Below are 72,089 nucleotides of genomic sequence, written 5' to 3' on the forward strand. Positions count from 1 at the left end.
GGGGGAGTTGGATGGTGGGTGCTGCTGCCTATTTTCTGTTCCCAGCAAACCTCTCCTGTAGGAAAGCAGATTTGGTTAACATTCAGGCAACGCAGTCAGATCCACACACAACACTCAGCACAGCTCACTGGCTCAGCGAGAGAGGCAGAAGGCTCTTTGCAGGATTTTATTCCAGCAGGGTTTATTACATGTGGTGGCTGAAGGAAACCCAGGCAAAAGAGAGCAACCAGGCATTGCAGACAGTTTAAGAAGGGGAATGGATGGGGGCGGAACTAAGGGCAGGGCAAAAGGGATTGGTGTCCAGGGGAAAGGGGTCGCCACCAGGAGCACCCAGCTAGTGAGGAAACAGGGACAGGAGAAACCAGAAGTTGTGAAATATAGGGATCAGTGGGACAGAGGTCCATGGGGGAGTCTTGTCTTTTCTTTTTTCTATGGTAAGTCTTTCCAAGGCAATGCCCTTGGAAATTAGCTGTGGGGAGAGAGTTCATGGGATGCTACACTAATATAAATAAGGCAAGCACATGAATCTCACAGGACCCTGGCCTACTAAATGGCAGAAAAATTTCTTTCCTAGAAGAATATTTAACCCACTCACATAAATACAAAAGTTAAAGATTTCTGTGAGATATTGAGATGAAGTCCAAAATTCTACAGCACTCTTGTCTTCCTAACTTTCCCCTTCTTAAGCATGTTCTGTTTTGTACTGAAACCTTTTCTCTGGGAAGCATTTGCTGTTCCAATGATAAGCTACAACTCTTAGAAATCTCTGGAATTTCTTTGAAAAATATAGTGCATTGGTGTTCTATTTTAAAAAGTAACTTTCTGCTTTGGATCACAGTAAGCCATCCTACAGATTGTGCTGCAGGCCAGCCACTTACTTATTTTTAAATGCTTTCTGCAAAGACACAAGGAATCAGAGAACATTCATATTTAGAGGAATATTTTTTTTCTTATTCTTTTGGTCTGTTCATATTTTCAAGCAGCACTTACATCCTGCTGAAAGTTAATAGAAAATTTTTGTCCCCATACCTACAAATCTTCTCCAATGATTCTTATTAATAGTCTATTACATAATTTGAATATTTGTATGAGGGCTGAATTTATGCTACATTATTAAACAAGATCAAGTATTTTTTTCCTGTCCTCAACTTTTTACTTTCTTTTCATGCCTCGTCATAGTTTTATTTACTTTGAAAAAGTAACACTCAAAATTTTAATGAAATGTACTTATGTCCTACATATAGCAACATGTTTTAGTGTATTTTCATACTGCCAACAGAAGTATAAATCTGGATGAAATGCCCTTGTTTAACAAAAATAGTCAGTAATTGTTTTCTTAGCATATTTTAAATGCAAGAAAAGACTTTTCCTTGTCACTTGCATTTTTTATTTTGTGTAGGATCATTGTGCCGTAAATATTCCACAAAGAAATTGCAGTGAAAATATTACTCTGCTTTCACCAATCCTAATACTGTTTAAAGTGCTTTTGGTGCCTTGGTGCTTTGATTGGCATTGAGCAACATTATTTTATACTTTGTCTTTTATCTAAGTGTCTTGATCTTGTATATAGAACATATTCTCAATTAGATTTTTTCAGGCTTTCAGTCTTAATAAGATGATCAAAATTGCATATATTTATATCTGCTTTCTTAATGTCCATAAAATCCTGCTGCATTAAAATTTCGGCTACTTGCTGAATTTTGATTATTGACCAGTTTACCATATGTCAGTTATCATATGTCAGGCTGATAACTTGCCATAAATTTTCTTACTAGTCTTAAATATGGCAAAATATTTATCCATCTTCCTAATGGGTAAGTTGGTGCTACCTAGATAATGGCTGTCTGCTTTAGTTTGATTGATTTCCAAAGTTTAGAGAGTGCAGTGTAAGCTATAAACACATTACATTTTCCTGTCTTTTCAATAGCTTCAGCTTGTATCACCAGACATTTTCACAACTGAGCTATTTCAATTCAATATTGACTGTAGATGCATATCCACACTGGCTTTCTTTTATGACAAAATGAGTTCATCTTAAGCCTATGACTAAAATAAATTTGGGTTGTTTTTCTGACCCAATGGTAATTCCGCCATACATTTCCAGAATGTTTAATGTTGCTAGTGAAGTTTTATTCCATCTATTCAGATGCTTCAGAATTATTTAATTTCTGAACTTCATAATAAAAGGAAAACAGGATACAACAACATAGAAAGACATGGAATTCATTATGTGGATAATACACTAATAATAATATCCAGCATTGTGGTAGCAGCTCTCTGGCCACAGAGAGCAACACAACTTTCCCAGGCATCATCCTGGGAAAGGCTGTGAGAAGGTCAGAGAAAAGAATGGTAAACAATTATCTTCACTTGCTGCACCTGTTGTGAACATGTGTATGTGTTATGGAGATTTGTTTACCAAAGAAATCACTAAAGGGTGATTTCTTAGTTGGCCAATGGTGATGGTGTTTGGATTGAAGGACCATTTGGGTCCACCTGTATTGTGACTGTCTGTAAGGGAGATGGGTTTCTTAATTAGTATAACAAAGTGATTGATCAGTGTTCTGTGAATCATGGAGTCAATGCTAATTATTACTGTCTGGGGGCCTTTGATGACAGAACATGTTTAAAAAATAAAACTGAATTACTTATTAAAGTTAGAATTGAAGAGTCGTAATCAAATGCTATGTTTGCATGAGGACACAAAAATAATAAAATCAACATTGTTGCTTGAACAAAAATTCTAGTGTAGTATTCATTTTTATATGGCAGCTTTCAAGCTTAAATAATGCATCTTGGTTTCAGAAGTTTGTGCAGTGATAGAAGTGTCAATTAATTTGCCTAAATAAAGTCACCTAATACCATTATGTTCCAGAGCATCATGCCTGTCCTCCAGCTGCTGTGCTGTACTAAGTAGCAAAGGTAATTTGTAGATTGTAGGTTGTTTTTGCTGATCCTGTGCAGAGTCTCTGGTACAACTTGTGTTTCAAGTAGCAACAGGTGCTGATGCTTTGGCAACTGAAGTAAGTCTGTACTATAGAAATCATATTGAGGATCATACCTGATGTGAAAAGTTGTTAGTTCTTGCATAAATGATATAGTGAAGATGATATATTCTCTTGGTTTACATGAGTTTCACTTAAACTAATTTCATTCATGACTTCATGTGGGTTAAATCCACTTTGTAGTTATGTTTGTTTAAAAAAATCTTTGTGCTTTGTAGAAGAAACCAATGTGAGGAATTCTTTACCAGAAACTGCATGATGTAAAAGTTATTACGTATTTTGGGAAGCTATGTATTAGCAGGTTCATTATCTTGTAGCATGGTACCCATTCCTATTACCAAGGTCCTAATTTATAGGAAATTGTCTTTATGTACCTATGAAGAAATTTCAACATTGTAACTCAATTAGTTAGAAAACTAAGAAAAACTGTCAAAGAAATGTGCTTCTAATTTCAACTACTAAATTCAGAAAAAATATTGGAAGTAAGAATAACCAATGTAGGTAGGATGTCTTTCTGGCCATTAGAGAAAGAGACACATAAGAGGATTTGATGTTTGAAAAGAATAAGAATTAGAGTATGTGACAACTACTGGGCTTTGAGAAGGGATTCTACACCCTTTAATCTGCAAATCAACATTTCACATTTAATTAATAGTTGAAAACATGACCTTTATTAAATATATAGCAATCTCTTAATTATTAATGATACAATTTGAATGCCATTATAATACATGTATAATATTAGTGCATAATTATCCATTTGCATAATCGAATTATAGCATGGATGTATGCTAAGAATGATAGTAAAGAATGAGTTTAGCCAGCTCTCGACACTAGGCTTTTTCCATTAACGTAGGACAACTGAGGTCAACATCAGGTTTAAAAAGAGAATGTAGAAGAAGAATCTAGTCTTAGATAACTGGCTAATCACCTTATTTTCTGTGGTGGTTATTGTACCTCATCTTCTACGTGCCACACCTGTAACAAGTGACACTTGCTGACAGAATGGTGTGAACTAGAGTTGTATCTTCATGTGATTCCTGTCTCTCTGTTGACTGCAGCAGTTTGTTTCCCTTTTGCTCTGTCTCCATCCTTTAAACTCTGTAGTCACTAAAACTAGAGCAGAAAAAGAATTAATTAAAATTTGGTAGGTTTTTCCCCCCTTTCACTTCAAAATGTGTTATTAACTAGTGTGTTGATAATACTATTACAATATGGGAAAAGATAATAAATAAGCCCTAATAAAAAACCTTTATGAAATCAAGATGTTTTATTTATACATAATCTTATTTCAATAGATGGTAAGGATTAACTCTAAAATCATGTGTGTGTCTGGTTATTTTTGTTACTACTTTATTACTTGTGAGATAATCTGATCTTTGTTGTGCAAAAGACCAAAAGAATAATCTCATCTTGAACCACAAAGAGAAGAATTTTGTTCTCAGCAGGAAGACTAGATGTGGGTAAAAAAATTAAAATTTTCCTAAAGGCCATCCCATTAAAAAAAAATTATTATCAAGAGAATATCTTATAGCAGGTTGGATTTGATCTTTGCTTGTTTGTTTCTATCTCCTTTGCCATTTAAAACAACATACTAAACCCACTTCAGTGTGAGCTAACATGCTACTGTGACACTGTAATCAATTAATGCCCTTAGCCTACCTCCTCACCTTCCTGTTGGTTGATTTGTAAGCATAATTCAGGTCAAAAAGCACTAATTGCAAGCTCATTCAGTAATCCACCTCTATTTTAGACAATTTATAAAAAGTAACCCCCCTGTAAAACACCAGTCTCCATACATAATAGTTTTATTAAGAGCAAATATTTGAATATGTAGATATGCTGCTTCCTCTAGCAGAATACCTACAGAGTATTAAGGTATATGCAAACAGTGTGCCAGACAATAAATAGTTGCACAGCATCCCTTTCATAAATATTTGATCAGAGAAGTGGAACCAACATTTTTCACAGTTCTATACTGTTTTCAGTCCTTGGTGTATTTGTACAGATATGCACATATCAAGTATTGATATTCACATAGAGCCATATTTAAAAGGTATGGGGTTTGTAGACCCTCCCTGACCTCTAAAGGTTTGACTTAAAGCTGAATTGACAACAAGCTGACACATTGTTACAGCAATATGAGTCAGGGGGATCCAAACACCCCTCTATGCATGACAGGGCTTTATAAAATATGATTTCCTGTTTCAGACCTGCTCTTCATCTCTGCAAAATTATTTTAAAAGCATTCTTCCATAGAATTAGAGGAGAATCTAAAAGTATATGTACTTATACTAAAGTACCAAAAATACATTGCTTTGGGCTATGCTTGGTGTCAAACTTGTCTTTTCATCCTCCATCACAAAGAATTTCTTTGTGGTCCAGCTGAAGTTGACCTATTCTATTCAGAGATGTAAAGATCAAAGGGAGAATTATGACCACCCAACTCCTCATTTGAAGCACAAAGCAGAAAGATAAATAAGAACAAGAAGAGTGAGGTTTAATTTTGATTTTTGTGGATTTTTGTTGATAGTGGGTAAACTGAAATGACCAGAGCATGTACTCAGGGGAGTCAAACTTGCTTTTTGCTGTTGCTTGCTTTGGAATTTTTGTGCTTTAATACTCCCTCTAATAATTGGCAAAATTGTTGGAAATAGAATCCTATGTCAAAAAAATTGAGACATATTTTGACAAAAAGTTATTTACCTCGGTCTCAATATATCTTTTAGCATGTAATTCAGCATGTTGCTCCATTTCAATGGTTATTTTTCACAAAAAAGAAAATGTGCTTATTTCAGGACTGAAAATTTAATATGTTTCTTTTCCTTTTGACAATTTACTCTACAGTCTTACAACATTTTTTGCCATTACCAGACACTCCCTTTTCCAAAATCCTCTGATCTCAAGGATAGCTAAAGTCAATAATCCTGAAAAGCCTTCCTGCTTGGAGCTTCTACTATAATTTCTGTTGGGAAGCATAAATAAGGTAATCATAATTATATAGAGTATAAATAATTTAATTATATTGATTATACTCTTATAATAATGACACCTTCATCTGTCAAAAATTCTCACAAATGTATTGATCTTAAGCTACAAAATAATATCCAGAGCTAACCAGCATGATATTTTCCATTCATGGTCTCTGAACTATCTATTTTGCAATAACATGATCCTTGGAATGATAAGTTGCAGATACTGTAACTAAAACTTTGCAGAATAGTGATTGTAATGCATGCCAAAATTAGAGAAACAACTTAGACTTACCTTTGTAAAAGCCACTTTCTGACCAATATTAGTTCACCTGGGCCAATATGTGTTAAATCAATGTTATCCTGAAGTGTCAGCTCACTTAATTCTAAAGTTCTGAGGCTACTTCAAACAGTTACAGCAGCATGGTTTAAGGAGACTTGACTAATGTTTTAAAGCTCTGAATTGTTTAGGTTTTCATTTAAATATGCCCGTCGGTTTGACTGCTTAAAATAGTCTTTGTAAGTTGTAGATGCATTCCAGTGTGTATATTATTTATGAAAAATACTTCTATGTTTCATCAGCTAACCTTGACCTCCCCTTAACCTATCTATTTAAGTTTAAATTTATATTATTGAAAAAGTGCTCCTGGACTATCACTTAAAATACAGCGTCATGTTTCTGATGAATAGAAGCAGACAGGCATAAAATGTGGACCATGACTAAGTCACCTGGTATTGTTGAGGCACTTCACATCAGTTTGCATTAAAGCACATATGTCAGCTGGTGTCAAAGGGAGATTCTTCTGAATTTTTCACTTATAAATGGATAAGCAACAGGAAATAACACAAGCATTGACCTCAACCAAACTGGCTGTGCTCATAAACAAAGAGAATAACTGCTATCATCCATTATCCATTAAATACTCTTCACAATTTTCAATTGCTTTTTCATAATTTCCTATTTTATTCTCTTTTGATGGCACCTGACCAACACTAGAAAACACAGAGATTGATTCTGGCTTATGTGACAGTCTGTGGGTATTCACACTAAAACTGGTAAAGATCTGTGAAAAGCAGGTTCACATTAAGGACCTGGGAGAAGAGGTTCTTAGTCATGTTAAGAGACCTTTGCCCAGTCACTCTTCTGGTGAGCAGAGGGTCTCTGAGAGAAATCATATAATAATAATTTTAGTCTCAAGGCTAATCCTAGCTGTGTTTCCTGGCCCTGCTGCTGTGGCAGTTAGCATGAGTTACTTGAAGTTAGGATAGCTTTCAGCATGATCTGATGAACCTTGACTTTTTGCTGTAACAGAGCAGATGAAATATGGTACAAACCTGTTACAAAGAACAGAGTAGTTTTGGTGTGCTTAAGGAAATATATAGACAAAGAACACACCCAGTCTGCTGGACATGTCCAGAAGTTACATGAACAGGAAAATTGGGAGCACTGGCAATGGCTGCAACAAATCATAACAAACCAGTGCAATTTGGGAAAGCAAGAATCCTTGGCAAGATATTCTGTATTCAAATGTATACCTATAACCATTTAAGAATAGTGGAAGTAGACCTAAAAAACACATTGTTGAGGAACCCAGTGACACTCAGGATCCAGGACTGTGTCTCTAACCTCCAGGAAACACAGGTCCTCACAGCTCTGGATCATACACTGCAGCACAGACATCACTGCACTGACCTACATGACCTTCCTCCTGGCTCGTTGTCTCACAGGCTGGAAAAGTCACACAGTAACACCACACATCTGTGATGTGTTTTGGTATATATACACATTTATCTACATTATCATCTGCTCTTAAAATTTCTTCACAGAAAGAAAGGTCTTTCTTTTTGTTTGTAAGATCAGAAGTTTAGTTAGGTAGACAGTTTCTTGGAGCAGCCTAACCATGTTTATAGCCAGCAAACATATCTTTGTTCTTGTGTTATCATTGTCCTCTAAGTGAAATGTTTCTTCTCCCTGAAAAGAGATAATTTCTTTCTCTTTGAAACTTGATGAGAAAACTATATTCTCTGCAAGCACTTAGAAGGTTCCCATTGTTTTGCTCTCATTTTATGATGGACACTTCATCTCCTTCATGGAAATATTCCTGGTAATGATAATCTTCCAGCTAGAATTAATCTCTCTGAATATTAGCAACAAAAATATAGTCCTGTATTCCTGTATACTGTATAATGGTACTAATATTTTTTTGTATTTGAAATAGATGCCCTGATACAGCCCTGGGGGTTTTTTTCATTATCACATCACATAGGCAGATTTTATATTCAGTGATGAGCTTAAGGTTTATAACACCTCCTCATTGACCTTTACAGAGATATAGTTTTTATTTTGCACTATTAAATGTCATTTTATTCCTATTTTTTAATGTCACCTAGTTCTTGCTGATAACCTGAGCCTTATGTTTAGACAGTACTTTCAAACTCAGAGCCATTGACACATTTTGTTAGTTGCCAATTTTTATCTCAGAGTTACTAATGAAAAGAATCTTAACAACAAACATCAAGATATTAAAATAATCTTACTACTCCAATAATCTTTTTACTCCAATTATCTTCCCTTAATAAATGTTTCATGATCTTGGTTTTAGCTTGGATTATGAAAGTAAAAGAAATGTGGTCATGTTAAAATATGAAAATGGAACGCCAAAGTTTTGATAGAGTTCTTAATATATCTTTCTTAGTAGTTTTATATCTCAGTTGTAACTAACTGTGCATTTTAAATTTATTTTTCTTTTTTTTAAAATTAGATAAATTTCAATATATGAAGCCTTTTCAGATAAGCAGAGATGAAATTTTACTTGTGTTTTATGGCTTTTTTTTTAGTTTTACTGTAGCAAGTGAAAAAGGGGGAAAAAAGAGAAAAAAGAAAGACATTAAATTGAAAGCAATTATTAAAATGGATCATTGTATTGAGAAAAAAAATGTTTTTTGAGTGCAGCATTTTTTTTCTATGCAAAATAGCAACAGTAATTCTCCATTTAAGTGTCAGTACAGGTCCAGGGAGACAGTCATGTCAAACTGATGGAAATTTATTTCAATGCAACTATGCTATGAGATATTGTAAAAAGACAATGTTAAAAGGATGTCAGTAAGAAACCCAACAATATGGAGATCCAATAAGGTGCTAATCTAAAGGTTTCTGATATAGGGATTTGGAGATCATGTTACATTGACAAGATAACAGGATGGTATCAATGCAAATTACATTTCTATTTAAAATCAGAATATTAAATCAACATCATATTAAGAAATATAATGAAAAAGCAATAAAATTAAAGCTATATTGATCATCCCTTAAGCAACCTGCTGCCTATGATCTAAGTAGACAATTGAGGACAATTGGTTGTATACTAAGCAAAGTATTTGGAACCTGCTGAAAGTTAAGCTAGCCAAACCCAGATTCTGTAGTAATAGCTCTCAGGAGCTGTCCTGACAAGATACTTGTATTTCCTAAATGGAACATGGAAAGAAGCCTGTTCTGTGAAATCCCACCCTGAAGGAAGTTATTATGACAATATCAAAACTAGCCCCATAAAATAATATGCCAGTCTGGGCTGCTTCTGATCTGTTTCCTCCTAGTCACACCCAAAATTTTATGTCAGCTTTCTAGAAGTAGAAAAATACCAAATATCGAACATTTTTTATCTTTTGGGAAAGTCTACTTCCTCTCCATGCTCTTCAGGGAGGCTCTTGCACTACAAGCTCTCCCAAAGTCGATACCAGCTCTGTTTACTTTTGCTGTCAAACAACGTGTGCTATGACATGGTTTCTGCTGCACTGCTCTCAACAGTCCTTCTGACAGACCGTGCCAATTTGTTTGCTTGGACACAGACAGACAGGAGAATTTATTTCATCTTCATTGCTGATTGTGTTTCTGTTTACTCTTCCCCCTTTCTCCTTTCTTTTCAGTGCCTTTTTACAGGACCCTTTTCATCAGATTGTCTTGGAATCTGATGCTGCAACTTCCACTTCAAACTTGCTCCTCTCAATATCTGGATAAATATGCAATTATTGTCTCAATTTTCAAGTAAATTCAAGCCAATTATTATCTTCATTACTCTTTATAATTATTAAAGGAATAGGAGAAGACTCTGCTTCACGGCTAAACATAATGAAATCCACACTATTACTAAATCTTTATATTAGTAATTTCACAGTTTAATATCTTTGAATCCACTGAAGAACTGAATTTTCTGAGCTTTGTTTCAGGTTTTCTGGTACTAATTTTTTGCATGAAGAAAGAGCACAGGCCAAAAAAGTTTCTGAGCATGCAGAATTTCTTTGAAAATCAGTGTTCTACTAGTTAATTCTTTTGTAAGAGTGAACGGAAAACAAGAGCAAAATAAAGTGTCTACATTGTATTCATTGCACTACATTGCATTTGCTAAAAATAAAATACTGTTGCAAAATTAATTACACCTCTTCCTTGAAAGTCATACATTTATTATAGCATATTAAAACCAAAATGAAAATCTTTTCTGAGCCTTCTTGGAACAGAATCATCTATTTTAAAGACTAACAATAAATTGTTTGCATGACAACAAACTCTAAAATATTTGAAAATTTCAAAATCATTATGACTATTGGAAAACAGCTGAAACATTTAAAAGACAAAAAACTGAGGATATCACTCAGAACAAATTACTCCTACATGGTTAAACTTTACAATATAAGGAAAATATAGTTATGTAAGTTAGAGGTTCTTGTGAGAAATTTCTGCTTAATATTTACCTCTCTGTTTTTAGAATTATTTCTTTTTGTTTGATAATTTAAAAAAAAGTAGAGAGAAAAAAAAAAGGTGGCATCACTGAAACATAATAATTTTAATAGCAACTGTTGAAAGGTTACCTATAACTTATTTATAATCAAATATTTTCGTTTGGATCTTCTGTTATGAAGGAAAGAACCAAAAGTTTTCTCAGCAATATAGTACTTCAAAAGACGCAGCAGAAATTTGAGAAAAACAATTAGTATGAATAACTTAATCTTCATTTTGAAGAACAACTTATTACTTGAAATCTGTTTCTTCTAACTTAATGTGAATACCAAGGAGGAATCTGTGAAAAGGTTTCTGATGTCTTTTGTGTCAGATATTAGTCTCAAGAGTCAGAGAAGAATGGGACATTCATAGCAAGTTAGGTATTTTCTCTACAGGCATATTATCCCAAATTAGTTTTGTGAGATGCTAGAGCTGGGCAAAGATGTCTGAAAGTGATGTTGCATTAGCACTTATTAAAGGAATGTATCACAGTTCCTTCTTCTAGTTTCTGGCACCATTCCCCTTAGATTTGAGTTTTCTTGTATTTATTACATCAGTGTATTGCTTTTGCATTCAATAATTAACTTTGCTGTTAAAAAGTTTTCAGCATATGTTTGAAATAATTAATGTTAATTGCTGCATGAACTTTGAGTGATCCACCAGGAATGAGTTAGTTCCAAAAAGAACATTTTCCATCTGAGTACACAGTCATTAAAATACATTAATCTACTAATCCTTATACCTGTGTGCTGTTTCCCTTTTCTTTTGCCAATAAAACAAAAACAACAACAACAACAACCACAAATTGTGCCAGAATAGCTGTTGATCTTGATTTTATACATAAGAATTCAGGAGAATATATTTTAAAACTTGGGCTTAGAACTTCCCCAAGGCTGATGGTAAATAATGTCAATATTTGAAAAACTAAGAAGCCTCAGTGCTTTTATATTTTTAAATATGGAATATTTTGTTAATAATTAGCTGAAAAATATGGAGGATCATAGTTAATTTGCCCCAATGTGATACTGTGCATTTCAGTATTCGTCCAAAACTTAACTTCCTAATGCAAACAACAGGAAAGGACTGGGAAGGACTGCAATCATGAGTCAAGTGCCTTCAGGCTGAAAACAAACTTTCATGTCTTACCAAGCAATATGTGTAAGGTTTAAATATCCATAAGTCTAAAGCTCAAGAAAAAAAATTGCCTGAGAATTTGTAAGTTTTTGGATTTTTGCAGATCTTTTCTGAAATTTTATAATAAACTCAGCAGTTAAATGCCCTGTGCAGCCACAATGAAATTGGCTGCAGCAAATAACAGCAATGTTTACTCAGAGCTATTTTCAGACTTTAACTTTTCCCCAAATCATTAAAAGAAACAATGTAACTGGAAATTTGCATTCCCCTTAGGTCATGTCCTGGTGTGAATTTTGTAAGCCTAGGCATTTCAGGAACCTAGAGACACGGTGAAGTGGTGGATATGACAGTGGTAGGTTAATGTTTGGACTCAGTGATCTTAAAGGTCTTTTCCAGTCTGAACAATTCTGCAATTCTATGATTCAATTTGATGATTACTGAGCAATTTCCAAATTTGCCTTCTGAATTTGACCGCAGCAACTTATGGAAATGATTGGAACCACAGTCTGGAGGCTGTCATTAAGTCTGAGCATTACTACCAGATGCCTTTTTTGATGACAATTTAAACAAAAATGTTAATTTCTGAATGTACTTCCTCTTAAAACTACATTAGATTTTTCATGAAACCAAGAGGGCAGTGAATAAATATTTTGATAGTCTTAGGCTCACAGAATAATTATAGCCAGAGAATAAGGTCTATACACTAAGTCGGAAATTTAGAAGGACACAATGTTAATAAAATTTTAAAAATCTTAAAAATATACTTTAATCATGAAGAATTTTAAAGGTTTTTCAGCATCAATTTTAATCCTTAAGGCTGATTTTATTTAAAGTATGACATCTCAGAGTGAAAGTTATCTCAGCCGCAGGTAATTTGGGAATAACTTCATAAATCTGGCCCTATGCCATATATTGGGAAAAAAAAAAAAAAAAGAAGTAAATTGCAATTACTTAGCAAAAAACCAAAAAAGTGTTTAAGCTTAATATATAATGAAGCCAACAAATTCCATGAGCCCTGAAAGAAAATCTGATCCATAAAACATACCCTAAGAGCAAGCCTAAAGAAAGTGTGGGTTTTTAAATATTCTGGCATGTCAATGTCTTGTTTAAGTTCATTAAGAATACCTAGGGAAAAGAATCATCTGAAACCTGAGAACATGATACTTCAACTTCACAAGAAGACTGTGTTTTCAATAAGATACAGGAAAAACACTTTTTATTTCTTTTTCTCAACTAGGATATTCTTTTAGCTTTGTAAGTCAATCTTAAAAGAAAAAAAAAATATCCTGCACATATGTAGTTTTTTTTCTTAAATGCAATTAACTTAGTTACTTGGCTGATTGCTTGCTATTCTCTCTGTTGTACCCACAGGAATGATGCACACAAAACTGATGCAAACAGTTGTGAAACAAAATAGGCAAACAAAAAAATTACTTGCTCAAGCAGTATGTTTTGTTGAAAACAAATGAAATAGGAGTGAATTTAACCCCCTACTCCAGTCACTATAGCTGAAATGCAAACATTGGCTCACCTGCCTCTGTGATTTGACGGATGATGTAAAAACTGCATTGGCTAAGAATCAAATGAATATTTGCTCTGTGGTTACACGGGATTGATGCAGATTGTCATGGCCTTTTGTGTCCCTATCCAATCCCACACCCATTCTTTTTAATCCATTTTGTCCTTCTTGCCGACCTACCACATGCACATCTAATTGATGCCCAAGAAATCAAATATTTCAGGAGTTTAATGGTGTATCTTACTATAGTAAATTAAAACAAAAAAACCCTCAAGCCAACAAAACACAACAACAAAAACCCAAACCAAGTGAAAATTAAAAAAAAACCAACAAACAACAAACCACAAAACCCCAGAAAACACCCCCTTCCCCCAGCTAAAAGCCAAGAGTTGGATAATGGTCTGTCTCTTTTCTATTATAATCCCAGTGAATTGTCAAGGACAATTTTGTCAAATTTTTAGTTTTTGACCTTTTTTAAGCTTTGGGCATTTCCATAATGTACTATTTTGCCTTCATTTACTTCTGATACCATTAAGTATTGGTAAAAGCTTTTTAGAACTTCTATTCCAAATTTCATGAAAATCAAATTTGGAAGTTGAATAGGTATCTCCAAAGATCTATTCCAGCCCTGGTATTTCTGTGAGATTATTTTCATCATGTAATCATTAACAGAAAATATAAAAGCATTTCTCTGCGGTTTGTTGTTTTTTTTTTTTTTTTTTTTTTTAACTTATATAAAAATTACATTTACTTGAAATAGTGTTTGAAATAATTTGATATGGGAAAAAATCTAAAAACATTAAGGTAAATATACCTTGATATTTCATTTAATATTTTTTTACTTGTGTTTAGTTTTATTGTCTGTATTTTCTTGATAAATCAGTTTTTCACTAGTCAAAGAATGGATGTTCCCATCCAAATATATATTCTTCCAAACTGAATTCCAAATGAAATAAGATATAATTGATTCCACTTTTGTGTTCTGGGCATTTTTTTCTCCTTTCAAACTTATCCTGTGTTATTAAACAGTCAAAAGAAAACTTAGGGGAATAATTTATTTTACTCTCAATAGTGCACATTGAACCTGGAGGCATTTTGGTGTCACATAAATTGTACACAGTACAGTAGAATGGCAGTAGGTCACTATCCTCACTAAAGAAACTCTAAAAGAAACGAGGTGATTGTAACATCAAGTGGGCAATCAGTAAAACCGAGAGTGATGCTATCAATATTAAAGTTAAAATGTTACAACGAGGTCTTGTCTGCCCTTGAGGTGACAAAGAGCTTGTAACCACTAGGTGAAGCACTTTCAAATCCTAGTAAATTACTTCATGATCACATCCAAATGTGCTTGTTCTCTTTGGCTTGCTTTTTCTACAACCTTGTGTTTTAGCCCTCTCAAAAAACCTATTGTTTATGGCTTGGTTTCTTCTTCAGAAAACAGACTGATAAAAGCAGCTGAAAATGCTGGGTTTGACAACTTGCCCCCTAAAAAGACCTACTAAAAGAAGGATAACTTTTCAATAGTATTTTTTAAGTGGCATATTTTACTTAATTACAATTAAAAAAAAAATCTAGGCTCTCCTTAAATGCTTTAAAAATGTCAAAGATAAATTTTGATTACAAATCAAGAGTTTTATTTAAACCAAAAATATTTATTGGATTTTTAATGTTGAGGAGAAATAGATTTGAACTTTTTTAATTCTGAAGAAGTTCATAAAGTTGCTATGCTGAGACTTTGGAATCAGCAAGGAGGTTTATTTTCTGGAAGGACTGAACAGGAGCACATACAAGGAAGAATCAGAGAAATTTTCAGAACATCTAATATAGCCAAACAAGGCCAATAAAACCATGACTCATACATGCTGGGATATGATTTCTTACAAAAGCAAAGACCAAAAGCAGGTAGATATTTTCATTGCTCTGATAATTACAGAGCAATTACATGAACCATCTCAACCAATGTTCTCCTTCATTGCTGTGGAATAAAGAAATCCAAACAATCAACTATTTGTGAAGTACTGAGTAAGTTATTGTGTGGGAATAGCTAATGCTATATACAAAGAGAAACGTTATCAGGGATATGACTAATCATCTCAATAATTTTCCTTTATCTTCATTCCATTTTGATAAGTTTCTGGCCAGGATTCTCAAGAAAATATATCTTGTGACTTCTGTTATTCAGTTTTCTTTTTAGGCTGAATCCTTCTGCAGATAGTCTTTTGATAAGAAAAAAATACTATTTTTGATGGTTTGTGGCACACTAAAAACAATATGAATAGTGTTTAATATTAAAGCATAAGGAAAGGTAGTAAAGAGAAACTCAGAAGATCTTTAAAACGAAGGTTATAGCTGTACAACTGTAATAGAATAGAAAGATTTAGATATTTATAGAGATGACACAGCAACAGCAAAGGCTTAGCAAGATCAATATGCCAGAGTTTACCAAGATGCTCAGATGACCAACACACAATAGGCCTAAGTTAATCAATGTTGGTGTGATTCACTTTTTCCTGAATAATTAATGAACAAGTCAGTTTTTATTCTGAAAGGTATTGTCTTGTGTTTTCTTACAAAAGCATCTGGAAAATACAGTGATATTTCATTGTCTTTGTTGCCTAGTGTCAGAACCCACCTATTAAAAGTCATATGGTTCAAAAACAGAGTAGGAAACTGATATTAATAATGTGATTCAGAAAAATGTCAGAAAGAACAATTTATTTTTCATTAGAAACTATGAATTGTAAAAGCAAGGGTAGGCTATACAAATAGTTCGTATTTTTTGCAACCATCACAATATTGTTAAAATTCATGGCAAACACATCTAGACAATAAGAGCATCAATTTTTTTTATTTTACACAATTTAATGTATGAATGCTTTTATTACTGTTTTAATGATGACATGATTTAATATTTCTGGCCCTTTTTTGGAATGCATTTGCTTATCTATTTCATTTTAATATAATTTGATCATATTATGTAAAAGATATTATAACCATTATGCCAAAGCATTAATATAATGTATGGAATAATGCCAAGTTTTATTAAAATGTTATGAATCCACTTTTTTTTTAATTTATATTATTTTTTACAGAAAGATCTCTGGAATAATATCTCTACCTAATCTTTACATTACATCTGTGTATATTAGAGTGTTTCAGATGTGAATCAAAATCAGCTTGACTTAAAAAATATCTTCTAACTCAAAAAAACCCCACATTTAAACTTCCATATTTATTCCATATTAAATGGTAGCAACAGTTCACATAAATGAAAACAACGCTTCAAATTAGGTTGTTGATAAAAAAAAAGAGTTGAAGGAATGAATTTTCTATTCCTTTCATAGTAGACATCTAATTCTCTATACCAAAAAGTTGGTATCATCAACATTCATCATCCTTGATATTGATAAATTTATCTCAAATATGGAAAGATTATGTCTAATTGACAAAATCGGTAAGGACTGTATGATAACTAGCATTCAGAGAACAACTGATAAAGAACAAAGTAGTTAATAAAATCAAAATATTCCTGATCTCTTTTTTGCCCCCCTTTCCAACTATGGACAATGTCTTCAGTGAAACCTAGTTGGTACACAGATTATTTGGGCAGCATAGACTCACAGATAAGCTGCATCCACTGCTCGGGGTAAGACCAGAGTATGTGGTGGGATCTAAGCTTTGGTCTGGGGATGAGGATTTCCACCACTCCCCTCCCCGAGGATGGGAAAATAAATGAGTTCTGGTTGAGCCTGGATTGAAGGAGGAGGCAGGAAGAGGAGGAACAGCCAGATTTGGAACTACCCTGCTGGGGTGTACCTCTAAGGGGAGATCTAGAAGTGGTAATTAATTTTGTAGGGGACGCAAAGTACTTGCTCTGTGAAACTGCATGGTGTGTATTTTGCTTTAAGAATAATTCATTTACAAAATCTTACCATAGAAGTCTCTCAATTAGGAAGTTACATGATGTTTTTTTTTTTTGAGGGACATCTCAACTGTTGTAAATGTTTCCTATTTAAAGTTTTGTGTGAAAGAACGTCCTGATATTAATGTCAATGTAACAATAATATTTTATATATGATAAAATATATAATTATAATTAAAAATGAATATACATATAATATATAAAAATGTGTAATTGTTCATTTATAAATATATATCTAATTATAAACACAATTATTTAAAAAGGAAGTATTAATACATAATATTCAATAATACTGCTTTTTGAAATTCACTATAGAATATTCAGATTTCACAGTTCATGTGCACATTTCACTAACATTTGGGTGTGCAATGAAAGAATAAAGAAAAGACAACTAAAGATATGTTATAAAATTATTAGAAACATTAATTAAATGTGCCTTTTTGCCTCCTACTCAGCATTTAAAACATATATTGAATTTTATTTGAATATTACCCATGTGCATGTCCCCAGGACCAGTCTGTTTATTTATATTATTGACTATTAGAACTTCCAAAACAAAGACTCATATTACTGATCTATTCAGCATATATGAGATGTTTTAAACACTTTCACTGAAATAACTAGATGCAAATTTCTAACCAGATGGAAATTATTTAAAACAACAAAACCTCCAAACCTAGCAAAATTCAAACCAACAGATTTGTCATCTATGCCTTGAAATCTGAAGCTGCTCTGAATTTATTGAATTTGAATATATTATGTTGCTCCAAATTTTCAGCAGAATCAGATATTATCTTAAAATTATGTTATTTGAATAGAGTGTATTAATGTTTTCATTTGCATTTAAAATTCTCAACATTTAAAGTTATAACAATTCAGTTCAAGTAATTTCATCAAATATCTTTTAGTATATGATTCATTTTTTGCTGTGATAAAAAACAAAATATTTGAATGTATGATATAAATAAAAATACAGGAAATTAAAATAATAAGCTTGATAACAATTGGTCAATTTATCTTCCTTTTTGTTAAGCATCTCTGTAAATGCAGAGATCACTGTGTAGTTTTCTTGTGGCTCTGTGTACTTATGACTAAGCCTGCATTTCGGATCTGATCTGTGGTTTGCCGAGTATGTGAAGACAGAAATACAGATCTATTTGAAGTTAGTTTGTTTTGAAGCACAAGATATTTAGTACTATATTGCAGTTTATATTTTCTCCTCAAAGCTGTAGTGATTGTAAATGTTAAATGTTGCTTTTCCTGCAAAATGTGGGAAGATTGATGACTTCCCTTTCACTTTTCTGCACCAAATGATATTAAATATATTTCAAACTGATAAGTATTTTCCAATTCCTTTCAATGTTATTGCCAGACTGGCTGAGGTGTTATTTTTTCCCCTTTTGCATTTTCCTCAAATCGCAAATTTGATTTGTGAGTTAGATTTAAGGAATCTGTAGTCAGGTACCATGAGCAGAGCCTATATTTTCTCTGTTTTTTTATTTTTCATGACTTTCTTCCTCTTCTTTCAGCTCTTACAGAAAGATGGTTTATGATTCTGTACAATACTGCCTAGGAGCCCCATTCAGCAACGCAGTAAGAGAAGTATACACATAGACTGATACCAAATGAATTTGCAGAGCAGGTTAACTAACTCTTAATTACAATTCTCATGCAAGATTAGGCATAGCAATGGTTTTGTAGATGTTGTGGTTGTTATGTGTTTGGTTTTGATTTAGGTTTAAGTTTGTTCAGTTTTTTTACCGCTACTTTGTAGTCTTATACTTGTAGCCTGCTGAGTGAACCCTTATCAGAGAAGAACAGGTATAAACAAGTTCTCTACAGCATGAAATTTCTTTACTATTCTTTTTTCAGGTTGGTTAGAATAAAAGGATTAATTAACATAATGCTGTGGCAAGGGCAGATATATTTTCTGACGTAATATAATAATCTGGTTTTGGAGAGACTTCTGAAGAAGTGTTCTCTCCACTGATTCAGGTCAATTGCATCACAAAATAATTTAGGTTGGAAAAGACCTTTAAAATCATCAGATTCAACCATTAACCTAACACTGTCAAGTCCAGCACTAAACCAGGTCCCCAGCTGCCACATCTACACAAATACCTCCAGGAATGGTGACTCAACCACTTCCCTCCACTGCCCAATAATTCATTGGAGAATATTTTTTTCCTAATATCCCTAAGATAGTCTACAGAACTAAGAACTCTCTTTCTTACTTAACTTCTAGTACAAATTAAATTACTGGAGAGTATTTCCATTCCTGCAGCTCTATAGCTTATGACTATGTCACTTTACAGAGGAATATGATGTCAATCTCCTTCCCCAAGCATAAACTTAAATTTCATACTAAAGACAACACCTAGTCTATAATTTCTTGGATAATTCTTTAACTGAAAAAATACTTTAAGCTTTCTGCATATTTTTAAGGTATACAACAGATGATCCCTGTGCCAGCTCAGTGGTTTTGTGTTAACCCTGCAAGACCATTCACTTTAGTATTGCTTTCTAGTGGTTGAGATTCCTCTCCAAGTGCTATCAATAGAATCCTGGGGTAGTTCAGATGTGAAGTGCTCCACGAGTTCTTAGCTTGATATTTCTGTTTGTGCTTTGTCAGAGCCTGGCTATCTCAACAAAGCATTTATTTACATTATATAAATTTGTACTAAACCTTCTCTGTTGAGATTGCTTAACTGTACCCTCTTCTTCAAGTTATTTAAGTGAGATTTTAGCTTCAGTACCACTTTTCATCCTCTGCTCTAACCATTGTGACTTTTCCTTGGGTATTCTCTCTTATGCTGTTTATTCCTGGCTAAATAAACTCTACCAGTCCCAAAACCACAACAGAAGTGATTTGAAAACATATTAAATGAATACACTTAATTCTCCTGTTGTTTATGAGTATTATGCTTTTATATTTTCTATTTTTCGCTGTAGTGGTGCTACTGCCTGGTGATTGTGCATCATACAATGAGTCCATTTTACTCTTGTCCTTCATTCTGTTACCAGAAAATTAGTAAAAGATTTTTTTCAGTATGTATATTTCTGTTGTACTAAATTTTGATGCCTACTTACACTTCCTGGTTTACATTTTTAGCCGATAGCTCACTCAAGTTACCATTATAGGTTGTTCTGTCCACATTGACAACCTCTTAGGAGTAATGAAATGAGAAGCAGAGAAGCTCATTAAAGGAGGATAGCCCAAGAGTCATAAAATGAAATGAGAAAATCTTATTTGTCTTGGTCTTTCAAAGTGTCATAATTTTTAGCAACACTAACAGTTGGATAAGAAGCTATTACCAGTATTTAGGTCTTTTATGACTCTCCTAAATGGTTGTGGATACAAATATTTGTCTTTCACTAACTAGCAGAGGAATTATAACAGGCCTGGCTTTCTAAAATATACTAGTTCTCTGACAATATGTTTTTTCTGAAAGTTATGCTGTTTAGAGCTTACTTCTCTCTCTCTATATTTTATTGAAGGTTCCCTGAGATTCAATGTCTGCATTTATTTCTGCTTGACAGGTTAGGATGAAATAATTCCAATATATTATTTGTTTTCTCCTGAGTGAGCTCCAGTGAATGCTTGGCTCAAACAATGCAATGACAGTAAGGCCTCAGTTAATTCTCCCTCTATGCCTTGTTGGTAGTCACCATAAGCTACTCTAAGTTCAATTTAATGAAAAATCATTGCTGCATCAAGTTCCATTCCTGTCCTAAAAGAGCTGAAACCCCTTTGGTTCAATGCAACAGAATATGAAATGCTAATAATAAGAATATAATGCTACCTGGGGGGAGAAAGGATCTATACTTACAGTTCCTTTTTTTGCTCAGGGTGTCATAGTTATTCTTCTGGAATTACTTTCCTTTGGCATAACCTTTCACTCTCACTCTTGAAAATTCTAAATTGTTTATTTTCCTGAGCTGCAGAGAATCATTCACTAGAGATTTAAGAATGATCAGACAAGCCCCTTGGAAATTTTCAGGATCACTATTGTTTGCCTGTACTACTTACTATAAAGAAAAAGTCATGTTTAAGACTGAAAAGCAGAGAGGAAATCACAGTTACACCCCAAAAAGATCCATTTTATGAAGTTTTCCTGACTTGCCACTGTCCCACTTGGCCTGTGTGAGTCCTGGCTGCTGTGAGTGGACATGAGCTCTTATCATCTTTCAGTGAAAATAGAGACCAGGTACTGACTTTGAGTAGTCCATGTCTTTTGCCATCTGATTATGGTCCAAAGAGTAAGTACTTGAGTAAGCAGCATAAATAACAGCAGAGGATTAGTTAAAATGACATTTATTGTACATCTGGGAAGAGGTTTCATTTCATCAATAAAATGCTAGTGCTGCTAAAAGTTATAACTCTTGCTGATATGTTAACAACCTACTGTTATATAAAGAAACCTACCTGTATAAAAAAAATAAATAAGAATTATATACAGTTTAGAATATGTGAAAACTAGTCTATGTAAATCTAAGTCCATATACCAGTTTTCTGCACTCCTTTATTTTGCCTTGGTCTCCCTTTTGTGCCAGTGGAGTTCAATGCAGAAAATATTTGCCAGCATTATTCTTTGTAAATAATTAAGGCTGAAGAGATAATGGCTGAGAGGAAGTACGATTTCTTTGAATAATTTTCCCCTTTCTCATTCTGACAAGATAAAGAATCATAAAAAAAGAAGAAACTCATAGTTTCATTCATGGTTTTCCAACTTTTCTCTAGAAATTTTCTTCACTTGACTCACCTTTAGGGAGACATATAAGGATCTCAATAGCAGTTCCTGACAGTGATTTCCTCTGCCAATCAGCAGAACTTTTTCAACCGAAACTTGAATCTCTTACCATACCTTGGGAGTTCCACATTTTCCACAAACTAATACACTAATAGAGCAATTCTAGAGTTATCCTAGATATTTCTTTGTCTTTAAAATGTGACCAAACAAATATAATCATGACCCCAAAGTTATGATTTTGCAATTAAATGCATATGTTATACAGAATATTTTTTGAAAATTCAGTGTGAAATTTCAGAGGAATAGAATTAGTTCATGAAAAACATAGGAAACAAAATAAAAATGGACAAGTCCCAAGATGTTGAAATACATTCACATCCTGGTTTTCAAGAAAACTTAGCTGAGCAAAGGCTGTGGATGTTAAAAATACTGATTGCTATTCTAACAAAGGATTCCACGTAGTCACCATCCATCATGGAAACTTATATCTATGGACTTCTTTACTGCAGTTTAAGGATCTGGCATACCCTTTAGTAAGGAGGTTTTAGATGATATAGGCAGTTACGGTATATTTTTAACTTTCATAGGTCACTGGTCACTGATATGATATGCTCTTTTAGCTTGGATGTTTCTGTTGTTGTATCGCTTGAAAGATTATTCCAGTGCATGACATTCACAGGGAAATCACCCTCTAAGTAACCCTGTGAAAATACGACTGCAACCTACTCTGTGCACCTGGTAATCTTTTCAAAGTGATCTGTTTGCATTTATATTCTTTAATCTATTCATTCAGGACTGAAGCACTCAAATTCTTAATAGAAAAATAAATTAAATAAACCTAGGTCCACCAAAAAGAAAGTGTTTGCAGGGTCCTTTTATCCAGCTAGAATTTCAAATGAGGAGGCAAATGTAGGAAACCAGAAAAAATACCAGTTGTGTGGAGACTGCATTTGCATTAGCAATTTAATTTGGGTCAGCAAAGAGTTTGGAAATGAAACTTGCAGTTCTTTCTACTTCGCCCATTTCATTTTAATCAGAGTTCTCTTGAGGTATGGATTCCTTTTGGAGGAAACTTCACCAAAGGAACTGCATCAAGATGGAGTCTAGCTGTAACTGGAAGTCTGTCTTTGAGAATGGTCCAGAGATACTCCAGAAAAACTGCTATGCACAAGGGGTAGTGAAACATGTGCAGTGTGGATTTCAGGCCCTGAGCAATGAGTCTTCTGCTTTAGTGGTCTGTTTCTATCACACCACAGAACTTGTTAATACAGACGTATCTTCATCTTTTCAATGCCAACTTCTATCTAAAAGATAAGTGCTTTTTATTATCAGTATTTGTCTTAACCGCTTGTATAAGGCTGGATCAGTCTGGAACCTGTGATATCAAAGTATTGATGTTTGAATCTCAAGAGAGAAAAACAAGATAAATTTAATCATGTACTTACATGAGGACATTGCTCAAACTCATCTAATTCTCTTTAGTCAGAAATAGCTCAAGGTCATAGATAACAGGAATATTGAAGTTACTATTACTTCTGAATTCCAGCTGAAATAAGAAAATCCACAATTAAAACTTTTCCTGCACTATTCTTGCATTTATACTTTCAGTAAGGATATTGTAGGCTGAAGATTGCCTTATGCAGCCTTGTAAGAAACAGCAATTTACATAGGTGTTTGATGTGCAGCAGTCTTTGCGAAAGAGGTTTCAGAAGGTTTGTGTGCAAGTCAGATGGATTTTCATTTTTATTTCATATTTGGAAAAATTTGTGAAGAAGGGAAGGGAAGAAACAAAAAAATAAAGTAGAGACCACTGCAATTTGTTTCCAACGGTGTCTATAATAGCATACAAGAAAGAAGTATGATAACATAATTTTTGTTTTGTGTTTTTTTTCTTGAAGCAGAAAATGGGTAAAAAAGGAAAAAATCTTTTATTTGTGAAATATATCTGGTTGAAAATTACATATGGAAAATTACTTTTTTTTCAAGATAACTATAAAATAAGCAATTACAAATATGATTTCTCTATTGGGTATGTCCTCAATTTTTTCCTTTTTGGCTTTGAAGCATATTTTGTTAATAAAAATAATTTGTGTTTGAAAAAAATTAAACCTGTTCTTTTGCAGTAATTACTGTATAGAATCAGAGAGAAATAGATGTTCAGCTAAATATGTCAGAAAAGACAGTTTAGTACAACATTTCTTTTACATCCTAATCCATAAAGTTAGATCATGTAGTTACAATCTACAATCATTTAACATTATTATATCAAGAAAGACCAAGTCAGCCAAAACCACTTATGTCAGCAGCTGTTGTTACACTGAGTTATAACATCATTAGTCTGACAAGAGTTTTCTGATAGATTAGCCTAATATAGGATTGTACTAAACCAGTCATACATATTAATCAAAACAGATTACCTACTATGATAAAATCGCTCAAGAAGTCATAGGAGATAAAATATATCTAAAATTATAGGAAATAAAAGAAGAAATATTAGGTAAATAGGTGTGTGGATGCATATGACAGAGAAACACAGAGAGCAAATATCTGGCTGCTTAGCAACTTGTTCATTCATCTTCTGTGTAGAGACAGTTGCTGTTGTGTGGTTATTTCAAAGAGCCAGGCAGCAGAATTCAACATAAAAGCCTTTGACAATGCAGAATAAAGCAGGCAGATTGAAGTATTCTGTGTAAACTTCTGGCTGGCACAGAAACTACAAAGCTATCTCAATCTCCCGCTTCTCCTTAAGATAAGTTACTTTGCACTGTGAAAGCCAGAGATGAAGGATGAAGCCAAAATGTATTGTAACATTCCTGATACTCCATACTGTGTCAGGAACAAAAGAATGCTTGCTCTTTCTCAGGTGCTTTTGATTGTCCTGAGTTCACTAATTTCTGTGTTAGCATTTTGAGAACACAGAAAGAACATTGCCTTTACAAGACAATGTGTTTGGGTGAGTTTATTTTAAATTTACTGTGAAAGTGTATCTCTTTTATTGGAGAGAGTGAAATTTTTAGGTGCAATCAAGTGTTAAGATGTTTAATGGAGGACATATTAAACAGAGAATTTAGATTCAATATAAATAATTTCTTCTTGCTCTTGCTCTGCCACTCTTCAACTATACTACTTTTTTGCATTCCTCAATTTTTTTTTGTAAATTCCTATACTAAAAATATAAATTATGTTTAAAGATGCTTAGTCCTCCATATTCCAGTCACATAAATGCATATATGACTACCTTGAAGTGGGAAATGTGAAATTGGATAATTCATTCAGAAATATTTAATACATCAGTCTGACCTTCTAATGTCTGTCAGGCAAACCTGAAAAGTTCCTTTAGGCTGTAGAGCTGCTGCCCGAACAGAGTAGACATTCAGGTTAATTTTTGAGGACTGTGACTGGGAGTTCTGAAATACAGAAATAACTCAAAGGTCAAGTGCAAAAGATGAGGGAAAACAGAAAATGTTGTTTCAAGAACTGAGGCAGAATATTAAACTCTTGTTCTTTGAGCAATTAAGATTTCTAAAAGAACCAGGAAAGGCAAAAAAATCTAACAGCTGATTAACTGATTTCCTTGCCTACTCTTTGAAAAAGAATTACCAGTGTAAAGACTGCATTGGTACTATATCTTTTATTTTGTAAGGAGAAGCTCTGTAAATAAGTACTCTGAACAGAGAAAACATCTAACTCATGTTTCTGTTTCAAATCACAAAATCTTCTAAGGTCACTGAAGTGTAGTATATCTTGAGAAGGGAAATATTTGTCTATCCCAGATACTAGAATCTAACAGATACATGGATTATATGAGGCTCTCTTTCAGCATTTATCGCTATCTGATAAGTTTGGACTTTAAAAATATTAAAACCCAAACCATATATAATGTGCAAAATAAGAAAACTGGGTTACTGAGAGTATAGGCGTACACTAAAAGTCAGGGCCTTGCTGCAGAAGCAGCTTGATGTTAAATGGGCAAAACATTAAAATTATATACTCAGTGAGCATCATCAAATCAAAAAAGGATTTGATCCAGTTTCCTCAGAAAATTCAGATCTATATCATTGCCATCCAAAATCTAAACTGTTATTACATGCATTTATATGTATATAAAAAATGTGACTTAGCAATGTATTTTCCCTGCAACACAGTCTAAACAGAGAGTGACTAGGATAAAACACTATAGAGAATACAGGAAAGAAGTAAAATTCTGTGGAATTCTTATTTAATTCAGTTGTTTGTTTGGTTGTTTTTTGTTTGCTTGTTTGTGGTTTTTTTGGGTTTTTTTTTTTCAGTGTTAATTTATTAATATTAATTTAATTAATTAATATTAATTTATTACTTATCTGTACATAAAATTACCTCCCCATTTTAAAGACAAAATCTGGATGCCACTTTTAAAAGGTTTTTCTAATATTTTTTAATGTGTTTACTTAGCTCTGTTTTGTAGGACAGATTAGAACTACTATAATTTGAGCTTTTTTTGTTCAAATACAGCCTCTGCTTAAATCCCTAAGAATTTTGAAAGAAAAGGTCATAAAATCTAATCTCTAATTCTAAATTCTGTGTAGGGGACAGAAATCTCTAAATAAGCATCCTGTCACAGACTACTGACACTGTCACTGATATAGTCACCATTGCATCAAGACATCCCAATATAGATCAAAATTCACTCTCCAGACATCACCTGGGTCTCACAGTAGACAGCACTAGGAGAATCACTAAGTGCTTAGATTTCCTCAGATTAAGGCAAGAATATTTTGGGTCCTGGTGTAGTTCTTGTTGTTGGTCCAAATTCCAGTTTGTTGATAGATTAGCATAATATAGGATCGTTTTTAAGTAAATCACACAAAAAAAATGCAGAAATATTAGCAATTTACAGACTATGTATCGAGCACAACATATAGCTTTAGATTTATAATTAATTCTGGTTAATAGAATATAAGGTTGGAAGATGTTTCTAAAGACCATTTACTTGATCTCTGGCTCTAAGGAATGTCAGTCTCACTGTTTATTGCTAATCGACTCTGAAATATAATCAAACATTTCCTGATTTATGAAAGACCTATACCTAAAAACATCCAGTGATTAAATTGCTGCTTTCTTATGTGATATATTCAGTATGTGAAGATCATTAAACTGTTGTTTCCAATATCAAAGCTAAATCTCCCCTGCTTCAATTTATCTAATTAGTCTTTCTACAACCCCCAAAAAACCATAGGGAAGCAGTTTACTATTTTCCTCTATGCAGAAACTTTTTACATATTTGAAGGTTGTTAATAAATGTCCTTTCAGGTTTCTCTAGAGTATAGGAACCCTACTGTTTCAGTATTTTTAATAGGTCATATTTTATAGACCCTCCAATGAGCCGTATTTTCTGAAATAATATCTGGAGGACATGGTAAGCCTATTTTTTTTAATTGGAAACTCAGAAGACAGTGGGATTAGTTCAGTCATCCACTCAAAGGTAATTACCTGATATTAGATGTACATTTTCTACTGTTTTGCAGATATAAGCAGGAGTAATCCCCAACAGACTCCATGTAAGATATTTTCTCCTTTTCACATGAAGTAACTTGTTACACCACAGTGATAATGATTCCATAACATATTCTCATCTGCCACATATTTTATTCTGTTCTTGTAAGAATAGACAACTGAGTGGAAGGTAACAGTTATCATGAGAAGCTATACTACTAAATACCACAAAAAAAAAGGGCCACACTTGATACAAGAAAGTTTATTTCACCTCATTAACATTTGACACATACGTCTTAGCACTGGAAATAATGACAAGTCAAAGATGTCAATTTTATATTTGCAAAGTGTAAGACTATAATTCTTTAAGTAAATCATCATTTTCTCTGGGTTTTTTTTTGTTTGTATTTTTGTTTTATTTTGATTTTTTAAATGGGAAGAGGATTTGATAATGACTTCTTTTCAACACATGCCTGCAAATATGACTGTTTTCACCCTGCTCATGCACTGAATCATGCAACTTGAATTTTGCTGGCTGACAAAACCAATATTTATTCTGACATATGGCAGCCCTCCTCAAGCTGAAGGAAACAACTTGTGAACTTTGTATATTTTGAGGACTGGCAGAAGGTAGAGCCTTTGAACAGTTTCACACTCTTCCAGGAAGAAGGGCAGCAGCTGATGGAGCTGTCATTATTCTTGGAAGTGCTCTCAGCCTTGCTCAGGAGTTGCATGCATAACTGCAACTGCTGACCAAATTACTCCTTGATAGGTGACAACAGAAACAAAGTGATTTCTCCAGTTTCACATCTCTGCCAACCAAAAGACAACCAAAGATCCACTTCCCAAGGTTATGTATGAACCTGGAATATTTCTGGCGAATTTTTTTCTGTCTTTCATCTCGGGGACATGTGTGAAGTGTTTCCTCAAAGTCTTGTTGAGACAATTTCACTCTTATAAAGGAAAGACAAAAGAGTAGTAGCTAGGTGGGTACAGTTCCAGTTCATGTAAGGGTCAACAACCAGAGCTGTGCAGATCCATGTGGCAGGAGTAAAAAAAATTTTCTTATCATCAAATTTTGTTATTTATTTTCTTTCCTTTCTTCCTGATGTGAAGGACACGGAATAGCAAAGACTGTAACTCTCTTCCTTTTGTTTCCTTTATCCTTGACTTCTCTCTCTGGGCAGAGGGAAAGTCTATATTTATGTTTGAGTGTCCAGGCTGTAGCAGAAAAGAAGCAAAACACTTTCTAGAGAACACATTAAGAAAACCCCATAAAGAATAACAAAACTAAATCCTTTACAAATCTCATTATCAATTTTCCCCAAGCTTATTATTTTAACTTCACTAGTTTGAAAAAGCAAAGGATAATAGTTTTGCCTGACTAAACTGTGGTATTTCTACATTGACTGTCATGATCTTGCTGCAGGCTGACAGGCAGCATAAAACAAGTGAAGGTTGTGTAGAAAATGAATCATCATTGAAAATTGATACTAGGCATATGAAGTATGTCTTATTTTCACACTTATTCCATTTCATGTCCTATAATTTAAAAAAATGCTAGGTAATTTTCTAGCATTTGTTCAAATCTGGACAAAATATTTTACAAGTGCAATCGAGTGTCTGGAACCAAGCTGGGTGTCAAAGTTCAGAGGAATTAACTAAGAAATGAATCTATATGTTCAGGAACTCAGAAGCTTTTTAGCAAATACCAGGTATTCTTGAGGAATTATATATTTCAGGGTAGACATACAGTTGTTCTGCATTACTTAGAAAGAATCAGGATTTCTCTTAGACTGCTTGAGACTAAATTGCCTTTTGTACTGCTGTATTTCATATATAGCCTGTCTTTGGCCTTCAAGCATAAGATATGATTAATTTTGCTCTTACCATATATTTCATCTTCCTTATTTTTGGTGTACTCTAATATCATAAACATATTATACAAAGAAAATAAAAAGAACATACCACAATAGACTCTGCACAATGGCCTTGCCATGAGAAATTTTTATCTGGAAAGGTCATGTGTTTTTTAATATTTTTATTAAGGGTTAGACATTGCAATCTTTATCTACAATCTTGCTGGAAATTTTGACATGGCCTCCATTATCTTTTGAAGAACTTAAGCTGTGTTGTGAAAGAAAATATGAATCACATGGTGTCTTCTAAGTTTTCCTTTAACATTCTGTGGATTACAGAAATCTCATCACAGAAACCTCATATTTTTTTAGAAAGTAATCTAAGTTAAAAGGAAAAGAATTTCCTACTGTTGGAAAACAGTAGGGACTTAAAAACTTTGAAGGAGTTGACAGTATCTTAAAATTTTATTTGGGTTGGGTAATATTAGATAATTGATACTTGGTTCTTTGTTGAGGCAGTGGCAGATAATAGTCATCACAGTTATCAGAAGTTGATTTTCTGTTGTACAGATAATTTTATTATCTTCCACTATTCTAAGAACCTTTCATTAAAAATATATTTATTTTTTTTCAAGTCATGGAGTACAATAGTGAAAGATAAAGGTAAGAGTGAATTGGAACTTGTATTTTTTGGTTAATATAATCATTGTGTTCTCTATAGCATAACCAAAAATACAGAAGAATGAAATAAAGGGCAAAAACTAGGATGTCAATTTTGTAGGAAAACAGTAACTTTCATGCTTCTCTTGCATCATCCTTTCATATAATCATTTACCCCTGCTTGGTGACACTCAAGACAAATTGTAAAGACCAATACGGATTCCAGAGCTAATGCCTGCATTTCCCTGCTTCTGACTAACGCAAAAGAAGTTTAGTTCAAAAAGATACTGGAACTAAATAAAAACAATGCCTTATTTTTATTTATTATGGCTGTATATACTCCCAAGGATTTGCAAAGATTCTTTCCATGAAAAAATGTAGCAGAATATCACAGTGTCTCTACTTGTGCAAAAAGACAGAGGAAAGGGAAGGGCTCTCAAGAGAAAGCAGGAGAAGCATCCTGACAGAAATTGGGCAAGGGATGATGGAGATATGTGAGCAGTACTCAAGAGGAGATGCACCCTGAGCCACTCAGGCCATTGACTAACCTTTTACTCAGCCAAAATCACCAAAAGATGAGTGATACACTGTCAAAACTGAAAAGATCCTTCAAGCAGATGTGGCCATACTTATTTTAAAATTACAGTCTAAGTGTTTTCCTAACTGAAGACTGTAAATAGTTTGAATAAAAGACCTAGACTCAGAAACTCCTCTATTTCAACACATTTAGAGGTAAATTGCATTCTTTAACAATAGAATGAACCCATGTGTACTATGGTTCAAAAATAAGAAGCTTTTAAGACATTACTTTTCATGATAGATAAAGGATATTGAAAGGTCATAATGGGATTACATTATAATCCACAGGTAAGAGCAGGATTCATGTCAAAGGATTTTAGCTATAGTTTTATTAAGCTTCCCTCTTACTTTGAGAGATTAACTAGCAGGACAATATCTGACACCTGATACAGCAACAGAAAGGATTTCTGTGGTGTTCATTTTGTATGTTTGACAGTAGCACTAATGGAAGAGCTGAGAGCTGAGCAGTTTGGAAAGGTTTACTCTGTGGTTTATGAGTTTGTTTAGAATATGCTTTCAAGAATAAAGTGCATAGTAAGAGCACATTTTAAAATTACTTTATTTAAGTATATTCAGTACTCATGAGCAATTTAGGAAATTTAATGTCCTGGATGTAAAAAGGAACTGCTATAGCTGATATGAAAACTAGCCTTGTAGATACCTCTGAGATAAAGAACTTCTAATGAATGTATCCTGAACATTTCGTCTTGCAAGTTTGAAAGAATAAGGGAGATTTTAGCATTTTTTTTAGTTGTTAAATATGTGTGAACTCACTGTACGTTTGAAAGTCAGATAATATAAATAATTCTCATCAGGGTGGAATAAGTTTTGTGCAGAGCTAGAAGGTACATGGATTGTAAAAAAGCACTCACATTTGAATTAATAATGAACCATGGTATGATCTACATCACACAATCATCATTTTACATAAATGGCATGAAAACAAAATAATGAACCTTGCAACCTGAGAAGCCCTGCTTTGCCTCATTTCAAATATAATTTTTTTTAATTTTCAAAGATGTGATTCTGCTATTGATACAAATGAGTGCTATTGATTTAATTATTCTTTTTGCACATGTATGTCACTTCCAAAGCATCTTGTACTGTTAATAATTGCTGCTTCTTGTCTTGTATTTCTAAAATAGATGGTATAGAGAAGTAATTGTAATTCAAACTATATCTTCTCTTGTGTTTAATATTAAATCTTCCAACTGAAAGGTGAGACAAGTATCCATCTGAAATACCAAATGGGCTTCCAGGTGTATCTAGAGCAAGTCTATCCCAAAGGTCTATGTAGTCACTACATTTTTTTTTACATTTCCTTCTTTTTAACTACATGCTGATAATATAGGAGTGAAGCTACAAGAATCTATATTCTCATGCTTCTGGATTCTCAGTGAATCCAATGTAATACAATTGCAATCCAATCCAATGTAAGACAATGCAATATGAGTTTCTTTTGTACTAATAGAAGTGAAGGGAACCTGTAGTTTCAGTGAGGTTGCACACAAGCAAAAAAAAGCTTTGTGCTTTAGCACAGACCTATTAAGGAACCATTTGGCAACAATATTTGGGATAATTTTTAGGTGCCTAAAATGAATGAACAGAAGAATACATGAAATGACTACCTGTTTTTATTTCATTTGAATGATATTTTAAAGAAAACAAGAAGCATATCAATGACGTAACACCATTGCAATTAGATCAGCAGTTAGAATGGATAGCAATAAGAAAATTTGTATTTAGATATAAATGTAATCCTTAAATTTTACCTTTGCTTGTTGCAATAAATTATTATATTTTATATTGTCCAAGATAGTCACTTTGTGCTTTATAAATTGAAAGCCTTTATATACCTGTCAATGAAAGAGATCAACAAATAAAAAGCCCTTGTCTGTCAAAATTTTAAAATATGACAAAATTTTAAAACATTGCTTACATCTTTAAGGCCAGTAGAAACCACCACAAACATTTTGTGGTGATTTTGATCTGTCACAATGGAATTTCAAGCCAGTCAAAAGAGCAAAATTTTATTCTAAGTTACAGAACATCTTTAAAGAACTTATGTAAATTTGATATCCAGACTCAAAGTGATATACTCACTTTGAGACTCACCACCATATAAATGATTTATAATAAAATTACTGATAACATACATATACCTTACAGCTATTCTTACTTTCAATAATATTTTTCTAAGTTTTGCTCTGGTAAAATATTTCTGTTTTACTATAGAAACTCTTCTCTTATGAAAAATTAACCTTGGTTATTTTTGTTTCTCTTTTCCTCCCACCAACATGTAATCTTGGCATTGCATTTTTCCTACATAATGCATAAATCCTTCATAGCAGCTCATCACACTTGATGTTTGAAAAAAACATTCCAAAAGACATGTCTAATGCACATCAAGCAAGGATACAGTGGTTAGTAGTGATAGTACAAAAGGCAGGAAGTAACCAAATGAAAGAATATCAATTAAAAGAATTATTTTCTTTTTTTCTTTAGTGAGGAATAATTTTTAAATAAATGCTGGTTCTAAAATGCTTCATTTGATTGTAACAAGAACAGCCACACAGCAAACCAAGAGCTTAAGCCTGATGTTGCAATTGACACCACAGAACAAATTCTTTATTTTCTTAGTTCTGGACCATGTTTGTGGTATATTTAGAATTTAACATTGTCTAAGTGTTATGCAGGTATGATAAAGACAAAGTTTACTAAAGAAGCTATGCAAACTCAATAGAAATTTCTACATTTTGTGATTTTTGAGAAACAGTCTGTGCTTCTCATGCCTAAATATGGAAAAAATACTTTTGTATAAGACATGTAAACTACAGTATTGGCAGTCTTGGATTTGCCTCCTATTTGGATGGATTTGGTGAAATACCTTGGGGTTTTCATATGTTAATATAAACAAATTGATTTATTGCCCTGTTCATGCTTCACGTTAATCATTTGAATAGTCTCATTGACACCAGGGGGATTAAAGCTAAACGAGTGCAACAGATCTACATGACTCGAGCTTTTACTGTGAGATTACAATTCATAATTACTTTAAGCAGTTTTAACTCTCTTGGTTTCTATTTTCCATTAATAAATTAGCATTCCAAAGGCTAGAGCTTGATTTATACTACCCAAAATCAGCACACAGATGTTTCAGTGTTTCATATAGCTCTTAATACCTGCTTCATGGGGTGTTTGACTTCTCAGTAATTTTGAAATTAAAATGCTTACACATATAAAATGCATAATTAACTTGAATAGAAAAAAAAAAAAGAAGTTACTCTTTGAATGCTGAATTTTTTTAGTAATCATATGTCTATTATTTCTTCTATCCAAATATCTATCAAAAAAAGTTAATAATTAGCCTCTGAAATCTATTATCTGATTTTTTTTTTTGACATACAAACATAGTATTCTTACATGCATCTACTTCAAAGGGAGGGAGCTATTTGAAAACCTTCCTGATTTTTGTGAAACATAAAGCAGGTAGTGTTCAGGTTGTAATGCTTTGTTCTGTTTTCAAGAGATTGCCAAAAAGGGAAAGAAAATTATTTGCTTTCCAGCTTCATCCAGTTATTGCTAATGATACTGAGTCTGCATGAAATAGAGGCTCTGTTGATATTTCTTTACTAAAAATGAAGGGAGGGGACAATAAATTCCACAAAATATGTAGTACAGTGTTACACTAACATGTATCAGTGAATGGTTGCTGTGGACCTGCAACCTGGCATAAAATGTCATTTTTTAATGATGCTTTGCCAAATCACTCATCTATCCCCAGGAATCTGCTTAAATGAAGAATGCTAGATGAAGTGCCATTTACCTGGGACCCTACAGCTGCTGTGTACTCTCCGTGTTAGGGAAAACAAAATGTGGTGAGCCAATCACATGTCCAACTGATCACGGTTCACCCAGTGATCTGTGAGGCATGCAATTCTGCCTGTCAGCTTTCCTTACACATCCAGGAAAAATGAGTGCAACAGGAACTGACTTCAAGCAATATTCACTTCTGATTTGTTACTTTTCATCCAGATTTGGGCTATGCCCCATTACTTCCTATGCACTGTTTCAGTGCTTGAACCTGTCAGCAAAAAAAAATAGTGAAAAGGAGAAATTTTCTAGTATAGCACTGCAGACAGAGAATAAAATAAATTAATTTTAATTCTTTACCAAAGAACCACTAGTTTTCACAATGTTTGAAAAAGATTATGAGTACCAATATGGATAAAAAAAACCATTTTCTTGTAAAGAAAAAAACCCAAAAAACCTAAACCAAACAGAACCAAAAAAAATATTAACTGTAAAATTTGTATATCTCTCAATCTTGAAAATCTCAGTAATTTAAAAGGAGTTTTAACACCAGTATATTAAAATGTTTCATATTAAAGCATTGATCCAAACATCTAGGAAAATAATGGTGAATTATCAGTAGCTCATCCTCATGAAGCTGTAATAGGATTGACCATACAGTTTTGATATAAAATAAAGACAATTTAGAAATGTTGTGTGTTACAGATATAGTTTAGCCTTCCTCAGTCTATTCCTATTTTTAGGAGTAATTTCTTTTAGTGGAAGAAATAATTTTGTGAGCACCCCATCCAGGCTGGGTCCATGGTTGTAATGTTAACGAAATTTTCGTTTAAGGTTTCAGCTGTAATATTAAAATCTTAAAAATAAAATCTTAATACTTTAAGTACACAGGGGACTTAATATGGTACATCTGAGCCATTTCTGTATGAATTTAATAAACCTATTATTGCCTTTATATTTCATTACTTCATGTCTACAAGAAAGGAACCGAGCTTTTAGAGTGGTGCTTTTTTGCTGTCTCTGGCCCATGTACTCTGTGTCCATGGAGCTAATGTGTTCATGGATCTAAAAGATCAATGTTTGGTCAGTAAGGAAATTAGAATCCTTGTAGCTGAGTATTTAAAGGGCCAGTTCTTTAACAGCATAATAGTTGAAAGCAGACAAACCTTAAATATTGAGGACTATTGCCTAAGAGTACTTGTTAAACATCAGAAACCAAGGAGGAGGTAGCAAATAGGAATATTAAGACTGCTTCCTAACCATTAAATCATTAAGGCTAAAACAAATTAAACCCTACACAGCTGCTTATTAGTTTTAATTTCCTCTTTTAAATTTGCAAGCTTGAGTTTACCAGATCTAAAGAGAAGGTGCCAAGTCAAATAGGGAATTTAAGCTGTTTTCTTGTACAGGTAGCTAACACAGCCAGCCATGTACTACTCTAACATTTACATAAAGAATACAAAAATTTTGAGTGGAAAATACCTATGGCAGGAAAGGTCTAAAGGAGCAGAAAAAATCCTACCCATGGCAGATGTTCAGAGTACTTTTCTAAGTTTTGGCATCTTACTCAAGGGCATACATTAGATACTTTCATCCTCAGGACTCAGAGGTTGGAGTCCTGAAGAGAGACCTTAACAGAACTATGATATTGCCTTTTTTTTTTTTTTTTTTTTTTTTTTTTTTTTTTTAAGAATAGCTTCATTGATCATATTCACAATACAGGAGGAGATAATCTGGATTCCAGACTGCTGCAGCCTGGGGGAAATTAAACACAGATTTTAGTGGTCCTACTCATCACACATCAGGGTTATCTTGCTGAAGTGCTCTGTATGTAGCAGACGATGCAATATTTATGGGCCCAGAATGGAAATGAAGGAAAAACCAGCTAATTATCAGGCTAGTAATTAAAATGTCCATCTGAGAGTGCACTGATCCACATTGCACTCAGGTCTTCTTGGAATACAACTTTTTATTCCAATAATTGAATAATGTAAAGTACATAATAAGGACCAGTCCAAGTGTAGGGACTAATCCTTTGATTCAAGCACTGCCAAACTAAGGACAAGCTGAAAAAGGTCTTCTGCTGCCTCAGAGAGTTTCCTGTCATCACACAACATTTGTGGGCTGGGTATGGAAAGGTTAAGTAGATGGCTCTTAGCTGTAGCTGGTTTTTGTAGAAATACCATGTGTTTCTGTGCAATACCAAAACCACTAGAAGTCTTGATGATTTTACCTGAATTATGTGGTCTAGGGATCAACACTATCTCTGAAGCCCCTCTTTACTTAAAAAAGCTTCCCACATTCAGATTCAATTTTTTTCCTACTTAAAAGCAATTAATTTTCATAGAAATCTTTATTTTAATAACGCTTTCAGAACTATGTGATTAAAGAACTATGTGATTAAACAGATGTACAGATCTATCTGGAATCAGTCAAGTAAGACTACTAAGTTTTATTATCCCCATACTTTACCTAAACATATCAAGAAAAAAGGAAACTCATTTGATTGCCCAAGAAGAGAGAGGAAACTGAATGGGCAGAATCTGGAATATTCTTTTAATTCCTAGCTTGGTGCTGTTTCCAAAAATGTATGGATGGTTTCTGCCTTAAAATACAGTATGTGTTGGAAACACATCTAAAACTCAGTGGCAGATCACAGCACTAAGACTTTCTCACAGAAAAGGAAAACCTGGACTAATTGCAATACTTCATATATATCTAAGCTGCAAAGTTCAGAGACAAGTCAAAGAACTTTGCCTAAGATTTACTCTTTAAACAAGACAATACTTACCCTGTGTATTTCCCCTTTATTTTTTTCTTCTAATGGTAAGTATTTATTTATTCCTTCAAGAAGTATGCTGAATCTGGTTATTCAGTTTTCATAGAGTCCCTGCATAGCTTCAGAGGAAAATGCAAGTTATTTTCTAGGTTTTATTCAGGTGTTTCTATATATATATTAAAAAAAAAGTAATTTGGTCTTGAAAGCTAGTGGCTCAGATTATTTTCTGGTAACTCTTGACTTTGCTATGTCTTGGCCAAATTCAGCAGTTGAAAATAGAGTCCAGAGATAAGTACAACTTCTAACATCAACTCAGATTCTTCACTATTCACAGGGAGTAATTAGTGTTGATTGATAAATATACTCTTAACTGATTCAATTATGTGAGCAGGGAAATCTATATCCTATGCTTCCTTCCATATTCACAGATGACATCAAGTAGCAGAAAAGCTTTCTAATGATCAATGAAGCGCATTTAAACTTGCTGATTACTTTTCTACATTTTCCCATCAAAGAGGTTTAATATCTTAACTGAAGCTTCTAAATTCATTCAAAATAATTCTGTCTGCCCAAGAAGGCATTAGAAATCCTGTTATTGTAATGGTTGGATATATTAGTGAATTCATAGCCGGTGACTAAATCATCAAAGAATCGAAGGAAATGTAGATCACAGTAGTGGACATGTAATTTAATACGAATTTAAAATGGCTGTGCATTGTTCATGCTTTTATTAGACATAATTATTGATGGGTAAATATAGATTTTACACTAAATATAGTGTAAAAATCAGAATATCCAGCAGTTTTTAAAAGCTTTTTGTATATTTAATACCTTAACCTTAACAGTTCTACCTATATCTGAACATACTGATGATGATCAGTATGTCTTTCAGCTAATCTTATTAAAATTTTCTAATGTTGACTAGTTTCTCAACGTCAAGTATATCTATGCATTTCCATCATATTTCACCAGATTTTTTCAGAAGTTACTGTGGTGAATCCACTCTAAGAACAGATGAAGCAGCAGATGACCAACAACTGTCACAACTTATAGAGGCCTGGTAACCACAAGTAACTCACAAGTTTTCTTAGTCTATGCATGAGGTCCTGTATAATCCACCATGACTGTAGTATTACTGAAGAAGATCCTGCTATTTTGCCACACTCCTTCCTTCAGTTCTGCAATTTACATGGAAATAAAATGGTACTTGTAAAGACATCCTCAGAAATAGCCTTTCATGTATTTTTGCAACATCAGAGCTGGAGAAACCATTCTATTGGAGGAGATGAGTCTGTCAGAAGTTTTAGGACTGGGGAGGTAGATATAACCACTTATGCATAAAGTCCTGCTGTCGGGTTAAAGTAAATGCTTGTATATTTTTAAATACTGCCCACAAGTGGAGTGTATTGTCTCAAGTGAGACATCTTCTGTCCTTTCTGAATATACAGTGGCAAAAAGAAATGGAATAGGGATAGAGTACTTTTTCTCTCTGAAGGTATGCAGCTGATGTAGCTCTTCCGAGGTAGAAAAGCATTCTTCTTTAGCTGCTAAAAAAAGTTAGAAAACAAAATCTTTGTTACTACATTTTGTCCTAGAAGTAAAAGAAAATATATTGCTTTAATTGTGAATCTGTCAAGGGCAAATGCAAGATACTCTTCTTGTTGCTAAATTGATGCCTATCGTGACCAGTATTAGCTTTCTAAACAACTGTTTGTCACAGGTGTCCGTGTTTCAGCAGGCCCCCACACAAAATATAAACACTAAAACATAATGTAATTTATGGAAAGTAAAAGTAATTTTCTATCTTTACTGTACTCCCATTTTCTTTTCTATTCCAGTTCTCCATGGGAGGAGAGCTAGAATGAATTAATCCTGGCAGTACCTCCTTTACTTATGCAGAGATCAATACTAGTCATTTTCCATTTCTTTAAAATATGGAATACTACTTATTTTGCAAATACAAAGCCCTGAAAATCAAGTCTAAGTTGTTTGTATCACACTGCAGTCACAGTAAATTGCAAGCCCATCATCTTAAATCATAGTGATCTCTTTTATATTGTGAAGACACATACTTTTCTGTAGCTGTATGTTATATGAGGAACAAATAAATGCACAAAAGTAACTAATCTCAAACAGATGTATTTATTTTCAGCATTTTATTTTTGTTGATTATTTTGGACAAGACTACAGTTAGAAGCTTTACAGGGTAATCATACTTTTCCTCAGAAACAATTTGAACTGCACCCTTTTCATCTCTTAAAGCACCCCTACTAGAAAGCCTACTGAGCAATGAGTTCAGGGAACTGCGGTCCTCTCAACTTCTGTTGTTCAGTTCTTCGGTTCTGTTCTTTTGCTCTCTTATGATTGAAAAGTCAGAGCCAAAAACAGTCAAAAGAGACTGAACAAACTTTGTATGCATGCATAGTGTCCTAGGATGACTTTATGACACTTTTATCCCCAGCTGTCTGTTCTGTTTATGCTGGATATCAAGTTCTGCACCTTTAGGACTGGTTCTGAGAGCAAAGGGGAAGAAGCTCGCTGTTTGTTGTCAGAAACCGCACGTGCTCCACACAATTCTTTCTCATGGAATGCGTTGTCTGCAGCACAGACAGACAGCAGGACAGAGCTCTCTTTTTTTTGTTGTTGTTGTTTTTTTTTTTTTTTTTTTTTGTTGTTGTTTGTTTGTTTGTTTTAGCTAGCTGAGGCAGAGAAGTTTCTTGAACTGTGTATTTTCTTTTTCTTCGGACTGCTCAGCCCTGCTTTGGACCAAAAACTCAGAAAAACACTGGGAGTTCATGCCTGTGGCCCACCAGGGCCTGGGACATGGCATTTTCCAGCATAGGAGGGACTGATAAGAGACTGAGTGAGCCAAGCTACACCCCACAAAAAAGGTCTCTCTCTGAATTTACCATCTCTTCAGAACAAGATGTTCCATTGTTTAATATTATTCATTTTTTAAAAAAATTATGAGTACTTTGCTTGTAATTAAATAGGTTTTTTCAACTTTTCTTAAAGGAGGTTTTACTTCCTGAAGTGGTTGGCAGAGAGGCAGCTTGAATTTGCTTTCTAGGAAAGACCACTTCAGAAGTTTCCTCCCAAAATTTGTACTAAACCAGGACACATAGTGAATGAATAATTTCTTAGTGGAGGAAAATAATAGAACGTGCTCCCTTAATTTACTACATCAACTTTTAACAGAAATAAATCACTTCTAACAGTAGGGAAGAAGTCAAGACTAAGCTATAATTAGTTGGGACGGAGAAAAAGGACAAGAGTTAAGAAAGGATGTCCATAGATCTTGGACATTGGAACACAAATTTCCTACTTGACCTTTCACAAACAAGTAATTTATCATGGATGATGTAGCTTTTGGTTGATGTCTAAAACAAAACAGCTGAACTTGGCTTCAGGTGTTCTATGCACCTATAGCTAAACATCAAATGCCCATTAAAAAAGTCCTGACCTGCTTTCTCATCCTGTAGATTTTTGCACTGTAGATTCAAGGAGTATAACTACTAAAAGACCCGGTAGGTCTATTTGTTACTCTCAAACAGTTGCACCTTCCAAAAGAGAAGTGTATGTATTTCAGAAATAAGAAAAAAGTTTTATGGTCTATATATTAGCATCCCAGGGAACATTTCAAGGTAGCACTGGAAATCAATTGTATAAGAAGGATTAACTCATGTTGCTTCAGGCCGAGCACAAATGAATATAAGCTTTTGATTGCTCAAATGCTTTAGGATTCTCTTACCCATGACTTTTGAAACCTATCACAACTAAAGAAATATGCAAATCAAATAAAGCTTGGTATGTAATTCAGGGGCACACAGGCAATTTCTGATAGTGATAGTATTAATTTGTGTCAGAAAATAGATATTTTACCTCTTAGAAACCTACTAAGTCACATAGGTTGCTAAGTAATATTCCACCTTTGTTGTGCTATCACTTATATATTTTGAAACTTTTTATAATACTGAATATACATCACCATAAGATGCAGGAAAGGCAAAGCATAAAAAAGTAATTGCCTGATCCAATGCCTGTCCAAGCCAGTGGTGCTTTCCTCAAGGAACTCAGGTGGGCAGTGAACTAGACAAAAAGAATTTACTCAAAGTCATTTATCAATATTCAGTGGCAGGTGGAGTTACTAGCATTTTGTAATTACAATTTTGTTCTGTCTGTGGGATAACACTGTTTCTTGCCTACTGATGAAAAAAAAATTAGTTATAAAAAAAGATTAAATGCAAAAAATGTTCAAAAATTATAAAATTTATCTACATTTATATGTGAAAAATTCCTTTGGCACAGTATTGCATTCTTTAATAACTTTTACAACTCAAGCATTAGAATCTGCTGCACATTCAAATCATCAGTAGGTAAGAGGGCAAAGAAATATTGCTTCTTCTTCAGCATTATCCATTCAGAACTACATTTCTGCCACTGCTTTTCCTGAAATTTTCATTCTGAGATTGTTGAATACATTTTTATCAATTGTCAGAGGTGTCAATGGACTTTTTTAAAGGGATTCCTGTCCTTTGGCAATTTCACCATGTGAAGCAAGCAAAGGTTTCAGAGAAAAGGCTGACAGTTTGATTTTAGAACTTAAGAGAGATATGAAGAGTATAGTGTACCAAAATGCGCAGATTTATTTTGAGAACGTTAAATGGAGAAAAATATTTAATTCCTTTTGTCTTGTTTTCAAATTGAATATAAGCCTGAGAGACAGTTTACAGAAGCTCAGGATTTTGGAATTTTTTCTTTCATAATGTTGAAGTATATCTGTCCCTTCTTGATTTTTAATTTTAATTTTTATTTTTTTTAATTAAAAATCAGAGCTTACAAAATAGACTAAACTTTCAAGACATCTTTGGGGAAAAAACAATTTTTGTAAGCTACATTCTGAAAGAAAATTCCTCTTTACCTATCTTTATAGTGATCTGTTATGTCCAATTTCCAAGTTCACTTGTCACATCTCAGCAAAACACCATAGAATTTAGATCCCTGATGCAGACACTGCATAGTCTCCTAACCTGGACAGTCAGTGTTTTGATTTGTGTTCCTTACAAGCAAAGCAGGTGCATAGAATTACTGTGAAAATTAGATTCTTGACTTGAATGGATATCCTTGAATGGAACACCAATGCCTATGGCAAAACAAACTCATTCATTCTCTGTGATTCAAAAGCTCTTGCAGGGCAGTGTGTCCTACCAACTGTAAAGAGGTGCACAACACTAACAACAACATCATTGTGACTGAATAATCAAAATATTTTTCTCTGTGGTCTTCTATTCTCTTTTAAGTATTTGTACTTGCATAAATATGTATGTACTTGTGAAGGCCAACACTTTCAGCTTGGTAGCATGTCACTTTCTGGGTCTGCTGGGTTAACTGAGTATGATGTGCCACAGTTGCTCTGTGTGTCCCATGGCAGTATATCCATAACGTGGGTATATATACACACAGTGTTTGAGACTGCACTCTGCAGAGAGACATGGGAATGGAGGGAGACTAGAACAAAAGAAACCATGGAACAGAGTAGCTCTCAAGACAACACTCTTGACTACATCATGGGGCAGAAATCTTTCTAACCATAAATAAAAATGGGACAGTTTTGTCCCAATGACCAAGTCAAAATAAATATTCCAGTAAAAATAACTTGGGAATGGTTGCCATATCTCTAAGTCATGTAAAGTGGAAGCCAATAGGCATCTGTCAGTGATCCAAAAAGATCTTAGAAATGCATTTTTCATATGCTCTAATCTACACTGTTCATCATTCAGTGTTACCTTCGTAACATTTCAGGATATCCATATTAAGAAAATATATTGGAGAATGTGGAAATTTTCACATTGTCCACTTCTATTTTTGTATATTTATTTTATTTTTTCTACAGTATTTTCAATTGGGAACCACCTGAAATACTTCAGTGACTATTCTGACCTTGCTTTTGACATTGATTTAGATGTTGATGGACTACCTGCAATTATGGAGGAAATACAGTAAGAAAAGTTATTCAGCTCTTGAGGCAGGACTGAGTTTTGTCCTCTCAAATGAATTTTAAATTAATCTCTTGTCACACACCAAGAAATAATTTCAAACAACAGGCCTTCCAGATATAGCTATTGAATTGCTGTCAAACCCTATTAAACCATCTACTCAAAGATCCCACTACAGATATTTTAGTGAATTTATTTCTTGGGGAAGAAAAGGAATTGAAAATTCCACTGAGAAATTGTCCACTCTGATTATAGATTTTCTGTCAGGGCAAATAATTTCAATATGCAATTAAAACTCATAGTTAAAATTTAGCATATTTTACTCTTCTTCTTGGACTTGAACACCAGCATGTTATTGCAGTATGGGAGGCTAATACAGTTATATGTTTTTATTTCCTCTTTAATATTTACATAAAGGAAAAATAGTTTCTTTAAAATGTACTGGTACTGTGTAGGTAGCTTTAGAGTTACAGAAATAATAGGTCCTAGCTTTAAAGCAATATTAATGGCAGTGAATTAAAATAATATGGACTCTACTCATTGATAGAAATTATTTGTGGAAATTTAGCACCTTGCCTGTCCCCAGATTTTTGATGTTCCTAATAATTCTCTAAACCACTGGGTTTTTTAATAAAATAGTGAACATTAAAGCATCTACATTTTCAACACAGAATCATAGAGTGTCTTGGGTTAAACATAGCAAAATCTATTATAACAGCTCTACTTTAAGAACTTATGATTGCTTACTTAGGAATAAGAATGCATTCATAACAATGAATGGAATTATGAGGAAAAATTAAAATTAAACATCTAATGTGTATCATATTTTTGCAAGAAACTGAAATTCTTACAAAACACTGAAGACATATGATGCAGAGAAATGTAAGTGGGACACAAAACATACAGAAATTACAAAATATTCACTAGAATATTTGAAGGCTCATCAGGTCTGTACGTCCTGATTTTGTTGAATGATTGCTCTGAAGATCTCTATAGGTACTCACAGAAATATTGGGAGGTGTGTATACATACATATATGAAATAGAAAATGAAGAAAATTAAATAGATTACTAAAATGAGTTGTTTTTTTTTTTTAACAACCTGTCTAACTGAGGAAAAGTTTGCTTACTATACAGTTAGCCCCTGTATGATTTCTCTGCAAATATTTACAACCAGTTCAACATTGCTCTAAAAATAGTGTGGTATCAGAGAGGTGATAGTTATCTTTTCTGACTGCCAGCTGGTTTTCCATCCCTAATATGGGTTACAGTCAATCTTTTCTTTTGTCTTCACATGGACTCAAAGCTTTCTAATTTTGTGAAAATAGCATTGACTGTAATTATTTCCCTATTATTCCTTGTAAGATTTTTTTTAATGGTGAATGTGTTGCACTTTATTTTCCAAAGAGTCAGAGGCCAGAAGTATCTGATAGTCAAGCTTAATATCACAGGTTGATCTGGAATATAAGGTATTTGTCTAAAGAAAGGAAATTTTCATCTATTCTGAACTCTTTCACCATATGTCAATACTCTATGTAGTTTGTCTCCTGTGAAATAGATTCTATATTTTTAGTACATGAAGTTTTATCCTTACTTCCCCAATGGTTTTCAAAGTTGTTCTTATAAAAAAAAAAGTTTTCTTATAGAAGTGCCTAGCTCAGGTCAGCAAAACCTAATGAATGCAGGGAGAATACATTGTACTGAAAGTCAATGGGATTTAGACTGCATCTATATTTCAGACTGCAAGGACAGGGAGAAGGAAAGCTACTATAATGTATATTTGTGATTTTACTGTAAAGTATTAGTCAAGGTTAATAGGTAACAATTAAGCTTAACTCTATCTTTTTCTCCTGGTGGACTTCCACACTTGGAAATTAACTGAGTCAGCTTCATTTTGTTCAACTGCTGAAGTCCAGATTTGATTAGCGTGGCTAAAGCCATAAGTCCCTGTAGACACACACTGAAATCAACAAATGCATGGAGATCTATACTTAAAATAGTTGCTAGATTTTGACTATCAGTCAGTAGATCTTTTACTAATAAAGTGCTTTTTTGATTCATTTTCCCCTTCCTGGAACATAGATTGATCTCTTTTTGCTTATCCATAATTTTCTGTGTCTGATTCTAGAGAAGCAAAGTAGAATTTTAAAAAGTGTAACATACACATTGTGACTGAACCTCATCAGCAAAAGAAAATATGCCACTAGCCATTATTGGTGCATTTTCCTTATTTTTCTACTATAATCATACTATCAAACTGATGAGAGGGAAACCAAAGCTGACATATTTTCTCTCTTTCTTTGGAGCAATTTTCAATGATCAAACCAAACTGCCACTGGAAGAGTCGATGGCTTTGTTCAAATAATTATCTCAGAGAGGAAGGTATTTGGCATCCCCTCCTTACCAGTTACTTTCAGATACGAAGTTGATTAATGCTGATGGAAAAAACCAAACCAAACCAAAGCAAACCAAAGCAAACAAACAAAACAAAAAACAAAACAAAAAATCCCATCTCAGTAGGAAGTAAAGAATTTATATTAAAGTAACAAAAAATTAAATTAGGCAAGAAAACAGAAGCATTTATCAACCTAGAAAATGTTAGTGGTAGCAGACCTATGTCTTAACAAATTTAAGACAGGTACCAGCTACTCAGATATGGAGACAGTATAAAACTTAAGGCAATGTATCTTTTTCCTCTGTATAAGTCTCTCACAGATGTCTATATGACATAATTTTCCCATAAAGAATTAATTACTTCATCTCAGAGGTAATATTACTGTGAGAAAGTTACAAAGTATAAAAATTGTAAGACTGGGGCTATATTGGATCTCATCTGCAACCTGACCTTATTTAAAATGATCAACTAATCAAAATATGGCAGACTTCAGATAGATTTCTGTACTTCTCCCTTCTGCAACTCCAGAAAATTTCTAAACTGCATAAATGCACACCTAAATATGGATAGGAAAATATATACTTACTAGTTTATACAAATTTACAAGTTCTGCTTCTTTAGCTTTAAGATTGAAAAGCCTGTAAATTCCATAAATAGCATAAGAAATTTACATATCAGGAGATTAAATACTTAAGAAGCTGTAAGAAGTTGTAAACTCCATAAACTAAAAGAATATAATGGGAGAGAGGAAAAGATGAGAGAAAAAAGGAAGGAGGAGGGGAATGAACAAAGCATGGCTGAGGGGACAGAGGGAAGGTGACAGGGGAAGAAGGAGGGAGAGAAATAACACAGCTTTTGTTTTGCAGAGCTGAAATTACACATATTTCAGGAGATTATATCTGTACCACTTTTCCTCTTTGATTTTCTTGTTTTTATTGGCAATACTGAAGCAGAATGAGGATTGTCTTCCATAACTTCCTCACTGCCACTAATAAAATATTTTCTCTGAACATGAACACTGTCTTAACCTTTTAACTAATCTTCTTGTCACGTAATCCATTTGCTACTCTTCCTGAAAAGCAGTCTGGACTAGAACACACAGCAACATTAGTGGACTTGAAAGAATTAAAAGAAGACATATCTTATTAATTATTATTTAAAAACCAGTAGCCTTCTTCTGAAAACTTTAAATGCCTTTGAAGAGAATAGAGACATGTTCAACATGTATAGGATTGTGAAAGTTTCAAAGAGAGAACCCAAAATATGTTGAATTATATTTCACTAAAATATGAATAGAATTTAAAACAGCTGTAGTATTGTCCTAGTGCTAGCTTTCCTTGCTCCAGAAGAAAAGACCCCCAATACCAGACAAGAAATATTAAAAGATGATGTTCAGAGTAGGACTTGGATGGAACTGACACAGTGGTTGCTGGTATTGTTGCCTGAACCCCACTGAAGCCTCATCTAAATTTGAAACTTCCAGTCTGCTTTGTGAGTTCTGATTCTGCGACATTTTCAGTTAGCCACAACTGAGCAATTTATCATCATTCTCCTTTATTTTGTGATAAAGAAGTTGGGTTTTTCTCATTTCTTTGGGACTTGTTAGCCTGAACACCAAAAAAACAGGCATATAAGACTTCAGTGCATAAGTGGTGCACTGTGTACCCTAATGCCACCAGGGTACCAAGAGGAAGAACATCTCTTGGTTTCTGAAATGAGAGTAGGATCTCAACAGTTCGTTGTGTTGGAGGCTGAGATGAGCTTAACAAGAAAAATGTGGCAGAAGCATCCTCTTGTGGCTGGCCTGAAGGCTGCTGTATCCTTGCAAGGACTAGCTCAGAATAGGGTACTCCAAGGATCCAAAAGGGTATGGGTGTCATGTGCTTGTTGAGGAACAGCAGATCTCAGTTACCGAGTTACCGTGATAGAGTCCTAGTGGCAGTATTGCCCCTACCAAGGCTCCCTGGTTCCCATGACCTGATTTATCACTTGGAGAGCCAAGGAGTGAACATGCAGACTCGATCACTCTGTGGTAGTCCCATCTGATGAGGGCAAAATCTGGTAAAAGTGGACTCTCATAGTGTCAGTTAAGCCATGTGGCCATTGAGTGTGGTCATATTGAACATGCTAGAACTCCAATGTGAAATTGAGTCTGAGACAGTAAGTGATATGCCCCAACCGATAGTCCTTGTGCACTTTTTCAGATTTTTTTTCAAATTCAGTTTGCTGTCATACGCACATATGTTCAATACACCCGGAACTAGTTGCCCAATATCTAGAGCAGCTTTAGCATTTGTCATGAGCTCATCCTGACTACACTGGAACAACATAAAGGCCCTGATCACCTGCCATTGATATCATACTGTGGGCAAAGCAGTAGAGGAAATATTTGAGAAAAGCCAAATAACAACCAAAATTTTTTTAAAGCTGACTTAGCCATTAAAAACCCCCTATGGAGTGAAAGGACCTGCATAGGAGATCTAGATTTTGGGTATGAAATGACAGTAGAGGTGTAATTACATGCCACTGGATGGGAACAATAAGAGAACGACTATATTCCAATCCAAATGGCATCCTAAGCTTTGTGGGTTTCTGGAGAACTCATATTCCACATTACAGTCAGCTTGTGAGACCTCTCTGCCTAGTGACCCAAAATAAGAACTAACTTAAGTGAGATCCTAGGCAAGACTTTGAATGGGCCAAATAGTAGAGATTGTGCAGTAATCCTGTGGCAATCCACACAGAGCATGTGGCAGGAAGCACTCAGAGACTCAAGGTCGACCTCTAGGAGTTTGGAGCTGGAAATATTAAGTATCTAAGTCCAGTTTCTTCCTGAATGTAGAGGAGATACCTGCAGCATGTAGGAGAGTGAAGTTCCTTCAGGAGCAGTTGCCATGGAACGGTCCTTTCTACATATGAATCCAAAACTACAGACTGAGCAGGTAGCATTGATCACACTGCATGCTTAAATGGAGAACTAGAACTCTTCAGGATTTGTGGAAGAGATCATGGACCGGCCAGAAGGCAGGTGTTTTGGAGCATCACCTGAGGAGGTGAATCATGCCCTAAGAGGCCTTGCCTTTTCATGAATTACCAGAAAATTAAAAGCAATGTGTTCTGCTCACTGATGCACCCTGTTATTTTCTGGAAACCCATAAGAAGAGTGAAGCTGCTGTGTGGAGTTAAACATAAGCAATCATGGTGTCTCCTGAAGGAAAATACAAATTCAGTCAGTCTGTGAAAGAAGAATGAGGAGGTGGATTTTTCTGGCTTCAAAGGGTTCATTGCTTGTTGACTGGATGGGCATTGTGGAAGTTGCTGAGTGATTGCTTTTCCATCACTTGTTTCTTCCTTTTCCTTTCCCCTTTCCTTTTCCCTTTCCTTTCCCCTTTCCCTTTTCCTTTCCCCTGCTAAAGTGCTTTTAGACAAGTTTTCTCACTTTTACTTCTTCATATTCTCTCTGCTAGTTGAGGTGGGAACTGGAGGGAGGGAGCAGCTATGTCGGTGATGTTCAGGGTCAACCCACATCCCAAAGCACATTGGTCCTTTTAAAGAACAATCACTTTTATGTTTGTGCTCCATTCAGAACATTGAAAGATGGAAAAAGGCAAGAGCCATATTTTGTGTCTTTAGAGGTGTGGATGGATTCAGAGCTCAGTGGTACAATTCTAGCCTTTTATTTTGTTCCCCAGTTTTTGAGAAAGGTTACAGCATACCTTGTTTGGAGCTTGTGACATAGAATATGATGCATGGCTCACTACCTGTGATTCCAGAAGAAGGAGCGCAGATGCTTCACACAAGTTTAGATTGCTTGATACAAGTTAGATGTTGTAGCCGTGCAGCCTCTTCTGACTCTGGCCCAGCAGTTTCTGTTTAAATGGATATGCAGGCTTCACAGTCAGGAAACTCTACAAAATAGAAACAAACTGCAATCTTGTGAGGATTTCTCAGACAGGATCAAAGTATTAAAGAAGAAACAAAAATATAATTGAGCTACATCATTTATTACAAGGACATGAATTGAAGATTCATTTTAGGACATGGAAATACTTGGTTCAGGACTAACCTCTGCTATAGAACTGAAATTTATTTTATGCAAATTTTTCCTGTGATGGAAGCTTGTTGAAAACAGTCTCAGCATTATCAGAGACTGCAATGACAATTTGTTAATCTTAGGAAGCCTAAAAGAAGAGAGGAAAAACAATAATCTATTTTTATAGATGGTAGTCAAATATTTGATTTTTTTTTCTTACTTTTCATTTTCCTCTTACTTTTACATTTTAATTGTCAAAGATCAGTTGAGAAAAAAATCTGCAAAATTACTTCCCTTGGAAGGGGAATAAAAGGATAATATAGAAAAGTACTATTATCAGACATTATAATATTCAAGACTTATGTGACAAAACTTACTAATGAAAACAGCAATACACATACATTGATACTTCTTATATATATAGTCTGTAAATATTTTTTCAGAATATGTGTTTAATTTTCCTTTGAGAAATACTGCAAGTTACAGATCTAGAATAGATTTTCGGATTAACTAAGTGAGATTTATCCCATTGTTGGATTTGAATTTGAAGTTACTTGATCATTTAGAATAGAGCATATTTCACAATGCTCTTTGGACAAATTCAACACTGAAAGTTAACTGTGAAGTCTTCTCAGCTAAAATTACTTGAGTCCCTTCTCTTCCAGTAGAATATTTTCCCTGAATTACTAAAAGCTCAACAACAGAAATATTTTTTTAAATAACTGTCTGCTAACAAGTAGGGTTGACAGCATTCTTCCATACTAAGAGATAATTATTTTTGCCTAAAAAAAATGCCTAAGAGAATTGTTTTTGCAGATTCTAACTATATATATAATTTTATGAGCATGTCACTGCACCTTTAATGTAGACTGCCTGCTTCAAAGGGTTAACATATAGGCCTGGGTAATTCCAAGCTGGTCTGAGTTTAAATGTATACTATAATAAAAAATAAATGAACATTTAAAATTATTTTTAAAAGACACTGCCAAATACAGAAGCAATTAAAGAAAGAAAAAATTGCTTGGAATAATAGAAACAGAAAAGAACTGCACTGTAAACAGCAATAAAAAAGCATTTAGAAGTGGTTTCTTTTGGTACCTGACATGTGCTGTTGCAGCTACCAGCAGCTGAACTCTTCCTGTCCTGAAGGCAAAGATCTGGGCCTGTGACCAGCACATTTTTGCCATAGGAAAACAAAAAGGGGGAGGAAGAGGAAATGAAGCTGTGGGATGAAATGAAGTCTGCCCATAGCTGACAGGAGAGTCAGCTGCCTCTCCCAGGCTCTGGCATAGATGAGGCAAGTGGGAAGAGCTGTTGACCTTTTGGCACCCACCCTTGGCAAGCTGCTGTGCTGAGCAGCAGATGACTGCCTGAAGCTGGCCCTGTTTTTTGGCTGTTTGCACCCTTTGTGTGTACTCTGCTGCAGAAAATTCAAGGCAAGAGAATCAGACCAATTTACAGTGACACATAGATAGGATTTGCAAACAGCTCTTTAGCAGTGACTGGACTCCCATTTTATTCATACCAGAGTAAGTTTTACAGATAATTTCAGCTGAAGAGCCAAGCCATTGCTGAGCACTTTTGAGAACCCAACTTTAATACATGGGTCTTAATTAATAAGGTAAAGACAATTCCTACAGTCTGACGACTTTGGTCGAACAATGAACTGAATTTCATGGGGAACTTTTGGGGAAGCTTTGATTGAATGAGGTCATGAATTAAAGTGATGTTCATTCAATCTGTTACTGTAGTGATGATTCATATGCAAATTGTTCTGTGTGGTGTTTTTAAGTGAATCCCAAACTGAATTAATTAGTGAAAGCTGATTTTTACTGTATTTAGTTTATTTTTTTGAAGATAGCATAGCAAAATGACCAGTAGTGTATGAGGAAAAAAATGGAAGGTTTTTTGCAGGTGCCCTCATAAATTAATTTCTTGCCAGTATTAATATTAAGTAATTATTAAAACCCAAAAAGCAAATAAAAAGTATATTTAACTGGATGCAGAATTTTAACTTCATATAGTAAGAAGACCTGGGAGAAAAGGGCAGAAAAGAAAATTCTCTGTTGCACTCCCTTTTTATTTTACTTAGCAGGTCTCAATTTTACCTTCAGAAATATGAGCAATAGCATATGATATGTCAAAACTTAGACATTCCACGTGCAGTCAAGGTGTACAACCAACCCCTAAAATCATAACTTCCATGGCAGTTCTATAACCAAGAGCACTTGAAACTGGGAGAAAGTATTACAGTACAAATCTAGGCAGACAGAATATCCCAGCCCTGGCTAATTACAGCTGAGCATCTCCAGAACTGCTTGAAGCAGCCAAGGTAAGCTGTGCTACTTTTGTAGCTCAAAAGTGCAACTTGACACATATTACATGGACTAACTTCAAGTTTTAGTAGGTGCTGTGCTTATTTTTCAGCTATGTTTCAGAGACTCCTTTAAGCCTGTCCTGGGTTCCTCTGACACCTGTATTTTTTATTTTCTTTAAACAGCTGTGGAATTTCAGATAAAAGCCTGAAACATATTCCTTTTACCAGTATTTCTGAATTCTGTAGCTCATCACAGTTGGGTCATCATACAACCTTTTTGGTGAACATTTTCCAGTGTGAATGCTGCTGCAGAAAATTCCTGATTCTTCTCCCAGGATCAGAGAATTCCTGAAAGTTTGCTTCTTACAGTTAATTTATTTTTGCTTTCTAGGATCTGATTTTTTTACTTTTCAGTATTCTACCAACTTCTTTGACAAAAAAATTCACATATTGCTTTGGTGTCTATCTTTTAAATCAAAACTTGTACTTTTCTCAAGGGAAAAAATAAAAATCAGAAAAATTAAAATTTAAAGCTGTCCTTGCTTTGAATGCTGGGGTGTCCTCAATTCACAGAGGCCACTGTAAAGACTTTTATATCCCAGACAATTGGTCTGTACATTGCCATCTAATTCTACTACAATTCTAGTTCTTAATTTCAAATGTTATATGAATCTTCTACAGACTTTTTCTCTCTACATTGTGCTATTTGATTTGCTCACAATAATAATTTAATTCTTTCCCAGTAAATACTTTCAGAATCAGGGCCCTGCTCTAAAGTACAAAGCTAGGTGTACCTGCTAGAAGCTGTTCCCCCTTGTAGATTATTTTTCCTTCAGTGCTAAGATCCCCAAACTCTGTTCATGCTATTAGAATATACCCAGTGGCTAAAACAACACTATAAATTAAGACATTAAGCACAAATGTGTTAATCATATAAAAGAATGCATTTTTGTATCAAGTTCAAGTGTAGTTATTTCTTAAAATATAAGGGTGAAAAAAAAGAGTTTACTGATGTGCCATAAGTAAATCAGCCCTGTTCAGGGATCCCATAAAAATGGGCTCATGCTGCATTTAATTATCCCTTAGTAGTGTTCTTTCATTCTTTGTCATGTAAAAACAAACTAGAGTTTATTGAAAGTAGATAATGTCAGCCAGGGTGGATCTGCAGAGCTGTGTGCAATAGCCAAGGGTGTGTCTGCATTACTTTTGTTCTTCACATGCAGCTCCAGTAATGCACTGGGGATTAGGGATGAAGGGGAGGTGCCCTTCCTGCTCTGTCCTCTTCACACCTGTTACCTGTCCTGTAAATACAGGATTATCACCTCTCAAATTGTTTTATTTCTTCAGTGTTCTCAGGCACCCAGATCTTAAAGAAGGACAACTATATCATAAGCCTATAATACATTATTGTGCCACTCCTGCCTGCACCCACAGATGTCTTCTGTCCCTTGCAATTTTCTTGGGGTATTTCTGCCCCATCCATTACTGTATTTTACATGTGATATACAGCCCTCCCTCCCTCCCTCTTTCCCAAGCTGTTCTCCTTCCCTGTTTGTGAGTGAAATAGGATTCATTGCAGTTGCTGTTGCTTCATGGACTGCTTTGGTGATCTAGATCTCGTTTGTGGTCATGGGCAACCTAAGAAATCAAATCTCCACAACTGAATGAGAAAAGGCCACTAACAGGAGATATTTAGGTATTTACAGATGGCTGTAAATTTCCAGGGCACAGAGGAATATTTACTATTGTTAGTGTGTAGTGAGATATTAAAAAAAACAGTGCTTACCTTCATCCTTAGGTGCTCACACCTCTAAATGTCCTGTGCTATGTAATAGATAAAAATGTGCTATCCAGGCTCCAGTTCCTCATGCATCTCCATAGTACTGAAAACAAGCAGTCAGATTGGATTTAGGAGAGAGGGCAAAGTTACAATATTTTGGAATTGCTACACAAAGAGTAGAACAAGTGACCCTCATTTTCTATATATCATGAAAATACATTACTGTAATGCAACAGAAGAAAAGTAGTTCTCACAGTTATTTTTACACTTTTCACAGACTAGAAGCAGTTTTATATTTTAATGCTATCAGATAATGCATTAGTTTCAGAGTCTATTAGTCAATGGAAATAATCAAATTTTTTAAATCTACAGTGTTCAAATTTATTAGTGAATACTTTTGGAAGAAAATAAATTCTGTTAATTGCTAATAAATCTCAAGTGTTTACACCATACTATGCTATGCAATTCTATTAAGCTGATTCTGACAGAATACAGTCTTTAAAGCATAAGGTGTGCCATAAAAACATCTGTAATTTAAAATATAATCCTATAATAGTTATTAGAAATTGACAATGAAAGAGAAGAGGCCCCAGTTTTACCTGAAGTCTTTGCTCATGTAAAAGTTTGAGAAGAAATGCCCTTCTATGGTTGGGAATCTTTCATGGTAGATCTGTTTTGAAGATCTGGAAGTGATAAAGCAGGTGGTTCAGGTACTTATCAAAGGAAGCTTTGCATTCTATAACATTTATTAGGAGAACAGCATGATCCCTTATTGGTTCTAGCATCTACAATTAGCACGGATTATTAGATTAGGCCACACTAAAATTAGAATTTAGCAGTTATGCTAATGCTTCAAATTCAGTGAGAAATTTCAATATTTTAAGGGAGCCAAGTCTATCTGGTTAACATACCTCTATAACAGGGTAATGCAATGTTTGGCCCAGGAGGGGCTGCAGTCAAGAGGAATGATGGGCTCACCTCACCATTCGTGTTTTTGCTTCATCTGAAGACAAGCCGTGGATCACCCATCCTCCAGAGATAAACTTTTGCAAGCCCCTATGGAAGAGGAAGTCTCAGAATAAGAGAGAAGGGACAGAGAACAACATTGAGCATTAATGATATTCAGGTTGCCTTATCAGAAAGATCTGTAGAAGAGTTTAATATATTTGGAATTTCCAGTATAGTCCCAGGATGTTATCTTCTGTAGGGAGCTTTACTGACAGTCTCTGACAATTGCATCTGAAGTAAAACTTACAAGACTTGTTCAGCAGGTAGCTATTGGAAGAAAAAACCCCAAACAAACACAGACACACTCTCAGATACAAGAGATATATTGGAATAAGAGAACACAAAAGGCATGCTGTTGGAAAAGGTTATACTGCTAGAACTAAAGATAATAGTGGTGCCCTATGAACACAAAGACATAGTAGCTCCTCTGTCAGCTGAAAGAGGTTTGATGAAACCCTAGAACCAATGTAATGCTGTCATCCTATTTATTACAGAGAAGCTCATGCTGGTACCTCTTTTCAGATCACATTGACTTGAGCACAACATTGTCCTAATCTGGCTGTTGGTTTGCTGATGAGACCTCAAGGAAGATCTTACTGGAAAACAGGCAGAACATGAGTATGTCTGCAGGTGCTTGACCCTGTAAAGCAACCCCTGCTATTCCCTTGCTAGAAACCTTCCCTCCCTGAGCTTCATTTTACTCATTTTCATGATTTAAGACCATCTAAATGTAATTAAAAACTCCAAATTAATGAGTAGTAACCAACAATGAGAATTTATTTTTTACTGTATGTACTTAACAGAAGGGGCAGGCAGAGAAATATGATGCTAGACTAAAAGGAAATCAGAGAGTTCACTGCAGTAATATCTCACTGGTAGTAATTGTGCCGTAAAATGAAAGTGTTTATTTTTAGTTTGATTCTTTTCTTAAAATAAATCCTGGTGGGGGAATTTACCTACAAAAATTATTATTATATGTGTGCAGCAAATTTTTCTAATTATGCAGCCACTCATGGGAAAACTAGCTACCACTGAAATGTAATGATATGTTTTAAAAACAAGATTTATGTTATATTTCTAAAAGATATGTCATTGCTGACATTTTAATTATGTAATTCCTTCTTAGACTTCTAACTTCAATACTGTTTCTATATTTCAAAATAAAATTGTTATGATATTTCTGAAAGCAACTATAATAAATATATTTGGTGATCACACAAAACAGGTCTACATATTCTGAGCAAAGTGGTAATACATGAACCACTGCATAAAATAGATATGGAAATAATATGAAAATTGCCTGTCTGGATAATACTGACAAAATACATATTTTGACTGTGGAGAAATTGTTCCCCACAGGGGAGACCAGAAATAGCTTTTTAGTTTAGAAACTGAGTGAAGGTATCAGGTACTGTGCAGGTGGTTTTGCTAAACCCTTAAAATAGACAATGAGGTCTTCAGGATCTGGGTGCCAGAGTTTTTTCCCATGTAAACAGCAAACTATCTTTCTGAGCTGGAAAACATAAAAGGAAGCTCTTTGACAGCAATATTCTCCATGGGAGAACTTCTGAGCATAGGCAGTAATTAACAAGCCCCGCTGCCTGCTTCTGCAATAGGAGGTTTCATTGCCTGAACATCACTGAACTGTTTGGATCTGCAAATTATGCTCAGCCTGGGACCTCCAAAATAACTTTAATGTGATCTTGCAAAACACTGAAGTGATTAAATTCTATTTCCATGAAATAATGGCAAGAATAAGCTAATGTTCTATTTTTTTAAAAGAAAAAATGAAAATTTCTGGGCTTTTGAAATCTACATGAAGTGCAAAAAGACCCCCAAAACTAATCCATCGGAAAACAGATGCTGGAAAAGAGAATTGTCATTTTCCCTTACTCATGCACTCATAAAACTCAAAATGCTATTCTGAAGCATTAAATCACTGCTTTCAGACCATTTTTTATCACTTTTTATTTCCTTCATAGATTCATTCCTTCATTCAATTTAATAAACCACTTGTTTTTTATTCAAGAAAGCAGGATATTACCACCTTCTTTACATTCTGTGGTAGTCCTTTCCTGATGTCTTAAGACTTATTTACTTATTGCAGAATAGTTTATATATTTCAATATATATATAAACCTCAAAAAATTTAAGATATAAACATACATATGTGGATAGATGTATATGCTTTAAATTTTTTACTTACTAAATTGCTCAGTACAAGTAGGCAGCTGTTCTAACTCTCCCAAGGTGCCCTCTTTCCTTCTAAACTTCACACCCTTTTCCAGCACCTTCTAAGCAAAACCAGCTTCAGGGGAAGAACAGTAAGGGCAATTAGAAACCAGGAGGAGACACAGGCCATGGCAGATAACAATGCATGTCATGGGGGGTGATGAGCAAAAACTCCTGCTGCAGGTTCTGGCAAAGTTCTCACAAATCTAAAGCTCTGCCCAAACATTCATTACCTCTCTTAGGCAATGTCCAGGCCAGAGTTTTGTATAACACTTTTCTCAGCTTTCCCAGTTCTGTCATGAATAAATGCATCCTAATCTTTTGCCGAGCTACTTGTGTGTACTCATCTGGAGTTGGATTTATGTTTCTGTGTAAATCACTACAAAGAAGAAGAAATTGTATACGAAAATTTGTGATCCTCTGCTTATAAATAACAGATTTGATTTTAGAGAACATACAGTAAGCCATTACCTACTTTCTACATGCAAACATAGAGCAGAATTTTGATTTTGGGGAGCTAACACATTCTTGCAGATGTAGCAAGTTAGCAAGTCCTAGCAGACTTGTAAATGGCTAAGAGAGGCCTTAAAGTTTTTGTCAGCTCAAATTACATCTGTACTTCTGTGGTCTGAGTGATAAAGCTGCATTATTTCTAAATTTGAGGGAACTAAGTTGATTTGATTGTCCTGCATTTCCTAGTGCTTGCTCTTCTACCAAATGAATAAATACTGTCATTAATATTCCCTGCCTGTGAAACAGCTGCTTGGCTGTGAGAGGGTTATGGAAAAGAGAAGGTAGAAGAATCACAGTGCATGGAGCTGGTGTCTGAGGATTTGAAAGTCTCTCTGAAACCATATGATAGCAGGGAAGTGGCTTGGGGAAGCTGTGGATAAAAACCTCTTTTCTCGGAAAAGTATGTGGCTGAAATAAAATAAAATGTGATAATCCTGACTGGAGTACTTATTTTGTACAAATATCACTAATCCTTTTTGCATTTTAATGAAACAGTAGGTTCTATATTTGCTACATATTTGTACAGCTCATGCCACATTTATGGTGCATACCAAAGATGAGTGCTACAGATTCTGGAAGAGGAAACCATAAAATAAAATACCATTAACATTAAAATAAAACAAATAAAACATTAAAATGAAATAAATGTTTTCTGTAAAAATAGAATAAACAGAGTCAATATTTAAGTTTTTCTTTTGAACATTTTTTGTTCTATCAATGCAGTGCATTTCAGACATTCCTGAAGTTAACACAAATAATCTGAAATGTTACTAGGAAACAGTAGTCCTAATATTATATATATTGTCATTGGTATTGATATTTAATATATAAACTAATGTAAATCTTATGTTTTAACAGTAACAAACATGTTGCCCTAAATTCTGTGGCTAAATATGTTCTGTTTGGGGAGAAGGGAATGAGATTTGTCATAATAATTCTGATAATTAATGTGTTTTCCCAAATTGCATAATTTTCAATGGAGCTATATCATGTTGAAAATTTGTCTTTGATTTTAAATTTATCCACATCCTACAGATTCTATCAATATTTCTGCCTTCTGTGAGTTTTTTGTTTGATTGTTTTTTTCCCTTACTCCATAGCTAAATTTAGCATAAAAAATTTTCCAAGGCATATGATTTTTTTTCAGAATGAATCTCATTTTAGTGTTGCTTAAAGTGCTAGTTACTGGAAAAAAATATATTAAATATTTAACATATGAAGCAGAATGAAGATGAGTGAAAACATTGTCTTTGAATGGGCATAAGACATGTTGTTTTAAATTTAAAAAAGAAATTAATGTAAGAGATGTGAAACTGTGAAACTGTGACTCTATTACCTTTATTAAAGTACAGTCTTTGTTTATTTATAATGATATTTAGTTGCATTTAATCCAATGTTATTCTACTTTGTGTTGAGCTCAGGATTGTTTACAGGATACACTGAAATATCTGAGATACCCTTGTGGAACAAGTGCCAATAATATCTGAAGACACGTAGGGAAGACATATTTAAGTTATGAGGTAAGTTATTAAATTGTTTGGATGAGAAAGAATGCTAGATGCAGTCTCCCAAATGGAGAAACTTTCTAAACACATAATTTGTTGTAGATATGAAAGGGGTTTCATTCTCCAATGTTCTTTATTGATCGTAAGAATATTCTTTATTAATCACAAGAAATATGCAAACAGAGTGAGGGTCTCAGTGAACCTCTCCAGTGCCTCTTGCACCTACCACTTGCTTTAGAATAATTGGCAGATGTAGCTGCCCTTAAGACTTTAGCTACATGACAGTATATTTTTCATGGGAAGCCTTGGAATTAAAAAATTCTCTCCTTCTTACTTTCACTATGTAATATTTATGCTGGAGATATTTTCCATATTTTCTTAGAAGATTAAAGTTTTAAAAGTTGAATTCTCTTTGAAGATAGGTTTTATTATTAAATTAAATTTCCATATATTTCATGTGTAATGCAAAGATATTTTCTTTTTTTTTTCTTTTTTCTTGTATGTCTATGGTTCATCACTGCAGAAATTTGTAAAAAGGAAGGACAAGTTTGAGTTTCACTGTTTAAACTTTGTGACTTCCCTTGCTCTTACAGACGAAAACAAATTTTTAAAGGGTATACTATACCCTTTAAAAGAGAAGTGCAGAACTAAGGACTGACATAGAAATAACTCATCCTGTAGTTCTAAGTGTGTCCTTGAAATTGTTTTCCACAAAAACAAAGAAATGTTTTATGTTCATACCACTTGCATTAAGATACCTTGTAGGAGCACTGAGGGAAGAAAAATTATTATATATGAAGTGAACTCCCATACAAAAGTGTTGAAATCCACTTGAAGTGATTTTAAATGTTTTAATTTTCTTTTTAAAAGAAAACTTGCCCTCTTTTACCTAGCTGGCAACATCCGTCCCTCTTTTTGAACTCTTACCAGGGTGAATTCTCTGAAAGAAGCAATAGTGAATGTTCACACAGCTGCTATATCAGGAAAAAATGTTGTGATTTCCCAAATTTTATATTTTATGATGCATTTTTATGAGATTTTGCTTTTTAACCATGAATGTATTATTCAGTGTTTCCCATCTACTATTCATTATTATCTTATTAAAATTTTCAGTCTTCATATTAGGGAGCAGAAACAATAAATAAAAAATGCATGTGGGAATCAGAATTTATGTCTGACTGATTAATGAATAATAATGGAAGGAAGCATAAAAATCACCAAGGCCTGCTAAAGAACATTCATTAAATTATTGCCTCTCTTCTCTGAAAATCTCCCTTTTATCAAACCAAAGCTGGGGTTAACTAATCTGATAGTTCCCTTCCAGAGGGGAAGAATATCGTAATAGATACTTTTTGCATTGTACAGAATATAAATAATGTAATACTACTTTGCATAATTCAATCACATAAGCACATAAAAAATTAGGGAATTATTCCTAGAATTATATCACTTATTTTTAGAGAGGCTTGTCCTTTTGAACCTTCACATTAGCCTATCTCAAACCCCTGCAGGGGCAATATCATTCATTCCTATTATTAGTGCAGAATATCACTCAGATCTTATTGTTTATTAATCATACTCTTTTATGAGGGCAAAAGGAAATGTAATTAGTTTAATAAATCATGCAGAACATGCCAATACATTCTGTAACTATGTAATAGAATAAAATAACTGAAAAAAAATTTACTAACCTCTTTCTAGAGTTTAAACTGCTTACCAACTAGTCAAGTAAATACTGTATCAGTACACTGAAAAATATGCAGAATAAAATAATACCCTTTGCTAAAGGTTCTTTTAGTGTAAAATGAAAACATTTTTCTGCTTTTAAAAACTAAAAGCATGACCAACATTTCAAGTTGGATGTTCAGCAAACATGCTGGAGATCTTCTCTGATAAGAGTGAACCTACCTTTTATTTAGCATAAAGAATTAACCACAGTGAATTACTGTGACATTTTCTATTCAAGCATTGGTTGCAGTCAAAAGATAGAGCTTCCAACTGAGTGGAATAAAGTTGTGAGCACAGATATCCATCTCCCAGAACACAGGCAAGAGCAGCCTCTGATTTAGGCTTTCGACCCCAAATATAGTGTAGTATTAATATAATTGAATCCACTGGCATTAGAAGAGGATTATGGCAGGTGAAAATACTTCTATGTAGCTAAGCAGAACTTCAACGTGTTAATACTCAGGAACAACACAGAAAGTAATTTGGAGAGATTACAATGTTTCTGTTGAAGATGATGTGCTGCTAGCCCTTGGTAATTAATATTAGCAATATCAATTTAGATCTGCTCACTTGATGACTACACTCTACGCAAGCTCACTCTCTGTTGATATTTTCACTTGGGTGTGGGTTTGCAGATGGGCTTCAGAGAGGATGTACATTTAAGAATCAATTAGCTCCCTATGCAAACAGCAAGCTGGTCAATTAATTTGATGAACACTTTTCCTGTCTGAGAATATAATAATTTTCCTAGTTAAAATTTTTCAGTAAAATCTTACATACCGTTTTCATACTGTTAAATCAAATGGGATAAAAACATAAATCAACTGTTTATTTACACTCTGAATATCATAACAAAGGTATTAGTTCTAACATGCACATGTTTGAAAGATTCTGGGTATGTTTTAAAGTTTGATTTGCATAATTTTTTCTTCATAAAAGGTTTCTAAAAAATTCATGCACTTAATTTAATTAAAATTACAGTTCCTTTATACTTATTGAGAATTCAAGAAATAATTAAATGCCTTTGCTACATTCCTTCCTAATGCCTTACATAAATTATTTCTCATTAAAATGTTGAAAATTTGTACCTGGAATATTCATGTATAACATTACTCAGCTTATTGAACCAGATTTGAAATATTTTATTGTTTTATTGACATAAGATTTTGCTTTTAATTATAGCTATTTTTCTTGCAAATGTCATATTGCCAACCATTTTAGAAAAAAAAAAAAAACTACAACGATGGAAAGATAACAGGAAATACCATTATCAACTTTAACCCCCAAATACTACAGGTGGGAAAATTAATATTAATAAAGGAAAATATGTAGCTAAATTATTTTTCATCTCCTGTATATAGCAATTAGGACGTATACCAAATGGTCTAATCACTGTCAAAAACCCAGTCATTTGAACACTTTGATACTTTCTTTCTCTTCTGATAGTACCACTTATCTGAAGATCATAGCTAAAGCTCTAAACATGAATTCCTTTGTAATCTGGAGTTGCTATGCAATTTAGCATACCTTAAGAAGAACTGCACTTCAGAGAGTTATAGATTGACAGTGAAAGTACCAGGCCAGGGCAGAGATTCATTTGGACCCCAGAAAAAAAAAAGTATTCCTAAAGTAAAGAAACTGAAAATCTTAATTTCAATGTTACTGAGTTAAGTGTAAGTATAGTCTTCTACCTCTTCATTCTGCAGTGATTCAAACCCACAGCTTTACTTTTCTAAGGTCTGCTGATGATTTTGGGGTTATGTATTTGGTTTGACATCTCGCTATAACAATTTTATACTTTTAAAAGATTCAACATGTTTTCTGCATCTTCAGGATTTTGCTGTGACAATCTTCATTGCTTTTCTTTTGAATTACTATAGTAAAAAGGTATATGTGGAGGGTGGTCACAGGAACTGGGGAAATGTGCCATTATCACAGACTTCCCAGAATCCTGTCTGAAGACTATCATGCTCTATGAGCAACTACTCATTGTTAGTGATTTTGAATATGGGATGTTAAAAGTATACTTCAGGGGAGTGAGAGAGAAGGTAGAAACCATTTTATGTTGAAAAGGCATTCTATATAATCACAGAATGTTTTGCTTTGGAAAGAACCTTAAAGGTCATCTAGTTCCATTAAAGCATGGTATTTGGGTTTTTTAAATTCAGGATAAAATTTTGAACAAAATATGTTTTCTTTTCCTCTTAGCTGTTGAGGTTATGAACCATACAATAATTCTTAGCTACTGCATAGCCATTTCTTTAAATCTTAGATTGTTAGATAATGCTGTGTTATTTTTATATATCATTAAAATATGTAACATTCTGACATTAATTTATAATCAAGAAAGAAGATCAGGAAAAATGCAGCATGAGTATCCAGCTCCATCTTAGAAAATTTTCCTGAGGCAGAGGAACGGGAAATTTTAGCAGAGATTTCTTTCCCATCTCCCCTTTCTAGAGAGAGAAATCAGCTGCCTCAGATGGAGGAAATAAAAAAAGGTGACAGTATTTAATTTTTGTTCTTCTCCTTTCATCTCATACTATTGATTAAATTATGATAGTCTGGAGATGAGAATGTTGCATGGAGAGCTCATAGTAACATTCCAGTACCTGAAGGGAGACCAGGGGGAAGCTGGAAAGGGATTCTTTGCCAGGAACTGTAGTGATAGGACAAGGAGTAATGGGTACAAACTGAAAGACGATAAATTTATTTTGGATATTAGGAAGAAATTCTTTACTGTAAGAGTGGCGACATACCAGAACATCTTCCCCAGGGTTGTTGTGGATGCCCCAGCCCTGGTAGTGTTCAAGGCCAGGCTGGGTAAGGCCTTGAGCAATGTGGTCAAGTGGAAGTGTCCCTGCCCATTACAGGGAGTTGAGACTACATCATCTTTAAGGTCCCTTCTAACCCTTCTGTTCTGTGATTCTGTGATTCTATATCTGAAGAGCAACTATTCACTGCTATTTTGATACAGGTATTTATTAGCTGAATTTAGAGTTAGGTGACAATTCAGTCTCCTAAAAGACTTTCCTGAAGATGAGCAAGACTATCATGGATATAAACAGTCTGAAGGAAAGTGTCTGAGATATAGGATTAAGTTTTTCATTATGACTAATTTCTCTCTTCTACGAAACGTATCTTTATCACAAAATTTGTAGATGAGAACACATTAATTTTAATACTGCTCAAAAGTGAAAGAGAACCATATCAAATATTATGGATATTGACTTTATTAAATATATTAAATAAAGAGGAATCTAGACAATCTCAGTCAGCCTAAATTCAATCTCCAGGAAGATTGTGGAGCAAAATCTCTTACGAGAGCTTGCTCCACATGCCTCTGGGAAAAGAAGGTGAAATGGATCAGCCAATGTGTTTACTGAGGACAAATCAAGTCTGATACACCTAATGGTGTGTCTGGCTCTGTGGATGAAGGGAGAGCAGTGGATGTTGCATGTCTAGCTTCAACAGTTGGCTTCAGTCTCCTCATCACCAAATTAGTGAGACAATGGCTGGATAAGTGGAAGTTAAAAGTGGTTTGGAAAACCATTTGACTTGGCAGCTGGCCTTGGTCACTGTTGTTATCACGGGTACAGTTTAGCCAACATCCAGGAAATAGAAGCAACTCTCAGTCAGAAATCGGTACTGAGACCAATACTGTTTAAGTTTTCATAAAGACATAAGGGATGGGACAGTGAGCATTCTCAGGAAGTTTGAAGATGACACCAAACTGGGGAGAGGAGGCATGCTGGAGAACAGGGCTGCTACTTAGAGGGACGAGGACAGAAGAAATAGACTGAACTTGAACAAAAACAAATGGAATGGCTTTCAAGCCTTGCATCTGTGCTGTGATAATTAAAGATAGAGCCAGCAGGTCTAGAAGAGTGATCTTTCACTTCAGTTTGGCACCTATAAGACCTCACCTGGAGAGTTCCATCAAGACTGGACAACCCCAGCACAAGAAAGAGGGAGTCCAGAGGAGACCTGCCAAAATCATTAGGGGTCTGGATAGAACATGTGAGGAGAGGGTTGGAGAGCTGATGTATCTGATCAGAGGATACAGAGAAGATGGGCCCAGAAAATGATAGTGGTTAAACACCAGAACAGGTTTTCCAAAGATGGTGTGGAATCTCCATCCTTGGAGGTGTTTGAGACTTGATTGGACCTGAGTGTGGAACCCCAGAAGATAAGCACCTAATGCGAATGTCTCAAACATATCAGCTGGATGGCTGTGGAGCCAGCCAAGGATGATTGGTAGTCACAGACAAGTATTGTTAGTAATAACCAAGGAGTTTTGGTATTAATATTCCATGAAATGTTAATACCAAGTTGTTAATCAAGTTGTGATTGGAGAAGGGGGCCATGTGAAGGTAGGGCAGCATTTTCTGGGACAAATCTTTTTGTTCTAGTCCCCATAGCAGAATATGGTACAAGCCATGGAAAGGATGAGAGATTACTGAGCAGCAATTAGTAAGGCAGTAAAATGGATTTGTGCTGATTTCAGCATTCATACATATGTAGTTGTGTAAAGATAGTGTCCATCCTGACTTTTTGAACTTCTATAAATTATAATGCAGTTTCCATGCTTGCAAAGAAAAATGACATCTATAAGTGGGACAGAATAGGTGCTAGCATGTATGCCTCCTCTGTAAATGCTGTGTGACATGCTGATTTTCCAAGACAGATGTATATAAATATGCTTACTAAGTTTATGCAAAATGGCTGTGAACCTCATGTTTTCCTTATTAAAAATACAGCTACTAATACTGCTTATGAAAAATGTAGAAAGGACAGAATATTAAAAATGTTATCAAAGCTGCTGGGAAACACTTGTGCAAGGGAAAGGTACAGATAACAAATGCTGTCAGTGTTGGCAGATGGAGCTTTATTATATGCAGCAATAGGTTCATCTTGCTTGTTTCATCATGTGGTATTTCAATAATTTGCTACTAGGAAAAGGTTTTATTGTACACCTCTTCTCCCACACATGTTCACAGTACCCAGAGAAGTCAGTATTCAGTCTACTGACTCTCTTGTTTCAGCTGGTATTTTGGAACATGGACTTTTAGACATCCCCAAATGGAAAGAGAAGGGACAACAATAGACAGAATTTCCATACCTATCATTTTTCCTTGCTTGATCACAGCACATTGCAGAACCATTAATATGAATATAAAAAGCACTTTCAGCCTGAGAGGTTTGCCATTGATACAACTCAGCTCACAGTTGAGAGTTGCACAGCCAAAGACACTTTCAACAATTGTGATGCAAATATTCCAGATAAGCAGCAAAAAGGAAGAAATAATAGAACAGAATAATATAGCACTGATACTGAAGAGATCTTTATATTAATTTAGTTATCATTTCTCCTTCTTGTATAATGAAATCCCAGTAGCTATAATATGAATTCTGAATATGTAGCTGAAAAATTCCTTGTTCATATTCTAATATAGTTCAATCATGGTATGGGCAAAATGTGAAAAGACAGAGACCTAGAATAAACAGTACAGTACTGAAAATAACTGAAAATAACTGAAATAAATTACAGTGACACTGACTCATTTTTTTCTCTGCACAAAATTCTTGTTTTAGTGAAGCTTACCATTCTTTAAGTGTTGCCTTTTATAAGGAACTAATTTCTCCTTATGAAGCTGATGCTTTTTGGTTGTACAGACAAAGTGTTGGCTGCTCAGATAAAGTGTGTCATAACCCATATGCTAATTATGTTCTTATGTGTTTATTTGATATCTATTTAAAAATGCAATTTGAAAACCCCACTTGAAACATGCAGATAAATACACTCATAGTCCATAAAATTGCTTTTAAGTGTTAACTCCATATACCAGTACATTTTATAACAAAAAGTGATATATCTGCATGTGAGATGAGTTTAATGCTGAAAAACTGTTTTACTGAAAAACTGATCAGACATCAGTTAATATTTTCCCTCCTATAAACACTTATAAATAAACAGAACATCTATAAAAACATAAGATTGATTAATCTTATGTAGATCGATCATAAGGTGCAGACCCATACATGATATAAATGCATTGAAAAGGAAGTCAAGAACTGAGGCTTGGCTTGTTCTTTGTCCGGGTTATATTACAGAAGCTGGGTTTTGAAACTACTTTAACTGCATTTCAGCACCTAACATAAACATTTCTCTGGGATTAAATTATTCCTGTATTTTTCTTGTTTATCTCTATAACCTAGCAATAGAATATGTCTGATAAATTTGGTGGCCTTCTATGATGGGGTTACAGCATTTGTAGGCATGGATCTTCCTGGATTTGTGCAAAACATTTGACACTGTCCTGTGTGGCATACTTGTCTCTAAAATGGAGAGATATGGATTTGATGGATGGATGGATAAAAGAATTAACTGTATGGCTGCAGTCAACAGCTCAATGTCTGATTGGAGACATTTTTCAGGGTCAGTTATTTAACATGTTTGTTGGCAGCGTGGACAGTGGATTGAGTGCATCCACAGCAAATGTGCAGAGAACACCAAGCTGTGTGGTGCAGACAACACACTGGAGGGAAGAGATGCCATCCAGAAGGACACTGACAGACTGGAAAGGTGAGCCCATGGAAACTTCATGAAGTTCAACAAGGCCAAGTGCAAATTCTGCACCTGGGTCTCAACAACCCCAAACACAAATACAAGCTGGATAATGAATGGATTGAGAGCAGCCCTGAGGAGAATGGATTGGCTTATCCTGAGCTGCATTGAGAGTAGTGTGACCTGCAGATGAAGGGAGGTGATTCTTTCCATCTACTCTGCCCTCCTGAGACCTCACCTGGAGTGCTGCATCCAGCTCTGCAGCCCCCAACACAAGAAAAATATGGACACATTGGAACAAGTCCATGGGAGGGCCACAATGATCAGAGGACTGGAGCATCTTACTGTGGAGACAGTAGAGATTGTTTAGTCTGGATGAAAGCAGGATCCTGTGGAACCTTATGGCACCCTTTGGCACCTAAAGTTTACAAGAGAGTTGTAGAAGGACTATTTACAAGTGCTTGTAGTGGTTGGACAAGGGGCTTTATACTGAAAGTATCTCTTGGCTTTAGATTAGATATTAGAAAGATATTACTTATGGTGAATATGGGATTAGAACTAGGCAGTCTTTTATATTATAACACAAATCATTCTATGATTGTATTATTCTATGACAAGAATGATTGAATTTTGCTTTCTGAAGAATAAAGGCTTGATCTAGGCTATTCCCAATGACGAATGGGAGGAAAAGGGAGCAGATAAGATTGAGAAGTGGAAAAGCATCTTGGCAAGAATCCTGGAGAGTCAAATTTACAAGTGTTTCTGATTACAGGGGAATGAGAGTGCCAGAAACAGCACCTGCTGCCACTGGGAGCAATAGTCCCTACATCTGTGCCTTGCTTGAACAGCCTCCTTATGCCTAGTTTTTTTTTTTTTTTTTTAGGTACATATCACACAAAATAGCCCCCAACACACTATAGAAGAGGCTGTTCTGTCTCCATTCTGGTGAGACATCACCTGTAGCAGTGAAACCAGTTCCGAGCTCCCCAGCACAGGATGGACATTGACCTGTTGGAATGAGTCCAGAGACAGGCCAACAAGATGATTAAAGGGATCGAGCACCTGTTCTGTGAGGAAAGGTTACAGAAAGGTTTGTTCAGCCTGGAAAAGAGAAGGCTGCAGGTTGACCTTACTGCAGCCTTCCAATAGCTGAAGGGTGACTACAAGAAAGGAAAAGAGGAATTTTTCACAAGAGCAGGTAGTGAGAGGACATGTGGGAATGGGTTTAAACAGAAAGAAGGTAGGGTTAGATTTGATATTAGAAAAAAATTCTTTATTGTGAGCGTGGTGAGGGACTGCAACAGGCTGCCCAGAGAACTTGTGGTTGTCCTATCCCTGGAGCAAGGCCAGGTTGGATGGAGTTGTAACCAACCTGGTCTAGTGGAAGATGTCCCTGCCCATGCCAGAGGGATTGGAAATTTTTAAGGTCCCTTCCAGTTCAAACTATGATTACACTTCTTCTAGTCTGTGTATGTAACTATTTACAACGACCATGTTTACCTAGTTGAATAGAAAAAACATTTATCTCACACTGGGATAACCAGCAAGTAGAATATTAAAATTATTTTTAAACTCTTTCAGTGGAGAAACTTCAAATTGACGTTTACATCAGTAGACAGCAGAGAGCTGAGGAAAAGTGTGTATGAATGGCCTTTTTTCTGTCCTTTGTTGTACTATGTCCTGAGTTACTGAACAAGGCATTCTGTGGCAGCCTCAGGAAGGAAAAGATATATTTAACTGAGTCTCAAACTTAGCGTCTGTGTGCAGGTTATGATTCTTATTTAGCATTCTCCTTTAATTAATGGGACTTTTTTTCCTTTATTTCATCCACAACAGAAACCTTAAAACTGGTGTATGAAATGAATCTACTATTGGCACGTTACACTGCACAAGTGTTATTTGTACAGGGGAATTGATAATTAGTTAATTTTTTTGCCAGTGATTTGCTTTTGAGGACTCTCGGTGCACTCTCGGTGCTCTTTTAGGCTCTTCAGATGTATCATAATTCATTAAGTACTTTTAGAAATAATAATTATTATTAGTGTCCATCCAAGACAACTCTGTTCATAAGTTAATGTATCAGAGATATAGATAGATATAGATATGGATATAGATATATAAAACATTTATTTCTATATCAGAAATAGTGTAGCAAGCAGAAATACAGAAGTGATTTTTTTCCCCTGTACTTGGCATTGGTGAGCCCATACCTTGAGTCCTGTGTCCAGTTCTGGGACCTTCAATTCAGAAAGGGCACTGAGGTGCTGGAGTCTGTCCAGAGAAGGGGAATGGAGCTGATGAAGGATCTGGAACACAAGTCCTATGAGAAACAGCTGAAGGGGCTGGGTTTGTTTAACTTGGAGAAGAGGAGGCTCAGGGATCACCTTTGATCTCTGTAACTACCTGAAAGGAGGCTGGGTGGGTGTTGACCTCTCCTCCCAGGCTACTAGCAATAGCATGAGAGGACATAGTCTTAAGCTGCAACAGGGGAAGTTCAGGTTGGACATTAGGAAGAATTTATTCAAAAAAAGGGGGATTAGTTATTGGAATGGGCTCCCCAGGGATGTGGTGGAATCACCATCCCTGAAGGTATTTAAGGAAAGACTGGATGTAACACGTAATGCCATGGTCTAATTGACGTGGTGGTGTTTGGCCAAAGGTTGGACTTGATGATATCAGAGGTCTTTTTGACCTAATGGATTCTATGATTCTAAAAGATATATTCCAAGTTAAACATAAAGCCAAAATTTTCATTAAGTTATTATCAAATTTTGCATATTTCAGACGGGTCCTCTCTTGAAAGTATAATTTTCAAGTACTTTCAGCTCTATAACTGTTCACATTTTTATTATAAAGAGATGCCAGCAAATTTGTTTTCTAGATTTTTTCAGCTTTTCAACTTGTCGTCACTGAAATGTTTAATCAAGTTGGTTTTGAGAGATTAAGGACCCCAGGCATCCTCAAAGTCTGTTTCCAGCTACAGTAAACAAGACGTACCATATATAAATCTATTAAGTTAATCTCAAAAACATTTCCATACCCCCTGGTTATTTTAAGTGTTTCCCTTTGTATCTCTTCAGCTTTATTTTAGTCATTCTTAAACATATGCAACTAATATTAAATAGTCAGTTTCAAATCAGAGCTAATGTCTTTCAAGTGCAGTTGCAGTCATACTTTTCTCTCTCTACATGAAAAACTTCTTTTGGCACATTGCTTGCCTTTTTTAGAGTTATAAAATATATTGTCTCTCATGGTGGACTGTTGCCCAGCAAGGTGACTCTCCATTCCAAACTGATCAGGCACAATTTGTAAAAACTATTTGGGGTTTGATGTAGAAAAGTATGACTTGCACTTTGTAAAACTGAATTTCATACCACTTCTAATGACACAAGTTCAATTCTAAATATCATTTTTCTACTCTGTAGTGTTCAGAGCTTTTTCCTCCATGCTAGTGATATTCATGAATACATTCCTAATACATTGGATAAAGAAGCTGATCAAAATTTTGAGTTAAGATACTGATCCCAAACCTAGTCTTTAGTTATTCAAATAGCATTATTCCCTGTTAATGATTCAATTTTTAAAGTTCTCCAAAATTGCCAAAGTCCCTTTCCTATGGCCTTGTAGTTTACCTAACTCTGTCTTCCCCAGCTGAATTGATGCATCTCCTTCACTGGTATATGAAATGCTTAAGTTCAAAAGTTGAAATTTGTGAATTTCCTCTCTTTAGAAAACTGTGAGTGAAAAAATATTCTATTAGGTTAGTTTCAATATTTGCTAAACTGATGCTACATTAATTATATTGTATTATTTATTATATGATATACTATTATATGACATTTTTCTTTCAGGACAATTGCAGATATTGCCTCCTTAGTGATATGCAGGAATTATTAATATGCCATCCCATTCTTCTATGTATACATTACTTTGCTGTATTTCAGTCTGATTGTGTGCCCTTCTTCTCCAAAAAGAATTATGTTAAAAACTCATTAAAGGATCCACCATTTCAAATTTGCTTTTTTTTAAAAGAAGTCTAACAGGAATATAGAATTCTAGAATTCTAGACAGATAGACAGTATTCTATTCAGTCTCCTCAATCCACAGAGGGTCATGTTTTTCCCCTCACTTGAAATGTTTGTTTTTGTGTCACAGTGTGTAAGTCTGAAAGAAACAACTTGCCTAATTAAGGGCTAGTGTTAAGATCACCCTTAATCTTATTCTTTCCTCAAACCAACTGGTTTCTTTCTTCTTTATCCTGTTTTTATATACCACTAACTGAAAAATCTCCAATGATGTTTCTAAATGTCTGCTGCTAATCTAACTCAAATACACTTCAGGAATTCTCATTTCATCTCTACACATACTGACTTTTAAAACATGGGATTTTTTGTAATCAGCAAAGACTTTCATAGTCCTTGAAATCAGGACCGTTCTGTCACAACTCTCCCATTTCTCAAACAGAAATAAGGAATATATACATTGATTTTTCTTTACAAGTCACATTAAAACTCTATGCTTTAAAAACTATATACATTATTGGGAAAACAAATCAAAAACATTTTGGTCCACACTGTAGTGGTCTGCCTGAACATTTTTGGCATCTAGACAAATTTGGCATTTTATACAAAAACATTATCACTATTAGTATAAAGAATTCCAAATATTTACATAGGTACACTAATTTATAAGCCATCACTGATGTCTCTGACAGAAACAATGAAAATGTTTAAGAGATTGCTTTTAATAGGCAAAGTTTGATAATTGTTGGCA

General features: G+C 34.5%; 1 long non-coding RNA gene across 2 annotated transcripts; it reads right to left on the bottom strand.

Annotated features, from left to right (window-relative positions):
• Positions 1–3,595: 3,595 nt before the first annotated feature.
• On the bottom strand, positions 3,596–52,264 carry LOC110481794 (uncharacterized). Of its 2 annotated transcripts, none has more exons than XR_002467312.4 (3): positions 50,764–51,953; positions 49,394–49,540; positions 3,596–4,121 (listed from the first exon to the last, which is right to left on the bottom strand). It is a non-coding gene; the product is annotated as an uncharacterized LOC110481794 (long non-coding RNA). The 2 variants fall into 2 exon arrangements; XR_002467311.3 differs by lacking the exon at positions 3,596–4,121 and adding an exon at positions 27,800–28,773 and having other exon boundaries at positions 49,349–49,540; positions 50,764–52,264.
• Positions 52,265–72,089: the final 19,825 nt, after the last annotated feature.

Source organism: Lonchura striata, chromosome 2, assembly GCF_050655825.1.
Source record: "Lonchura striata isolate lonStrDom1 chromosome 2, ASM5065582v1, whole genome shotgun sequence".
In the NCBI taxonomy this organism is placed as follows: domain Eukaryota; kingdom Metazoa; phylum Chordata; class Aves; order Passeriformes; family Estrildidae; genus Lonchura; species Lonchura striata.